Source organism: Cibotium barometz, chromosome 17 (genome assembly GCF_041138505.1).
Source record: "Cibotium barometz isolate CiBa-2024 chromosome 17, ASM4113850v1, whole genome shotgun sequence".
Lineage (NCBI taxonomy): Eukaryota > Viridiplantae > Streptophyta > Polypodiopsida > Cyatheales > Cibotiaceae > Cibotium > Cibotium barometz.
In genome coordinates, this window is record NC_141062.1 from 48,598,427 (window position 1) to 48,670,515 (window position 72,089).

At 42.8% G+C, this 72,089-nt stretch overlaps 2 protein-coding genes across 2 annotated transcripts in view; both read left to right on the forward strand.

The window, feature by feature from the left end:
* The first annotated feature begins 661 nt into the window (after positions 1-661).
* LOC147630116 (uncharacterized) lies at positions 662-59,158 on the forward strand. The gene is made up of 18 exons (XM_086811738.1): positions 662-888; positions 14,577-14,618; positions 14,736-14,806; positions 14,993-15,058; positions 15,163-15,234; positions 15,335-15,407; positions 15,502-15,539; positions 15,624-15,740; positions 16,265-16,384; positions 16,498-16,578; positions 16,937-17,005; positions 17,090-17,167; positions 17,277-17,420; positions 56,473-56,571; positions 56,666-56,734; positions 58,050-58,115; positions 58,247-58,428; positions 58,510-59,158. The coding sequence occupies exons 2-18, from the start codon at positions 14,594-14,596 to the stop codon at positions 58,871-58,873; spliced, it is 1,734 nt and encodes a 577-aa protein (XP_086667864.1). The 5' UTR covers positions 662-888; positions 14,577-14,593; the 3' UTR covers positions 58,874-59,158.
* Positions 59,159-71,074: 11,916 nt separating this feature from the next.
* Positions 71,075-72,089, forward strand: part of NIR1 (nitrite reductase 1) — a 2,713-nt gene continuing 1,698 nt past the window's right edge. Inside the window, exons 1-3 of the mRNA XM_086811739.1 lie at positions 71,075-71,563; positions 71,654-71,813; positions 71,886-72,089. The exon at positions 71,886-72,089 is cut by the window's right edge and continues 151 nt beyond it. Coding sequence (XP_086667865.1) covers positions 71,168-71,563; positions 71,654-71,813; positions 71,886-72,089 — 760 coding nt within the window. The 5' untranslated portion in view covers positions 71,075-71,167. The remainder of the gene's footprint in view (positions 71,564-71,653; positions 71,814-71,885) is intronic.

Here is a 72,089-nt window from a genome sequence, read left to right on the forward strand (position 1 = left end):
ATCATCAACCCATTGAGTAGATCTTCAAAAGGACCTAACAAAGATCATATTGTAATACACGAGCCAAAGCCACCCAATTTAACCAAACGCAATGTAAGAAAGATAGATGAACTTTATCATTTACACGATCATTTGATTGCCCTTCCACTCTTTACACATGAGTACAATAGAGTAACTCTTAGTAAAACTGTATTATGGAAGGAGACAACATTTGTTGGTGAAGAGGATTGTCAATAGCATCGTGCCTGTCACGTGTGTGTGCACATGCATACACATCATGCCTTTCCCCTGTGTGTGTGCATGCATACACATGGGTGTGTGTGTGAATACGCATGTGACTTGTTTTGTGGGATGGTTCGGATGTTAGAGTAGGAGGGCAAGAAATAGACCAAAAAGGCCATAAGCAGACCATACAACAATGGTGGTGACATGCTCCTACCCTCAGTCATAATGCAGAAATTAAGCAACGTACTCTTTTATTGATGGTCGTAAAAGTTATTTCCAAGAAATGTATGAACTCCAACCATGGTTATTTTTCTCTAGCCAGCTATAATATTGTTCTTGCAGATAGTGAATATCCAAGGAATTGTCAAAATGATAGTGAATATCCAAGGAATTGTCAAAATGATGTGTAAAGACTCAAAACAAAGGACACAAACACACATGGGCGTCACATAACATGGAAACTTATAAAACTCTATGTCACAATCTTGGTTTGCGAAAAAATCAAAAGGAAACCCTAAGCTGGGTGGGGTATTCTTGTTCTGCTTCTGCTGCACAGTAAGGTGGCATTCGAATTCTCTGTTGGTTGGCTCGCTCAGGCAAGGAAGGAGGGGAACAATTTCTTGCGCACTTTCGACGGTTGAGGGCATAGTCTCTGTGTGAGAGGTAATCCTCGCATGTCTCTTTGCATCTTTTTCATGCTCCTCCAACTGTGAGTATAGAAGCTTATTTAGGGTTTCGGTACTCGCCTTTTCTGGCTTCCAGCTCAATTTCTAGGCTTCCTGAACGTCCGTTGGTCTGTAACTTTCATGCTTTCATTTCCCCTTGCAGTAGTATCCTATACATGCTCATTGTTTTTTGTTTTGTTTTGTTTTTTTTTTTGGGGTTTACTCTGTCAAAGCACACTTAGATAATTAGTGGATACTCGTAACTTTTCAGTGCCTTTCACCCCGCCCAGCCTTGAGCAGCTTTCTGTCATGGGGGCCGACCTACAGCTAAATTGTTGTGTGTTGTTCAACGATTGCTGGTGTGTTGAGAAGAGGACAGTAGGGCTTGTTTCAGCATTGGTGCCGTGGTTGTTTCTGAGTGCTTGATGACGGATTGGAGAATGGATGCTGGTATGGACACATAGCAGAGAGAAAATTGAGACATTGGTATCTATACAGGTTTAATCAGGCCAACGTCCATGTAGGCCTGGAATGGGTTGTCAGCCTTCCTATTTCGCCTCAACCTCCCAGCTATGGCAATTTCCTTGACTTGGGAGGATGGATGCTGTCCTGCTCAGCACCTATTCCTTACTCCATCTCCATCACCTGAGTGCGCAAAGAGCGCACTTTGCATGAGTAGGTGTCAACTGAATTGGGCTAGAATTGTAAAGTAAACGAGACAAGTGAGATGGCAAAAAGAAGCCCGAGACACATTCCAACTAGAAAGCAGAGCTATCACTACACAATTGGTAGGTACTCATAAGCATAGCTATCTCCGTATGATGTACGACGGCATATCGTACGCTACGATACTGTATGGACTCGCACGGACTTTTTCAAGATTTTTTTTTCTCGAATTTTTTGTCCCAAAAAATATTTTTTAAAAAAAATATATTTTTTGGGAGTAACAGTCTTGTTTTTGTTTGTCTATGGCTGTTTGAGCTTCCTCTGTACTATGATGCTTCCCTCCTTTTTAAAATACCCCATATCTCGAAATTGGAAATACCTAAGTTTAAAAGTAAATTTTTAAAACATCGTATTTTATCGTACGATAAGAAAAAAAATTATATCAGACCTTGTTTTGCCGTATGGTATCGTATCGTATGGTATTGTACTTGACAACTATGCTCATAAGATTTGTGTAAAAAGAATACAACCTCATGAAGATAGATACGAGAGTGCATTTTGCTAAGGAGATGAGAGGTATTGACAAAGAACGAAAGATACAAGAGTGAATTTACTAAATTTATGAGAGAGATCAACAAAGAAGGAACACTTCACTAGCGGTCACTCTCTTTTGAAGGAGGTTTTATACATAGGGGTATATAATTGGTCCAAGAAGCATTCCCTTGGATTGGGTAAGATCGTAGTCACAAGAAATGTTTCGAGGGTTTTTTCGTTTCGTTTTGAAGGGTTTCATCCCTCAGCTAAGAAACCGCAAGGTTTCAAAAAATAAAAAATTTCATAAAGTATAAATACTTAAAGAAGTTATAGTAGCCATCTAAAAACATAGTGTAATGATGAAAAAATGGTGTCTTCTTATAAATCTTGGGGAACCATTCTTATTTAGGTAGAAATTTGGAAAGATTTAAGACATTGAAGGATGGTGTATGAAGAAAAAGGGGAAAGAAGAGAAAAGGAGAAGAAGAGCAAGGGAGAAGAAAAGAAAGAAGAAGAGAATGAAGGAAGGAGGAGTAGAGGTGAAAGAAGTAGCAGAAGATGGAAAAGGGAAGGAGGGAGGCAGGAGAAGAAGAGAGATGGAAGGTGATGAGGAGGATATGGAAGAAAAACAAAAATAAAAAAATCCCAAAAAAATTAGGGGAGGGAATGAAACCTGAAATTTGGGTGAAATTGCCATACTGGAGAGGTCTTGAGGTTTTTAAAAACCGTTTCGAAGTTACGAGGTTTTGAAAGCTAGAAACAGGTTTTTTTGTTCCTAAGAGTCAATGGTTGATTCCCAAGGATGTGAGGGAGCTGAGACAATTTATCGGGCTTGCTCAAGCATATGTTGGGAAAAGCATAATGAGTGATAATGCAAGCTTAATGTCAAAGTGTACATGGTTGAATGACAAAGTGGTTTTTGCCAAAGTGTACATGGTTGAAGGACATCATTGCTTACATCTCATCAAGACTTAATTCAAAGAGGAAAAACTGCTCCCAAAAATAGAGTGAGCTTTGAGCAATTGAATGAAGCTCTTCCCAAATGAGAAACATAAAATGCTTTAAACCAAGTGAAAACCAAGGTGTTGGCTTCACAGTGTCCAGTGAATTCCAAGCAATTTGTGAAGATGTTCCATTACCAATGTAATGTATATAACTATCTTCAACTCCAAGGGCAATGAGAGCTAATGCTTTCTCATCCTTGGTTTGCCAAGAGACTTCTCCTTCTCGTGTGGCAGGTTTAGGTATAGTACCATTGACTATGCCCCAAACTCCTTCTTTCATTAGTAAAAACCTCATTTTGACTTGCCAAGTGTGGAAGTCATGACCGTTGAATTTCTTGATGAAAGAGGATGATATGTAAGTTGACTCCATGATTGGAACTGAACAATGCAATAGATTAAAAGCTAGAATCCCCCTTCACCATATAGATGCATGAAATTACTCAAGAATTCCCCAAACCCATAAGCCTTTGCATAGTGATAATAACTGGGCCTAGACTTGATTTTCATCCTAGGTTTTCTAGTTTTGCTTTTGGGTTTCAATGATTTCTTGATATAATCTTCATTAGATGATTCAGCATCCGAATACATGACTACAAAGAGATATTCAACTCAATATGCATATTAGAATGTCATCTCAATAGATAATTACTATTAATTATATGATGATTAGTGGAGATGATTAATTCAAAGAGGAAAAACTGCCCCCAAAAATAGAGTGAGCTTTGAGCAATTGAATGAAGCTCTTCCCAAATGAGAAACATAAAATGCTTTAAACCAAGTGAAAACCAAGGTGTTGGCTTTAAACTCAGCACTCAAACATGTCAAGATGCTGCTTCAATCTCTGGAAATCTTCTCTGCAACACAGCATGTACTGTCACCGATAAATTAGTTCAAACAGCAGCTACAGTGGACCATTGCTCATGAAAATCAACACGTGGGAGCTTCATAGCATCAATGTTATGCTCACAAGAGGAATTAGCAAACCATTCATCGTACGGCGCCAATTTGAGGAATTTCGCTGCGCAGAAGCGTGCTGTTGCAGAGCTGAATTCGCCGGGTGTAGTTCGTGGGAGCTCAAATGGAGCTAGGCGTAGATTGAGCCGGCTGTTAGCTTTCTTTTGAATCAAAAAGCTTGTGATTTGATGGACTATAGAGCTCATATGAAGCAAAAGACCAGCAGGGGGTGCTTTGAAGCTTTAATGGAAAGCTTGAAAAAATGAAAAACTAATCAATGTGGTTAATTACTATGCCTAGGGATAATCATGGCTCTGATACCATGTTGGGAAAAGCATAATGAGTGATAATGCAAGCTTAATGTGAGCATGGAGTGATGAAAGAGCTATGGTGGTTCAAGATAAGCCATGGTGGTCACATGAGCAAAAGTGTAATTAACTAGTACTTAATCAAAGATTAAGAGAACATAATGACAGCACAATAAGGAGCATCACATAGCATATAAATTCGTGTTTTTCTCATTAGGAGGGCCACCATTTTATAGCCAAAGTGTACATGGTTGAATGACATCATTGCTTACATCTCATCAAGAGCATCCAAGGCCATCTCCCCTCACATGGCTCCCTAGAATATAGCCTCCAGAGAATCTTCAGAAACTCGCCTACTTCAAGTGGGGTTTGACCCTTTCATTCACCTGGATTCTCTTCATATTACATGGTCCTTTTACATTTTATTGTGTGCCTTAACCTTAGACTATGACATTGATCATATATTCCAACAGCATATACAAGAGCTGTAGCTTTGTTAGTAGACATCCTCAAGCAAGAGAGAAAAGTCGTATCCGTATTGTTGTAATAGGTTGGCAAAGTTGCTCTTTTGAGCTTCGCAACCGAATGAATTGGAGATAGTGAAATTCATGCAAGTAGTAGAAGAGTGTCATTTCTCTTTATGGTGAGAAGACTATGTTTCATTGTGTTTATATTAATTTGATCAATCAGTATTAATCCAAATAAATATCAAATTTTAAAATACAATAGAAAACAAAAAATCCATCCGATTTCTCTAAAGGGGAACATAAATATTGATCATAAGATTTGTGTACACAAATGCGTTCAAAAAAGTTGTACCTAGAAGGGGAGCGTGTATCTCGAGAAGATTTAATTAGAACATTAATTAAACACACTTAACATGAGGATTAAATAACACAATGATAAGAACATTGAAGTAGGAGTCATAAAGGTTGGTCCCCCCCCCCCCACCTTATGGTATTTTGTTTCCAAAAGAGTCTCTTGTATAGGCGTGGAACATGCAAGAGGTAGAATCCGTATGAGCTGAAAATTGCATATGTAGGAGAGAGAATGTAGAACACTTGTGTCTGTGCTAGGGTTTGAGAGTAAAGTGCAGGGGAATCAACACACAAGGCACACACAGGAGTCCTAAAACTACTATTTAGGTTACAATTGAATTTTTGCAAATACAAGAGATATGGCTGAGTGAAAACGTCAATTGCAGCCCTGTGACCTACGGAATACTTGTGGCTAGCACTTCTCCTGCAGAGAAACACTATGTAAAGTCCAGCTATGAGAAATGCAATTGATTATGTATATATATGCATTGTTATTGCTAGTTTGCCTGTTGATGTGCTGTTGGCTAGGTTAGAGGAGTGCCCATGATGTGGCCCATTGGTCGATTGTCACGTGGCACATGTGGCTATCCAAGACCTGTCCGCTTGCTTGTTTGAGAAATGCAATTGATTATGTATATATATGCATTGTTATTGCTAGTTTGCCTGTTGATGTGCTGTTGGCTAGGTTAGAGGAGTGCCCATGATGTGGCCCATTGGTCGATTGTCACGTGGCACATGTGGCTATCCAAGACCTGTCCGCTTGCTTGTTTGTGCATTGCCCAATGTTGCCCCCGTGTACCATAGAGGAAGTGTGTCACCATCTCCCCCACTTGCAATGCAGATGTTCTCAGCTTCACAGTGTCCACGTAAAATGCCATTAAAGATCCAAGCAAAGCTCATCCATGGCACCCAAGATCCCGGACACCATTAGGCCTCACTTGCAAATGTGAAAACCTATCAGCCAACATCTTCTAAATCTGTCCATGCAATTTGGAACCTAGAAATCAATAGAACAATCACTTTCGAGAGCAAAAAGTGCTCGAAAATCTTTGAACAAGCCGATTTCAATTCTAGCGACTTTCTCGCCTGATTGTACTTTTGTTTTGCTCCTGTCCGGACAATTGTTCCTATGGTTGTGTGGATCTCTATGGCGATGTTGTATGCCCGTATAGCCTCATAGAAGGTAGAGGTGGTGGGGGGGTATGAAAAACGAATGGTTACTAGGCTATTGATTATAAGCTTTTAGTTAATGTAGATCTCTTTTTGCTAGCGCTCTTAGTCCACGTGTAAACCCTTCATCTCCATGCTTCCGCTAATTAACCCTAACCCTAATCTTGGGTTAGCACACGTTCCTAGCCCTAATGCTAGGTTTGTTGGGACGTAACACCGACGCCCGGCTATGCCCCTTGTTGAAAAATTACGATGGATCAAATGCTAAATATTTCATGGTGGTAATGTAAGCATGATTAGGGATACAAGATCAACAAATTAAACAATGAGACAGAATGACAGTAAATAAAACACGTTGTATTAAGCTTTGTATTAGATGCGCCATTATATAGGCAAGAGGTTTAAGCTATTTACATCATCGATTAGATCTGCAAGTTCCCTAAGCTAGATGCCCATGTAAAAGATGATACATCAGATAAAAACTCTTGGTTTACAATGCTATGAAAAAGAGTATCTGAGCTTAAACAAATAATAAGATGTGAGAGTAAAATGGGCCAAGTCCATGGCCATCAAAAAGCATAATCATAGTCTTCAAAGCAAAGGTTTTCCTCATTGGTGGCCTTCGATTGAGAGTCTTCTTCTTTCTTCTCTTCAGCAAGGTAGGCTCTTTGGGCTTTTTTCTTTGCAAAACAAACTCCTCAAGATGTCCTTGTTTGCCACAAAATGTGCACTTGAGGGTCTTCTTGGTTAGAGGAGTGGCTTTCGAGGATGAGGCTTGTTTTTTGACAAAATAAGCACCATCAACATGGTACTCATTTTTCTTTAGAATCCTCTTCTCTTCTTTCAAGAGAGAAGCTTCATTGTTGATGAGGTATGGAGTAGGAAGATTTAAAAGAGTTGTGTGACAAGGGTTGGATATTCATCGAGATGTGACACACTCGTAATCAACACAACAATTCATCATCTTCTATTTCCTTCTTGATTCGTGTGAGTTGTGTTAGAAGGCTTTTAAAATCATTAATGTGGGTAGGCATAGAAGTTGTGGAGTCCTTTTGAAGCCCAAAGAGCTTCACTAGGAGACTAATCTTGGAGTGTTTACATGTAGCACGAAATAATTTGTCTAGGATTTCATATGCATTTTGAGTTGTATCATAAGTATAAATGTGATGTACAAAAGTATCATCCAAGTGTTTCCCTATAATGCCTAGTGCCTTATCATTCTTTAAATCCTATTGTGCACTACTCTCTCTAGTAGTAAGTCTCTCCTCTTTCCCTTGAATAATGTTTCACAAGCCCCTTTTCATGAGATTAAACTTCACCTTGGTTTGCCAGGTGTGAAAGTTCTCCCCTCTAAACTTTTCTCTCACCTCACTAGGAGCCATAGCAAGGTCTTACCTCTTGCAAGAGCAAGGACAGTGTCTAATGCTTCACAAGTTTGTCTTGTCAGTGAAGAATAAAACACAAGTGTTAAACTAAATAATTATGACCACTTAAAGTAATCCCCACAAGAAAGTTAATAACCCATACCTTCTTTCATATACCTTGTCCAAGGTCGCCACGAAACACATTTCGCTTCTCCCGAAACGCGAAATGGGAAATTCGAAACGTCGGTGAAACGTTTCATGCATGGAGTGAAACGTAGAACGTTTCAAGGCAGGCCGTTTAAAAAAAAAAAACATAAAGAAAGAGACTTCTATGAAGTATGAGAAAAACATACAAAAATCACAGCTATAAGCCCATCTTCTCAACATTCAGAAATGGGCATTCAATTCGATGCCCAAATTTGGGGGTTTTGTCCATTTTGGGACAAAATCCCCTAATTGGTTGCCCAATTCGAGCAAATCTCAATTTGGATCCCAAAATTGGTTGCCCAATTCTTCCACTAATTCGAGGGTTTGAGCAAAACCCCTAAATTCAGGTTTGATTTCGGTTTGGGCAAAAACCCCAAATTGGTTGCCCAATTCTTCCACCAATTTGAGGGTTATGATTGATTGATTATTGAACTGTTGGTGTGCACTGTGTATACTTTCAGCTCTTTTGGCACCATGTCCAACCTTCAGATTTTGTGTGTATATAACCGTTTTGATCCATCGTTTCACTGGCCACCTTCTGGTGGTGAAATGTTTCATTCCAAAATGAATCGTTTCAGCAACGTTTGTTTCAGCAGTGAAACGTTTCGCGATGACCTTTACCCTGTCCCATACAAATGAAGGTTGATGCAAGATAAAGATTGAAACCCATTTTAATGACTTCTTTATAATACCAGGGTTTCTTTGGATTCCACAGTTTTCTAGAAGCTCTATTAGTTCTTCTTCTAATGGGCAACTTCTCTCTCCTAGAGGTGCTTGGTGGAGTAGACGTAGAGGTTACTTCTTGTGAAGATTTGGAGGGTTGGTTTATTGAAGATAATGATGAGTTTTCACTCTCAGAAGATGGAATATTAATGATTTCAACCCCACTCTTGCTAGTAGTGGACAAAGCTATAAGGCATGAAGTAAGAAAGAATTATATGCTGTATGGAGAAGATTTTACGCATTGAACTGGATGCTGGAGCTGGCGTCACAAATGGTGAGCCGTGGAGTCGACGACGCATTTGATATAGCAAAACATAGATGAGTGAAGTCCAAAACTGCCTTCACTTTGCCTTCCATGTGAATAGATGTTTATGTTTGGTGTGAATAAAACCTTATAAATTACCTTGCCCAAATTTTGGTTGCTTGAGCACACTACTGTGCGGAGAGATAACAGTGATGATGTCGGCTACAACGATGCAAAGGTGGCAAGCCGACGTCAGATGCTGGCTGTGACGATGAACTTCTACGTGTGTTGGCCACTAGGAACTGCCATTTGCTGCAAAGCGGCACTAGACTACGACCAAAATTGCTGCCGCTCACAATAGTGAGAGAATTGCCATTTGGTGTGTGCGGAGAACGAGGGAGCTTGAAATTGTTGCACTTAGCATTTGTTGACTGGACAAAACTGAGGCGAGGCAACTATAGTTGTCGTGAAGATGCTTGAGTTCAGCAGGCGCTATAGAATTCAAGAAGAAGCTCTGTTACCACTCGTTGCAAAACTACAATGGATCAAATGCTAAATATTTCATGGTGATAATGTAAGCATGATTAGGGATACAAGATCAACAAATTAAACAATGAGACAACATAGGCTGGAAAAACTCTCAAAGAGAGAAATTGGCTAGCTAATCACCACCCAAACTTAGCTCCCCTCTAGGACCACCCCCTAGCTAAGGGTTAGTCACTAAGAGCACCTCATCTTTGAGGTAAGAGCTACTTGTCCTATACGAGGCAGCCCCTATGCAGTACAGGGTGTGGTTTAGGGAGACCTTGCTAGAGGGCATAACCAAGTTTGGAGCTCTGGATAACTCCCACTCCTCATCAATGATGAATGAACCTGTAACTCGTGGCGGGTGCCCGGGAGACTAGGGCCTTTGACACACTTGTTGATACCATCAATGCATATTAAAACATTTAAACATGGCCACAGCCTTAACACATATCCATCATCACTTTGCATAAAACATAAAGCTGGACAAAACATCCACAAATGCTGAAAATGGAGCTTGCACGTGTGACACCGCATAGAGGCCGGAATGGGCCGACCCCCCCCTTGGAGTATTTTATTACCCAAGGAGAATAATATCATGTACAAGCTTTGAGGGCCTTACTCTCCCCACGGGAGATGCCGGATTATCCATATACAAATGCCATAACACAGCCCAACACAAGGCAACTGAGCCGGAACATAGGCTGTAGAAATGCCGAGCCAACAATATGATCCATATACCTCCGTGTGGGTACTGATTCTTCCCCAAAAACCACGGGTCTTCATGCAATAGAAAGGGTACAGCAAGTACAACTCTCCATTCAGCCGGTACAGCAGGTACAATGGCTGGTACAGCTGGTACAATGGCTGGTACAGCAGGTACAGTGGCTGGTACAGCCGGTATGATGGCTGGTACAGCAGGTACAGCAAGTACAGAAGCTGGTACAGCAAGTACAGTGGTTGGTACAGCCGGTATGGTGGCTGGTACAGCAGGTACAGCAAGTACAAATGCTGGTACAGCACATACAATGGCTAGAAATCATAATAAATGATTGAATACCCTTGCCTTCAGTATTTCTTCGCGATGGAGGCCTCCAAAACAGTCCCCAACAGCCGGTATTCTTCATGGGCAGCCTTCAAGAGAGAGAGAAAGAGAGTAGCCATCATTAGAGAAACCTTCAACGGTGGTAGAGGCTAGTGTGCAGCAAGAGAGCCTCCATTAATGAAGAGAGAGGGCTCCAATTTATAGATTTGGGCCTCCCATGAGCTAAAATGGCAAGAGAAGGCTACAATGACAAGTGGAGAGCCACACAATAGCTGAAGTGACAAGTGTGAGGCCACTTGTCTCACTTTGATCCATTTTCTAACAAGTGTCAGGCCACTTGTCTTACTTTGATCCACCTCCTTGCCACATGTCCCAATCTAAGAGATGGGTCCTTCCATAAACTTTATCTCTAAAAATATCCCAACTGGTAGACATTCTGTCATAGGCACTTTGCCAACTCTTGGTATCTGCTCAATTCCAGATGTAATGACGCGAACAGAATTTCCATCGGAGTCGGGCCAAAAATAGCAACTCTCCTAAATTTTAGGAGTGTGGTCCTTTGTATTCTAGGATAATCCCCCATTCCCAAAGCTTGTACTTTCCAAATATTTAAACATCCTGGAGTCCACCAGACCCCTTTCAGACTGGGAAATGTCCAGGCTGGTGACATCCTCCCCAACTTCTTAAAAGTTGTCCGCAACTTTAAGCTTTAAGCCATATATTCAAGATATAATGATGTCCCATCGATTGGGCGAGACGAGACAGTCTCAAAAAATCCAATATAACTGAAGAATCCATGTCCCAAAGAAATGGGCGAGACTAAATAAGTCTCCATAATACCAATATCAAAATCATGTCCCAAGATAAATGGGTGAGACAAAACAGTCCCATAAGTCCAGATATCATAATCATGTCCCAAGATAAATGGGCGAGACAAATCAGTTCCATAAGTCCAGATATCATAATCCATGTCCCAAGTAAATGGGCGAGACAAAACAGTCCCATAAGTCCAGATATCATAATCCATGTCCCAAGTAAATGGGCGAGACAAAATAAGTCCCCTGCCAACGAGACATCGGTCCACATGACCCTTGGCATAGACATAAGTCCCGTCATGTTCACTTTACCACTTGCACTCCGTGTTGGTACTCTGACCACACACCTTGGATGAGAGGTGGGCTTACAAGAGACACACAATGAGCCGGAACGGCCGACCCCTCCCTTGAGTAAATTGTATTACTATTGGAGAAATTCAATACATAGCTTCACGGGCATCCATTGCCAAATCCTCCATGCCAATGCATATGAAATTCAGCATTTAGAAAACAATGGTATGTCGATGTAGATCACCAAGGAGCTGCCTTGACGCCCGGCCCGACTTCAGTGCCCATATTCTCTACCATTGGCTCTATGTTCTACCAAGCAAGGTAGGACAAGAGAAATACTACACAGGGTGGCTAAACAAGGAGTCCTGAAAACAATCACTCGCAGGCATAGATAACCTGGTGTTCCATACGCATTTCTGCTACACATAGTTTATAGGCATTTCGGCCACCAACTCACACTACCCTCTCAAGTGCCCATGTTCCCTTCCATCTGCTCTCTATTGTTCCACCCACACATGGTAGAAACAATCTTCAAGAGAGCACGTAGGACAAGAGAACACTACACAGGGTATGTTGTGCTTGTCACTACCCTTTGAAGTGCCCATGCTCCCTTCCATCTGCTCTCTATTGTTCCACCCTCCCATGGTAGAAACAATCTTCAAGAGAGCACGTAGGACAAGAGAACACTACACACGGTATGTGAATCATGAGTTCCATAAGTCCAATGCATCCCAAATAAAGGGAGCCAAAAAGAATAATCCATCCCAGTAAAAGGGAGCCATAAACATAATCCATAAACCTGAGGATGGATCCAAATTCCTAGAAAAGAAGTCCAGGAATCCATACACCTGTACACCATAATCCTTGTATACCATAACTCTTACCACATACTCCGTGCTAACCACACACCTTGGAGTAGAGGTGGACTTTATCCATAAAAGCATCATATCCATGAGATATCCAAAGATTTCTTCTCTATAAACTCGGACAGATTCGTCCATAGAAATTGCTTGTGAAGCCCAATATCTATATAAATCTCGTCCAAGAAAGAAATCTCCATAGATATAATTCATCCCAATAAAAGGAGCCATGAAAAGAATTCATCCCATTAAAGGGAGCCATAAACAGTGTTTCCCTGAAACCATCTCAAGGCAAACAACAACACCTTTCTCCTTGCATAGCTATACAAGGGTTAGTGAACATCAAAAACACTTCATAGTAAATAGCCAAAGCACCAACTTTGCAAACTCAAAGTATACTTAGCTGTTCTTTGCCAGGTTGGTCATGAAGCCAAAAGAAATATCTCCTCACCATATCCTTAAGATATCCCGAGGGCCGAGATATTTCTCCATATAGCTTGCCTGGAAGCTTGATAATATAATCCACAATATCCATATGGAAAGAGTGCTAAACGTGTGCACATAAAGTCAACTCCATACTTCCAAGATAAATTTTGTGAATTCATAAATCCTTAGACCAAGCTGTCACCGCATAGAGGCCGGAATGGGCCGACCCCCCCCTTGGAGTATTTTATTACCCAAGGAGAATAATATCATGTACAAGCTTTGAGGGCCTTACTCTCCCCACGGGAGATGCCGGATTATCCATATACAAATGCCATAACACAGCCCAACACAAGGCAACTGAGTCGGAACATAGGCTGTAGAAATGCCGAGCCAACAATATGATCCATATACCTCCGTGTGGGTACTGATTCTTCCCCAAAAACCACGGGTCTTCATGCAATAGAAAGGGTACAGCAAGTACAACTCTCCATTCAGCCGGTACAGCAGGTACAATGGTTGGTACAACCGGTGCAATGGCTGGTACAGCAGGTACAGTGGCTGGTACAGCCGGTATAGTGGCTGGTACAGCAGGTACAGCAAGTACAGAAGCTGGTACAGCAAGTACATTGGTTGGTACAGCCGGTATGGTGGCTGGTACAGCAGGTACAGCAAGTACAAATGCTTGTACAACACATACAATGGCTAGAAATCATAATAAATGATTGAATACCCTTGCCTTCAGTATTTCTTCGCGATGGAAGCCTCCAAAACAGTCCCCAACAGCCGGTATTCTTCATGGGCAGCCTTCAAGAGAGAGAGAAAGAGAGTAGCCATCATTAGAGAAACCTTCAATGGTGGTAGAGGCTAGTGTGCAGCAAGAGAGCCTCCATTAATGAAGAGAGAGGGCTCCAATTTATAGATTTGGGCCTCCCATGAGCTAAAATGGCAAGAGAAGGCTACAATGACAAGTGGAGAGCCACACAATAGCTGAAGTGACAAGTGTGAGGCCACTTGTCTCACTTTGATCCATTTTCTAACAAGTGTCAGGCCACTTGTCTTACCTCCTTGCCACATGTCCCAATCTAAGAGATGGGTCCTTCCATAAACTTTATCTCTAAAAATATCCCAACTGGTAGACATTCTGTCATAGGCACTTTGCCAACTCTTGGTATCTGCTCAATTCCAGATGTAATGACGCGAACAGAATTTCCATCGGAGTCGGGCCAAAAATAGCAACTCTCCTAAATTTTAGGAGTGTGGTCATTTGTATTCTAGGATAATCCCCCATTCCCAAAGCTTGTACTTTCCAAATATTTAAACATCCTGGAGTCCACCAGACCCCTTTCAGACTGGGAAATGTCCAGGCTGGTGACAGAACCATAGATCCATATTTATAGTCTAGGGTCTCAAGTGGGTTAATTCTTAATTAACGTAATCTTAGTTATTAAGCTGGCCCAAATTATGTCTTTAGGGGACGTAACACACTTAAACAACTTCTTTCCCCCTCATGTTGAAGCTCACATCTTGTGTTGTATGATCACACTTATGTAGCCCGTAGCCCAAAGTCAAATTCTATTACACTTGTGGAGAAGTAATGCATGTTACAGTTCCATTTATTGTCTTGTGAAATAACTTGGGTCCACACCTGTTTGGCTAGATGATAATTTTCATATTTTGGTTTTTTTAGTAACTTTGTTCTATGTGATTGTGTGTTTTGTGGTTATTTATTTAGGCTCATAGCTTGCATCAATGGAGAATGGAGCCAATACACCAGGTATGAGTTGTTTTATACCTGGATTTTGTTTGATTCTGAGGCCATCATCAAGAAACTGTAGTTATTTCTTCCACAATATACTCGAATATCAATTAGACAGATGCATTGTCTTTGCAGGTAAAGTAAAAGGGTCAGAAGTTTTTGTTGGCGGGCTTCAGCAGTCTGTAAAGGAGGAAATGATACGTGAGGTAGGCCCACATGTACTTTTGATGCATGGCCCATATGATGTAGGTGTTTTAGGTATGCACTGCACGGCACTCCATGGCTGCAGCATCAAATCTGGTGGTTCAAATCTGTTCGTGAGTTGGAGTTGTCGAGAGTATATAATGTTTGAATAATTCTTTCCTGGCAATTTCTTATGGGCTGGTCTGCAGGTCTTTCGGGAATTTGGGGAGATCGTTGAGATTCGCCTGATGAAAGATCAAAATGGGAACCTTAAGGTGTGCTCTGTATATGCTCCCTTTTCTGCACGATGCCTTGTATAACAAGACTAGTTTTGTGGGATGTCATTTTTATGCTGATATCATTGGGTGAGTGTGACTAGGGTTATGGCTTTGTACGCTTTACAACAAAGGAAGCTGCATTGAAGGCTCAGAAGGAAAAACATGGCACAATTGTATGCTCTGCTCTCAGATCTTATTGTCATGTCCTTTTCTCTCAAGATGGCTATGCTTTCTCATTGTTTCCTGTATTGATGACCCTTTTTTTTCGTAAAGCTGCAAGGCAAGAAGATTCGTGTTTCTCCTTCTACTGATCAAGACAGGATCTTTATTGGAAGCTTAAAGAGAGGTGCTGTTCTTTCTGTTCCTTTGAAGGGGGTGCAGTGTGTGTTGTTGAGGCCTTTCTGTTATTTAAGATACTCATTGTCTATTTACTCATTCAGAGTGGGCACAGGAGGACCTAGAGCGCATGATCCGGCAGGTAATCAGATTAGTTTATGCAATGCTTTGCTTCCAATGCTTGGAAGTATCCTACTGCTCTGAGATGTCACACTCTTCTCTACAGGCTTTTCAGGATGTTGTATCTGTGGAACTTGCAGTTGTTCCAGCCCCGGAAGGAACTCCTGCTGACAAGAAAAGGCAGAATAGAGGGTTTGGTTTCATCACCTTCAAGGACCACTCAGTATGTGTTTTAAATCCCAAATTCTGCTTTGTACACCGGTTGAAGTGAGAAAGTCTGTTTGACTTTCTTGACGATTTTCAGAGTGTCCAGGCTATTAGTGTCTCAGTTACTGTTTACACAGTCCATCTGAAACATAGTCCTGTGCTATTGGGCAAGAGTGGGCAAGAATTTTGTTTAATTTAAAAGTTTGACTTGTCACCCCCTTCCCCACCCCCTTCCCCTCGGGAGGGGCATCACTCCCGGAGTCCCTTTATGGAGAGAGGGGCATGTGAGTGAGGTTTCTGTAAAGCTCAAGGTGTGCAAGGTTGAGGTGTTATAATGCTATAGCCCTTATCTAGAAAAGGGACCGATGCCTTGCCCAGATACTGGGCCCCCACAATAATCATGCTGGCCTTTTTCTAGCAGCTTTACTATGTTGCTATGATACCTCTGTTCAAGATGTTAGGTTCCTTTTTCATGCCTGCATGCCTTTTTTTGTAAACTCTAAATTCTTTCTGAATTTCCCTTAAATGACTACATTCCAGGCTGCAGCCCGTGCTTATCGGGTTGGGAACAAGCCAGATTTCACTTTGGAAGGTAAATGGCACCCCATCATCGACTGGGCTCAAAGTGAGGCTGAGTTTGATCCAGATGAAATGGCTAAGGTATTTGGCAAGTGACTCTAGTTTTGTTGGAGGGAAAGCACAATACCTGCTTCATTGACCATCTGCTTATTTCAAACCTAGCAAGCTACCAATGGTCTGGCATCTGGTTTCAGGTCAAAGTAGCGTTTGTTACCAACCTTCCAAGCAGTGTGAAGGAGGATTTTCTGAGAAAACTTTTTGAGCCATATGGAAAGGTATGAAACTCTAAATGAGGGGGTTATCCCTTTGTTTCTATATCACCAATTTTTTTTTTCCCGACTAGCCTTAGGCCCAAGATCCTCCCATAGTTACTGAATTTTCACTGCCCGTACGTGCTTAATTATCGGCCCGTAGGCGATGCCGCTGAGGAAGCACCAAGGGGGGTTTTGAACCCAGGACCTCTTGGTCCTAGGCAAACACCTTCACTGCTTGAGCTATCACCTTTTTGGCTTCTATATCACCATTTAGTGCAGTCACATAAAGTTTTCGTTGCTAACAAGTGCTCCTCGTTTCAGCTCAGTTTCTGATCTTCAATAAGTGTTTTTAGTGTATTTTGTATCCCTTCTTTTGCAGCTTGAAAGGGTAGCAATATCCAGAAAGGGGAATATTCCTGTTGGATTTGTACATTTCATAAACCGTTCTGTAAGTAGAAAATCCACTTATTCATGAGTGTGCATGCAAATTCTTTTAAGTACCTTGGTTTAGTGTACATGCATCAACTTTCAGGACCTTGAGTCAGCAATCAAAGAGCTAGATGGCAAGACAGTGGATGGGCCTGAGAAAGGCCATAATTTCAAGCTACAGGTTTGACTCCTAGTGTTTAGACATTCAGTTTTCATTAAAAATCCTGGCAATTGCGCGATATCTAGTTCTGCTTGCTGATTCTGTATTTGTTTGGATTCATTAAGTGCAGGTTGCAGTTTCCAAACCAGTAGATAAATCTAAGAAGAGAAGTAGAGAAGAATTGGAGAGCACAGGAGCTAAGAAGGGTGGAGTGCAGAAAGTGGATTCTGGTGGAGCATATCCAGTTACTAGTGCAGTTGGTCCCCCCCGGCTTGTAAGAAAAAATCAACTCCCAGCAATGTGTGTTTTTGAATAAGCATTCATCATGGCACATTTTGGTCTGTATAGAGAGAGAGAGAGAGAGAGAGAGAGAGAGGGAATATATATTAACATCTACAAAAGACCAAAGGATCCATGGAGATCGAAAGCATCACAATGAGTCCATGAAGTAACTTTATCATCGTAAAAAGGACAAACTACGGCTCCAATTAAACAACCATCTAGATAAACAACCATATGAACGAATAAAAAAGAAGCCCTGTGATGGCTGAAGCATGTGAAGTAATCACACTACATATCTCAAGTACATGCTCCCCTCTGGAAGAGGGGAGTCACTGTGTAGGCGCTGCACAGGATCTGTAACCTCATACCTGCCCTTGACCGTGGAGGAGCATCTCCATGTCCCTGGAGGATCTCTTGAATGTGGAACTGCTGTGTGGAAGGTTGCCTCGGCCTGGTGGGTCCCCGATGTCTCGCTGGCTGTAACTGGACTCCTCTCTGATGTGACATTGTGGTGGCTCTGGTGCAGTCAGTGTATGCTGCCTGGTCTGTCTGGTAATATCATCCAAGTCTGTGGGCCTTCGTGGTTGCTTGGTGCCTCCATAGAATAAACTGGTTGGGAGGGGTCTGAAGTATCTGGAACCTGTGTCCAGGGGTGTCTGTTGGCGTAACTCCATCAGGTAGAGTACTAATAAGCAGTGCTCGTCTGGAAGTTCAATGGCCCTGGAAAATGGGCAGTGGAATCTTTTTAAGCCACTGAGAATTTGGAGAGATAGTGCTCCTCCATTTCAACCTCTAGAGAGCAGTGTAAAGATCCTGTCCTCCCTTGCAATGCTCTGTACTCTCTCTGTCTCCACCCTCGGGCACTGTGATAAGACATATCTGTCTGATTGCAATCCCTTGGCATGAGAGAGAGATAGAAAGAAAGATCATATTATGTGTACTGAGGCGGGTATGGGCCTATGAGCCCTGGAGAAAGGCATGTTGCGCACGTACAAAGACTGGAGCATTTGGTTTATGAGAGAGAAATGAAATGAAATGAAATGTTATATTAACGTCTTCAAAAGGCCATAATGACCTATGAGACCAAAAGTTACATCATGGTGGATCTGATACAATGTCTGGATAAAAAAAACCCAACAAATGAAAACCCAGAGAGAGAGAGAGAGAGAGAGAGATGAAATGAAATGATATATTAATGTTTTCAAAAGGCCAAAATGACCTATGAGACCAAAAAGGTTACAACAATTGGTGGATCTGATACAATGTTTGAGTAAGAAAAGCTAAAACAACTAAACAACTAACTGAAACTAAAACAACAACTATGGGGAAAAGTAAGGTACTAGGAGCTCCTAATGGATAACATCTGCGAAGGAAAACTCGAGCAACAAAGGTAAGCATCATATACATCACTATCCAAAGATGTCTCTCATCGGTCGATGGCGTATATCCTCAATGTCCTCCATGGTGAGTACTCTGATTGGACGTCTCCCATGCCGTGCTAGTATGGTCCTGATCCTCTGTTGTACTAAAGACCCTGTAACTATTTGGCCCTCCTAGCTCTATTTCACATAATGAAATCCATGCCCGGACACCAGACGGGTGGAAGAAGACATGGGAACAGGGTCCACAAGGATTGATTAAGAAAAAGCACCATTCTTGGTCAAAAAGCAAGAAAAAAAGCAAAAAGTCAAACAGGGTTGACCGCGAGCCATTAGAAAGAGGAGACAAAGCCGAACCGAAAAGCTAAAAGGCGCTTTCTCAAAAAGTAGCTGGCCAAAAAGCAAGGCCTTAAAGCTAGAAAAGCCAAGCACCAAAAGTTGAGTAATATTTTATTAATAAAAGTAAAAAGAGCAAAAGTAAGGCTAATCATGGAGTTTTTCATCGCTACCCGTTGATTTCGGAGGGCCTCCAGCAATTGCAGTGCCATGTCACCATCTTTTTGTGCGACTGTACGGATATAAAATTTTAGAAACCCTAAAATTGCTCAAAAAACCCTAAAAATTGCTTTTTGGATGTTTTATCGCCCAAAAACCATTAAAATAAGTTTTATATTAGTTTTCTTGCGAGAAAGAGCTTTTCCATGGTTTTCTTCATGGACAGGGCTATAGGAGTTGTGGAGATTACTCATGGGATGAGTGAGCATTTCTTGGACTTGGACATATAGCTTGGACATGGAACATGAAGCTCGGACATGGAAGCTTGAACTTGAGCATAGACATGAAGATAGCTTGGGCATGAAGCTTGGACATGAACATGGAACACAATGCTTAGACATGGAGCTTGGATTTTGGAGTGGGATTTGGACTTGGACTTGGACTTGGATTTGGATTTATTGGACTTGGGATCCATCGGATTTGGATATTGGATCTGATACTAGCTCGGTGAGAGATACTTGTGGGTCATCCCCGTGGTGTGCTTGACATCAGAGATCTTGTGCGTTGACATCGACATCGACTTGGATATCCTACATTGGCATATTTGTTTGTTTTGTATTCATTGATTGTATTGATCCTAGCCAGCGTGCCCATGGATTGTTCTTGAATAAATTCCGAAAAGGGAGCGGGTTCTGTTCCCTGCTCAATGTGGTGTACTGTGCAAGATCTCCATTCCCTTTTCTCTCTCCCCTCTCTCTCTTTATATTTTTCTCTCTTGGACACGTGGTTGAGTCTGTCACTGCATGCCCCGCTCGGCGTACAGACCCAATGGGCCTATGAGACCAAAGTGATACAGTAATCTTCATGGCATATCTTATCATGGAACGAAAAATGAAAGAGAACAAATTAAAACTATCTCATTGGAGTGATACAAAACTGTCCATGGAAATCTCATCATGAAATACAAGGAACATGAAACATGAGAGGAGCATCTGTCACCAATTGGCCGACCATTTGGTCCATCTCCAGTTTTTGCGTCTCGTTCACTTGAGGCCAGGCCAGTGTCTCGTGTGAAGAGGCCAGTATTTTGCTGACATGGACGGGAGCCAGACTGGTGCCACCTGTGTGTTAGCAGGATAGTGTCGTATGGACGGGAGCCAGACTGGTGCCACCCGTGTATGACCTGGACTGTGTTCGACCCATGGGACTGTCACGCCATGGAAGAGCCAGTATTCGTGCCGTGTTTTGCCTATGGGACTGTCACACCATAGGGAGACTCGTGCCTGGAACTGTGTCTTACCTATGGGACTGTCACTCCATAGGAAGACCAGGTTTTTATGTTTTTATTTCGTGCCAGTTTTGTGCCGACAGATATTTTGTACTTGTTCCATGAATGGGAGATATGTCCATGTTACTATTTGCACATGCACACATATTTTGCATGTTTGAAACTGTTTTCGCATGACATGTATTTGTGTGTTTGCCTCCTTGACGTATTACTTACTGAGCGGGGACGCCTGCCAGTGAGTCGTGAAGTCTGCTCTGTATTCTGACGAGTTTTGGTGCATGTGAACAAGTGGTAAGTATGTTGCACATGTAGTTTTTAATATTTTATTCTAACCTTTTAATTTATAAGGTTAGGCGTTCACATTCACTTAAATGTGGGCACCCCCTTTGGGCACCCACTTAGGGGCCAAGGTGGGGAGCCCCACTTAAGTGAGTGTGGGGGTGGGCATGGTCACCTACCCAAACTCCAACACCCACATGCAAGCGTGGAGTAAAACTTCACTTTAATTTTATTAAACTCCCTCCTTCAAGCGTGAAAAAAACCATCGCTTCTATCTGGCGTTGAATTCACCAACCGGCGACCATCTCTACGCATGTTTTCTGAGGCGGCTATTGAACTGCTGCGTATAATTCATCCAGGCGACTTCTGAATTGCTGCACATACTCTCTCAGTCGGCTGCATACTCCACGCCATCTTTTCCTCATGTTGAAGCCAGGCGGCTGTTTGCAGCAACCAGACGGCTGCCTGAACTGAAGCTGGCAGCTGCGTTGATTCCTCAGCAGGCTGCCCTCTTCACCAGGCGACTTTACCAGCCAACTGTGCTCTGCACACAGGTGGCTCCACCTTCAGCGGGCTGCCCTCTCCAGCAGTTTGTGCATGTTTTACCCGACCAGCAGATTCCGCCTGTTTCCTGCAGGCATCTACACCACCTCCCCTTTGAAGCCAGGTGGCTGTGTGCTCCATCTACAGCAAACAGCTGCGCATACTCCACCTCCTCTCCTGCAGGCAGCTGTGCCATCTCAACAAGGTGGTTGCTCCTTCTGTCCAGCAGGCTGCGAGTGACTGTGCACTCCATCTCCAAAAAGACAAGAGGCTGTGCACTCCATCTCCAATAAGGCAAGAGGCTGTGTACTCTAACTCCAGCAAGCTGCTCTTTCTCCCCACACAGCAGCCAGGTCTCTCTCCTCCCTTGCAAGTGGATGCTTCTTCTCTCACAGCAGGCGGCTGTACCCTTTGTGGTGGTGCTTGTCTTGATGGTTCTACACGAGGCAACTATTTCTTCAACAAGGGTGGCTTCATATTCTACACAAACACCACAAGTATTGGTTTTCTATCAACCATCTACAAGTAAGTGATTTTCAGATTTGAGTAAAGTATTTTATGTTTAAATCTGATAAAGGATTCATCCCGCTCGCCCAACACCCGTTCGGTGCCGGGTTGTTCAAGCTCTATTGGAGAACCTCGGTCCAAAGGTGCTGAGATCGGGAGAGCCAGGCGTTAGTACGAGAGCGCCTGTTTGTGCATGGTCTCGGAACACCAGTGAGGCGCTCTCCGCGGAGTCCAGTGAAAGCACAGGACCGTAGAGATTGGACCACACTAGTGGTCGTTCTGCTTCGAGCTTCTACACCAAGTTTCGACTTCGAGCCTGTTTGTTTGGTATTGTTTTCATATGTACATGGACATTATCTGGTTCTTGGAACCCATGGAGCATTGTATTTATTAAATACTCCCAATAAATATATCATATATTGAGGGGGGGGTCGGCCCGTTCCGGCGCCAGTGCTGGTGTCCATCTTTCCATTTCATTTCTTTTAAAGTTCAAGTTGTATTAAGTTGTCCATTTCAAATTTGTGGTTTTAAAGTTGTGCTATTAAGCGTGTGGGTGTCCAACGGAGTCTTTCCCACCTGACGGGATCGGTTTCATTGGTATCAGAGCACGGTTGTTTCCCTCTTCCTAGTGGGGAAACGAACCTGTGTACTGGACATCCCGCTTTTAGCAAACTTAAAACACAATGGACAGCCAAGGTAACCCTTTGGAAGTGCCAAATTCGAGGGGTCCATCTAGTGCCTCTCGTGGGTTTGATGCCCTGCGAGGTAGACACAAGCCCCTTGAAAGGGTTATGGATAGTGAATCCAAGGGTCAACTGTCTCCAGGGAAGACAGTTATGCTTGAACAAGAGCCTGATGCTATGAGGGCTGAAATGGAACATATGAGAAAACTTTTGCAGGCTCAAGAGCAAGAGTTAAAGTTTTTGCATGAAGATCCCCATCTGCAAAGTGTTATTGAAGCCAGGAAGGCTGATGCTATGGTTGATGTAACTTTTAAATCAATGGCTCGTGAAGTGGGCAAGAAACCAAGGGAGTTGGCACTTGCCTATCTCCTTCGCAAAGGTGATATCAAAGAGGGGGATGACGGAGAGCTGAAATTCAGAAATCCACCTCGTTTGAAGCATGGAGATCCCGCATCCCAAAGGCTGAAATCTTTTATGCAAAAGGAAGAGGTGACTGTCACCTCTCGACATGCATCTTCTCCCCAAGGCACTAAGCCTGACAGATATATGTATGCTAGTGCTCATGGAGGGCATGAAAGTCACATGCATGCAAGATATGTATCTCATGGTGACAGGTTTGCTTCCAGAAAAATTTTGCCTTCTGAGTTGTCTCATGGAGAGACCATGCCATATGCAGGTAAGTCACATGCATCTGAGTTTCGAGTTCGTGGAGCACATGCCACCGTGTCCCATGAAGCTTCTATGACGGCCCATGGAGCCCATGCAGATAGGGCTACCCCGTTGGATAAGGGGAAAAGAAAAAGAGAAGACCATGAGCCTCATGCCAGGAAGCTCAAGGAATTCAAAGCAGGTGATAAATCTGTCAAATTTGATGTCTTTCATGGTGAACATGATGCTTCTAAGGTGTTAGCATTTGTGGCACAGTTCGACATTGCTTTTAGCGATGAGGATTTCACAGAAAAGTCAAAGGTGCGCCATGCTAGCATGTTTTTGAAAGGGACTGCTGCCCATTGGTGGATCACTGAAAAGATCACCAAGGATCCCATCTCCACTTGGAAGGAATTCAAAGACAGATTTTATGCTCAGTTCTTGCCACCCAATGCAGAGCAAACTCTCACTCAAAAGTGGGATAGGTTGGAGCAAAAAGATAATGAGAGTGTGCAACAGTATGTTAACAAATTCTGGAAAGTGTTGCTGGAAGTGACTCCCTTCATGCTAATCACTGAGGATGAAAGAAAGAGGAAGTTTCGTTCTGGACTGCAACCAGCATACCGTTCGGGCATTGAATTGCACCCGAAACATACGTTGCAACGACTCACAGCTTCTGCTCTTGCCTACGGAGCAATTGGTACTCAAGATCAAGCAGGATCAAGGAGGTTCCAAGGGAAAGGACAAGGCTGTCCCAAATCAGCAAAAGGGTGGACAGCCACCTAAAAAGAACTTCCGGGAGCCCTACAAGGGTGGTAAAGCTGAAAATAACACATCTAAAGAACAGGGCCCAAGGAAGAACAAATTTGGATTAACCCCGGAGCAAAGAGAGCAATATGCCAAGGATGGAAAATGCTTTTCTTGTGGTAGCAAAGACCACATGTTTCGGCAATGCCCAGATCGCAAATCAAAGCACGAGGACAAGCACACCAAAGCTAATGTACATGCAGTTCCTGATGTGCAAGGAAATACAGGTCATGATGCAAAAGAGCGAATGGTTTGCAAGGCTTGGGGGCAAATCAAGGATCAGCCCGCACTCTTCATGTTTGATGACTGTGCAACTGACAATTTCATCTCTATGCAAATGACAGTTGCATTGGGTATTGAGGTTGAAAACATGGGACCTCAGATTGAAGCCGAAGCTGCATTTATTGGTAAAGAGGTGCAGGTTACCTCTTTGATAGGGAAGTTGCGTATCCATATCCAGGGCTACCTTGACAATGAGCATTTCTTAGTTGCTCCACTGAATGGATGTGATGTATTGTTGGGCAAGCCGTGGCACCATAGGCTTGAGCCCCGCAAAGACTACAAGTCTAATATGATTTCTTTTATGCATAAAGGTCGCATGCATTTTATTGATGCTGGCAAAGAAGGGGATTCCATCCCAGTTGTATCACACATCCAAATTAATAAAGCAATGAAAAAGAGTCTTACAACGTACTTGGTTTTTGTGCGTGATAGTCTTGTGCCAAATCATCAAAATGTAGATGCTATGTCTAATGATAGGCTGAATTTTCTTAATGCATTCAAAGACTGTTTTGCTGACTCGTTGCCAGGTGAATTACCTCCCCGAAGGCCCGAAGATCACCGTATAGATCTTGTGCCAGGTAGTTCTCCTCCTAACAAACCCGCATACCGAGTGAGTGCTGCACAACAAGAAGAAATTATGAAGCAGGTAAACGAGCTTTTAGAGAAAGGTTTGGTTCAGCCCAGTTCCTCACCTTACTGCTCTCCTGTGCTTCTTGTTCAAAAGAAGGACGGATCATTCCGTATGTGTGTAGACTATCGAGCTTTGAACAAGCTTACCATCAAGAACAGATTTCCTATTCCACGTATTGATGATATCTTGGATAAGCTTGATGGTTCGGCTTGCTTTAGCAGACTTGACTTGAAGAGTGGTTATCACCAGATACGCGTGGTGCCACAAGATGTCCATAAGACTGCATTCAGGACAGCCTTCGGATTATATGAATTCTTGGTAATGCCTTTTGGTCTAACCAATGCTCCTGCTACTTTTAATCGTATGATGGATAGGATATTCCGACCCCATCGCAAGTTTACAGGAGTCTTCTTTGATGATATCTTGGTTTTCTCCAAGAATGAACAGGAACACAGAACTCATTTGGTTACAGTGTTCGAAGAGTTGCGGAAGCATAAACTTTTCGTCAATGCCAAGAAAAGTGAGTTTTTCCTTTCAGAGATTCATTATCTGGGACATATTGTATCCAAAGATGGAGTTACAATGGATCCTGCAAAGATAGAGACTATTCGGAATTGGCCCGAATTGCAAAACGTACATCAAGTATGTAGTTTTCTGGGATTATGTTTGTACTACAGGTGTTTCATAAGGCATTTTGCTATGATTGCCACTCCTCTACATGATCTCACGAAGAAGAAAACTGCTTTCAAATGGACTTCAAAGGAACAGGATGCCTTCTTGCAGCTCAAGCATGCTATCATATGTGGTCCAGTATTGATTGTTCCTGACTTGCACAAGTCATTCGTGGTTGAATGTGATGCTTGTGGTGATTGCATAGGAGCTGTCCTAAATCAAGAAGGGCATGCAGTTGCATACGAGAGCCGTCGTTTGCATGATGCTGAGCTTCATATGGATATCTATGAGAAAGAGCTCTTGGCTGTAATTCACGCCTTAAAGATTTGGAAACATTACCTTCTTGGGGCTGAATTTGTAGTCAAGACAGATCATCAAAGCTTGAGATACTTTCTATCTCAAACCAAGCTTTCAGAGAAGCAAATGAGAATGGCAAATTTTCTTTCCATGTTTCATTTTCAGATTGTGCATACTCCAGGAAAGAAAAGTGTAGTGGCCGATGCACTATCTAGGAGGCCTTATGTTGCTGCAGTCTCAGTGGCCTCTCATGGAGATCTATTTGCTATGAGAGATTTGTATCATTTGGATGCTGATTTTTGCCATATATGGACTGATTTGATGGCTGGTCATTCTCATGCCTCTTATGTTATCAACGAGGGTTATCTAATGAAGGATAATTGCCTATGTGTGGTGAAGGATTTGCGTCCAAAGGTTATGGACGAATGTCACGCTCCACCATATGCTGGTCATCGAGGTATTATGCCTACTACTCGCATGATTCAGAGGTATTTCTTTTGGCCAAGCATGCGTAAAGACATTGAGGCTTATGTGCGTGCATGTATCACTTGCCAAAAGGTGAAATTTGATAGGCAAAAGCCTCCAGGTTTGCTTCAGCCATTGCCTATTCCCTCGCAACCTTGGGAAAGTATCACGATGGATTTTATTATGGATTTGCCTCGATCCCAGCATGGGAATGATGCTATTTGGACTATTGTGGACAGGTTTAGCAAGCAAGCTCATTTCTTGCCTGTCAAGAAAACCATTAAAGCTGATCATATGGTAAAGCTTTTTCTTGCTAATATTTTCAAGCATCATGGTATGCCTAAATCCATTGTTGGGGATAGAGATCCTAGGACTACAAGCCTATTTTGGAGGGCTTTGTTTGATAATATGGGTACTAAGCTTGAGTTTTCATCAGCTTATCATCCCCAAACGGATGGCCAAAGTGAAGCTGCAAATTCAGCCGTGTTGGATTTGTTGAAGTGTTATGTGGCAGATCAAAAGAGTGCATGGGAGAAGTATCTTCCACTTGTTGAGTTTGCCTACAACAATACAATCCATGCTTCCACAGGAAAGGCTCCGTTTGAGATTATTTATGGCAGAGTGGTCTTGCCACCTATCCTTCGTACTAAGGATGAGATTTTTGCAGCTGATGAATATGTTCGTGACTTGGATGTTGCCTTTGGTCAGGTACGGACAGCCATTGCAAGATCTCAGGATAAGCATAAAATGGCTGCTGACAAGCATAGAAGGGACATGGAAGTCAAAGAAGGTGATTGGGTATTGCTGAAATTTGAGAAGGCTAGGCTTCGGAAGAGGCCAGGACGAGAAGGATCATATCCTAAGATTTCTCCTCGCTATTATGGACCCTTCAAGGTGATTCACAAGATCAATGAAGTGTCCTACCGGCTTGCTTTACCTAGTCATTGGAAGATTCACAATGCTTTTCATGTGAGTCTATTTCGGAAATATGTGGGGCCAGATCCTGATGAGCCTGTCACAGAAGATCCGCCAGAGATTGAAGAGCTTGAGGAGATCCTCCAGCCAGAACAGATTGTTTTTCACAAGGAGAGAAAGCTACCTGCAGGAAAGCTTTCCAGGAGATACCTTGTGAAGTTTAAAAATTATTTGCCTATTGATGCCAAATGGGTAAATGAGGATTATTTTGCAGATTATCCGTAATTGTTGCAGACATATCTTGAGGCTTTTCAGTTGAGGTCAACTCTTTAGAAGCCCGGGGGGATGTCACCAATTGGCCGACCATTTGGTCCATCTCCAGTTTTTGCGTCTCGTTCACTTGAGGCCAGGCCAGTGTCTCGTGTGAAGAGGCCAATATTTTGCTGACATGGGACGGGAGCCAGACTGGTGCCACCCGTGTGTTAGCAGGATAGTGTCGTATGGACGGGAGCCAGACTGGTGCCACCCGTGTATGACCTGGACTGTGTTCGACCCATGGGACTGTCACGCCATGGAAGAGCCAGTATTCGTGCCGTGTTTTGCCTATGGGACTGTCACACCATAGGGAGACTCGTGCCTGGAACTGTGTCTTACCTATGGGACTGTCACTCCATAGGAAGACCAGGTTTTTATGTTTTTATGTCGTGCCAGTTTTGTGCCGACAGATATTTTGTACTTGTTCCATGAACGGGAGATATGTCCATGTTACTATTTGCACATGCACACATATTTTGCATGTTTGAAACTGTTTTCGCATGACATGTATTTGTGTGTTTGCCTGCTTGACGTGTTACTGAGCGGGGACGCCTGCCAGTGAGTCGTGAAGTCTGCTCTGTATTCTAACGAGTTTTGGTGCATGTGAACAGGTGGTAAGTATGTTGCACATGTAGTTTTTAATATTTTATTCTAACCTTTTAATTTATAAGGTTAGGCGTTCACATTCACTTAAATGTGGGCACCCCCTTTGGGCACCCACTTAGGGGCCAAGGTGGGGAGCCCCACTTAAGTGAGTGTGGGGGTGGGCATGGTCACCTACCCAAACTCCAACACCCACATGCAAGCGTGGAGTAAAACTTCACTTTAATTTTATTAAACTCCCTCCTTCAAGCGTGAAAAAAACCATCGCTTCTATCTGGCGTTGAATTCACCAACCGGCGACCATCTCTACGCATGTTTTCTGAGGCGGCTATTGAACTGCTGCGTATAATTCATCCAGGCGACTTCTGAATTGCTGCACATACTCTCTCAGTCGGCTGCATACTCCACGCCATCTTTTCCTCATGTTGAAGCCAGGCGGCTGTTTGCAGCAACCAGACGGCTGCCTGAACTGAAGCTAGCAGCTGCGTTGATTCCTCAGCAGGCTGCCCTCTTCACCAGGCGACTTTACCAGCCAACTGTGCTCTGCACACAGGTGGCTCCACCTTCAGCGGGCTGCCCTCTCCAGCAGTTTGTGCATGTTTTACCCGACCAGCAGATTCCGCCTGTTTCCTGCAGGCATCTACACCACCTCCCCTTTGAAGCCAGGTGGCTGTGTGCTCCATCTACAGCAAACAGCTGCGCATACTCCACCTCCTCTCCTGCAGGCAGCTGTGCCATCTCAACAAGGTGGTTGCTCCTTCTGTCCAGCAGGCTGCGAGTGACTGTGCACTCCATCTCCAAAAAGGCAAGAGGCTGTGCACTCCATCTCCAATAAGGCAAGAGGCTGTGTACTCTATGTTGGGGTAAAGGCGTTATGCCCACCCTTATAGTGTGTACAAGCCCATAAGTTATAGTACATAGTACACTTAGTACTTTTAATGTACTAAGTGCACTATGTGTACTAGTGCAATATACATGTGTGATAGGGGAGTCACACACTCACACTTGGTGAGTTGACTTATCCCCACAACTCTCTCTCTCTCTCCCTTGCTTCTCTGTGTATGTCTCCCATGAATGAACCTAACCCTAATTGCTGATTCTCCCCATCAACTGGTATCAGAGCTAGAGGGAGGTTTGCCTGGTTCATTCGGAGCCTGTAGGTGTTGAGAAGAGCACCTTCCACATTGGGAAACACACGGTAAAAGAAGGCGAATGCAGGACAGTCAGCGCAGCAGCAGCCAGCGCACCAACATGAGCGTGGAAGAGCCTTGACCTCCTTGCGTAGCAGCTTAGCCCCCAAGCTATCGCCTACAGCAGACGGGAGCTCTTTTAGGGTTTTGATTATGCGAAGGATACAGTAACTGGCTGAGGACCAGAACCATAGCCACGCGTCATCGCTTGCAGCAAACGAGTCGTTGGTCCAAAAAAAAAAGTTTAGCGCTACTAGGTAGCGGCTAGGCGAAGGCAAGGCGTGTAGCGCTGGGCGTAGAAGGCGCTAGGCGAAGGCAGGCTTTGGCGCTCAACAGCGAGTAACCAGGCGTCTCCCATTCACGTTCAGTTGTGGTCGCTAAGCGTTCAAGCGCTAACAGTAGGCGGGTGCCAATCGAGCGAAGAAGTTGCTAGCTACGTGTAGCCAGGCGTAGCCAGGCGTCTATACTCAGGCGTAGCCAAGCTTTGTCCATACCTAGCTTGATTGGAGCAGCCATCAAAGCTCTCCAAGGATCACCTCCAAGAATCACAGCTGCAGGAGCATGAGCAGCAGCATCAACAGCAAAATCGACGCCCTCCTTTCCTGCAAATCTGAGTAAATCAGAAAATTTCAAGGTATTCTGCTTCAATTTTTTTTTTTGGGATTTGCAATTGAGCAAGTACAGTAATCAATTGAGCAGGTACAGGTGCCCAATTGCTCAATTTTTGAGCAAAATTGGCAAAATTGGGTGACATTGGTCACAATCAGGTTCAATTTGCAGGAAATTGGATGTCGAAATTTGGGGCTTTTGATGTAATTGTGCAATTAAGCACTCATACATGCTGTATGATGTGAAAAAATCGCACATTTGGGCAAAATTGCAGCAAATTGCAGCAAATTGCAGTGCAAATCAAGGGGCTTTTGTGCCGATTTGGTTGATTTGCATGCAGGCAATCGCATTTGATGCTGTGGATAATGTGTTGATGCCTTACAAGCACTCAATGTGCCTGTAAATCAAGGGGCTTTCATGTATTTGATGTATATGTGGCCAAGGGGAAGCATCGTGAACACTCTGGATGCCTTCATGTGCATCAATGTACCATGTATGATCAGAAATTGATCTCAAATCAAGGGGCTTTTCAAGTTTGTATGCTTGTTGAGCTTGGCAAAGCAGCAGGCAAGACATTTATGCCTTGAATCCTCAAAAATCAGCTTGCAGTCAAGGGGCTTTTGCCCAATTTCTGTTCGGGACTGTTTTATGCAGTGTTCGGGACTGTAAAAGTCTGATTTTCACTCATTTGGACAGCCAGGAGAGCATTTATTGCTATTGTACCTGCTGGTACAGTTTTGGTACAGATTTGTACATGTTTTGGCATGGCTGTACACTGTTTTTAGTGACCAAAAGGTTCAATTTCAGCTGCTGAAATTGCCGGTACAGGTTTGGTACATCATTGGTGAGCACTTGGTACTGCTGTACAGTACTTTGGAAGGGCAAAAGAGCACATTTAAGGTGCTGTCCAAAATCTGCAGCAACCAGATTTTGGTGTTTTCATCACATAAAGTGGGAGAAAAGTTGCATTCTTGCTTCCGCAGTGGGAGATAAAGCTTGGGAGAACATTTGTGAGCACTCTGTGTGCTTTTGGTGCAGTGTTTGCACATTTGCAGGGAGTCAGGCATTGACAGGTTGCATTTTGTTATGGCAACCACAGGTGAGAGCTCTTCATTGCTTCACATCAAGAAGCTTGAAGGCTCGCATAATTATGATATTTGGCAAACCCAGTGCTACAATGTGTTGCTCCAGAAAAAGCAGCACAAGCCTATCAAAGAAAGGGGTGTAATGCCCGCTTCTCTTACTGCTGAAGAGTGGGAAGATATGGATGAGCTGGCAAGATCTACTATCATGTTGTCTGTGTCAGACTCATTACTTTTCAGCATTCGTGAAGAGAAGACAGCTTGGGGAATGTGGCAGAGATTGCAGGACTTGTATGCCCAACAAAGTGCCTCAAGCAAAGTATATTGGTTGAAGAAACTCATAGGTCTTCAGATGAAGGAAGGGGCATCTATGACAGCCCATCTAAATGAGTTTAATGGTATTGTCAGCCAGGTCATTAATCAAAAGTTGGCAATGGACGATGAGTTCAAAGCCACTTTTCTGTTATGCACTTTGCCAGAGAGTTGGGACACATTCAGGACAGCCACTAGCAATTCGCATGCTATGCTGTCATATGCAGATGTTGAGGGTGCTCTTCTTCAAGAAGAGATGAACAGGAAAAACAACTCTGTTGGAAAGTCCAATGCAATGAATGCACGTGGGAGATCCCAGCAAAGGGGAAAAAGCCAAGAAAGGGGAAGGAGCAAGTCTCGCTCCAAAAAGGATTTGGAATGCCATTATTGTGGCAAGAAGGGACACATTAAAAAGCAATGCTACAAATGGAAAAATGATCAAAAAGAAAAGGGAAAAGGCAAAGACAAAGAGAAAGATGAAGCCAAAGATGTAAAGCCAAAGGGCAAAAGTGGAGTCAAGATTGAAGAAATCAATGTGTCACATGCAGGTGGCAGTGAGGATGAGGTCCTATTTACGTCTTCACTTGATGCCCATTCACTTCTTACAGGTGGTCATGGTATGCACTCATGGATCATTGATTCAGGTGCCTCCTTTCATGTCACAGGTTGCAGAGACTTGTTTGTCAGGTACACTGCTGGCAATGAAGGAGTGGTTTATTTGGGTGATAACCATGCATGCAAAATTCTTGGCAGAGGTGATGTGAGGCTTGTATTTTCAGATGGCTCACAGCTTATGCTCCATGATGTCAGGCATGTGCCTGAGATCAAGAAAAATCTGCTTTCTACTGGACAGCTTGATGATGCTGATTATGTTACCACATTTGGTAGTGGAAAGTGGAAGATTAGTAAGGGCTCACTGGTTGTTGCCAGAGGCTCTAAGGTGGACACTCTTTATTTCATGCATGCAGGTGTTTGTCACCATGCTAATGTAAATGCAACCGAGCTGCCGGAAATTTCTATGTGGCATAGCCGGTTGGGACACATGAGTGTCAAGGGAATGGAGCAATTGTCTCGTTTGGGTTACTTGCCTTCTCTAAAGTTTTCAAGTTTTCAGTTTTGTGAGCATTGTATATATGGTAGGCAACTACAGTGCCCCCACAAGAAAGCTCTTGGACAGAAAGATGCTCAGTTAGAGCTTGTGCATACAGATGTATGTGAGATGCCTCAGCTTTCTTTGGGAGGGGCAAAATACTTTGTGTCTTTTATAGATGATGCCACACGCAAGGTGTGGGTTTATCCTCTTCGTTTGAAGAGTGATACATTCTCAGTGTTTCAGAAGTTTGTTGCTCTTGTTGAGAATCAAACTGGCAAAACACTGAAGGCTTTGCGTTCCGACAATGGTGGAGAGTATATGTCCAAACAGTTTCAGGACTTTTGTGATGCTAAAGGCATCAAGAGGGAGCTCTCTACTCCTTATGATCCTCCACAAAACGGGACAGCAGAGAGGATGAACAGGACCATTCAGGAGAAGGTCCGTTCTATGTTGTCACATGCTGCATTACCTCATGGTTTTTGGGCTGAAGCTGTTATGACAGCCGTTCACCTTATAAACAGGTCACCTAACACGAGGCTTGGTGGGAAAGTGCCAGAAGAAGTATGGACAGGGAAGCCTCCGTCATACAAGCACTTGAGAGTGTTTGGTTGCGTTGCGTACGTGCACATACGCAGGGAAATGCGCACCAAACTTGATCCTAAGTCTCACAAATGCATATTCCTAGGATATAGTGACAGAGGTGAAATGGGGTATAGACTTTGGGATCCCATGAATAGAAAGATTATACCTAGCAATGATGTCATTTTTGATGAAACATGCATGTATAAGGAGCCTGCAAGGCAACAGGAGCCTGGCAGAGTCATCTTTGATGATGATGGACATCATGGACAACAACAAAGGGCTGTAAATCAGCCATTACAGCAGGAAAACCAGCCCTTAAATGGTGCTGAAAATGGTCCAAATGGACAGCCAGAGATGGCAGAAGATATCCCTATGGATATACCACAGTTAGAGGATATACCGGGCATGATTTTTCAGCCTTATGGCATGGAACAGGAGCCACCAATGGGTGATATGCAGGCTGGACAGCAACCTGCAAATGATGGTCATTGGGTACGGAGGTCCACAAAACCCTCCAGAGCCCCTGACAGGTTTGTTCCAGGGGTTGACTACTTGATGCTTACTGACTGTGGGGAACCCTCATGTTATAAAGAGGCTTTACAGAGGGCAGACAAGGCTCTATGGGAGCGTGCCATGAAGTCAGAGATGGATTCTCTGCATAAAAATGGAACTTGGAAGTTGGTGCATTTGCCTGCAGGCAAGAAGGTTTTGCCATGCAAGTGGGTATACAGGCTCAAAGTTGCACCTGATGCAAAGCCAAGATACAAAGCCAGGTTAGTGGCTAAGGGCTTCAAGCAGGAATATGGTGTGGACTTTGAGGAGATCTTCTCTCCAGTGGTCAAAATGACCACACTTAGAGCTGTGTTGGCTTTGGTTGCGCATGATGATCTGGACTTGATTCAGATGGATGTGAAGACTGCTTTTCTTCACGGTGATCTCCATGAGGAGATATATATGCAGCAGCCAGAGGGTTATGCAGTAAGTGGAAAGGAGAAGCTTGTATGCAAGCTGAAAAAGAGTCTTTATGGGCTCAAACAGGCACCAAGAGAATGGTATCATAAATTTGATACATTCATGAAATCTCAGAAATTCAGGAGAAGTGACATAGATCACTGCTTGTACACCAAGAAAGCTTTGGATGGCAGTCTATTGATTCTCATTTTGTATGTTGATGATATGTTGATTGCCGGAAAATCTCGTAAAGAGATGGATGCTTTGAAGAAGAGGTTGCATGAAACCTTTGATATGAAGGATTTGGGTGATGCAAATCACATCTTGGGTATGCGGATACTTCGGGACAGAAATCAGCATGTGTTGTATTTGTCTCAGAAGGAATACATTGGCAAAGTCTTGCAGAGGTTCAATATGGACGGGGGGAAGACAGCTAGTACTCCTTTGCCTCCATATGTGAAACTCAGTGCTATGGACAGCCCACAGTCAGATAGAGACAGGGCTGATATGGCCAAGATTCCGTATGCTTCAGCTTGTGGCAGTCTCATGTATGCCATGGTTGCTACTAGGCCGGACATTGCATTTGCAGTGGGAGTGGTTTCTAGATACATGGCCAACCCTGGCAAGAAGCATTGGGAAGCAGTGAAAGGTGTCATGAGATACCTGAAGGGCACACAGGATATGTGCATTTGCTTTGGCAAACAAGATGCATTAGTGCATGGTTACACGGATTCGGATTATGCCGGTCATCCAGATAACCGGAAGTCTACTACCGGTTATGTATTTACATTCACAGGAGGTGCTGTGTCATGGATATCCAGGATGTAGAAGTGCACTGCCTTATCTACTACAGAGGCCGAGTATATTGCAGCCACAGAGGCTTGCAAGGAGGCATTATGGCTATCTCGGTTAGTGGTTGATTTGGGCTATACAGGGGATATTCCATTGTTGCATTGTGACAGTCAGAGTGCCATCCAGTTGGCAAAGAACCCTGTCTTTCATGCAAAGACGAAGCATGTGGATGTGAAGTATCACTTCATCAGAGAGGTGATAGAGAACAAGCAAATTCAGCTTGTTAAGATTCACACGGATGACAACCCGGCTGATCTGTTGACGAAGAGTTTGCCTCCGGAGCGGTTTGCTCATTGCAGACACTTGATGGGCATTGGATGAGGCCATTTTCAGCCTTGATATGGCCTTGTATATTATCATGTACATGCTGATTTTTCTTTTCCTTTACTTAAGGGCACTTTGCCTTTAAGTGGGAGGTTGTTGGGGTAAAGGCGTTATGCCCACCCTTATAGTGTGTACAAGCCCATAAGTTATAGTACATAGTACACTTAGTACTTTTAATGTACTAAGTGCACTATGTGTACTAGTGCAATATACATGTGTGATAGGGGAGTCACACACTCACACTTGGTGAGTTGACTTATCCCCACAACTCTCTCTCTCTCTCCCTTGCTTCTCTGTGTATGTCTCCCATGAATGAACCTAACCCTAATTGCTGATTCTCCCCATCACTCTAACTCCAGCAAGCTGCTCTTTCTCCCCACACAGCAGCCAGGTCTCTCTCCTCCCTTGCAAGTGGATGCTTCTTCTCTCACAGCAGGCGGCTGTACCCTTTGTGGTGGTGCTTGTCTTGATGGTTCTACACGAGGCAACTATTTCTTCAACAAGGGTGGCTTCATATTCTACACAAACACCACAAGTATTGGTTTTCTATCAACCATCTACAAGTAAGTGATTTTCAGATTTGAGTAAAGTATTTTATGTTTAAATCTGATAAAGGATTCATCCCGCTCGCCCAACACCCGTTCGGTGCCAGGTTGTCCAAGCTCTATTGGAGAACCTCGGTCCAAAGGTGCTGAGATCGGGAGAGCCAAGCGTTAGTACGAGAGCGCCTGTTTGTGCGTGGTCTCGGAACACCAGTGAGGCGCTCTCCGCGGAGTCCAGTGAAAGCACAAGACCGTAGAGATTGGACCACACTAGTGGTCGTTCTGCTTCGAGCTTCTACACCAAGTTTCGACTTCGAGCCTGTTTGTTTGGTACTGTTTTCATATGTACATGGACATTATCTGGTTCTTGGAACCCATGGAGCATTGTATTTATTAAATACTCCCAATAAATATATCATATATTGAGGGGGGGGTCGGCCGGTTCCGGCCCCAGTGCTGGTGTCCATCTTTCCATTTCATTTCTTTTAAAGTTCAAGTTGTATTAAGTTGTCCATTTCAAATTTGTGGTTTTAAAGTTGTGCTATTAAGCGTGTGGGTGTCCAACGGAGTCTTTCCCACTTGACGGGATCGGTTTCAGCATCAGACCCCAATAGATGGTATACCACTCTCCAAAATATCAAGGGGCTAATGAGTATGCCGAGAACTACGTCATGTGGAAAGGTAGCTCGATGACGATGGAGCATGTCCTGGATCTAGAGTTGATGAGGGGATCGTGGCTGATGCCGGGGGCGTTGGGCACGCTGGAATGTGGATCCCTGGTCCGAGGTAACTCCTTTCGGGTGAGGTGGGTCCTCAGTAGCCCGAGGTGGGTCCATGAGATCCACTGTATGGGTGTCCTCCTCCTCCTCTTGGGTCTGGAGAAGAAGTTGGTGGCCGGCGAGCGAGGGGTTGGGGCAGTTGGGGCCGAAGGTTTATTAGAGCTCGAGCAACAAGAGCCCTAGGCAGCGCTGGTCTAGGAATTCAGTGATCCTAGAAAGTGGGCCAAATTTCTCATGGAACAGGCGGTGAAACCTAAAACATGCCTTCATAAGGATTGTGGCACGGGTACTTAGCTTATCTGAAAGAAAACAACAATTTCACGGGTAAAACCTTGAGAAAATCTAAAAATAAACAAAAGAGAGAGAGTAGCAAGAGAAGACACCACACTAGGGGTCGAAATAACCTTGGGCCGACCCCCTCCTCCTCCTCCTCCCCCTCGCCCTCCCCCTCCGAGCTATATTAGATAAAACTACTTGGAGGAGTCTTTAGTACAAGTTCTTAAAGCTAGAGTCTTTTTACATGTCTCAACAATGAGAGAGTAGCTGAATTTATAGTTCTTGCCCAAAAGAGAAAAGCGCTTTAAAACTCACTTATAGTCCAAAAAGCATCTTTTAAAAGCTCTTCTCTTTTTAGTTTTTAAAAAAGCTTTTAATCTTTTGCTTTCCAAAAGCTTGTCACATCATTCCAAGCTTGTAAGGTGACCTTGCATTCCTTTCTTGCCATGTGTGAGAGCCACGTCCCCTTTGCCATGTCATCAACGCCCCGTTACTTTTTTTTTCAAACCTTTTTTTTTTGGGTGCATGCATTGCATTTTTGCATATTAGCAACTTGTATTTTGATGCTTCCGTGACACACCTACCGCTCATAGTATACTGGGCATTGACGTTTGTAATGCTCCTCTGTCTCAACGTCTGTGTGACATAATCGGCGGATCCTCTCCTCCGTGGGTCTCCGTACAAGCTTCCTGGCTCTGAAGACGCGCTTAGTTTTCCCTATCTCCACTCTCAAGAGGTGGGATGAAACCCGTTTTTGGCCAATCACAATCCGCATAGCATGGGACATGTGAACACTTAGGTAGCTCGGTTGTTGGATGAATCAAGCTTGAGGGAGTGATCTCTGGAGAAGTGCATCTTCGGTGGGAGCTTGAAGGTGTGATCCATGTAGTGGGTATAGAGACTGAGAAGATCTAACTGGATAACCTGGTTGGTGTCCTCACGAGAGAGTTGGAAAAAAGGGGAGTCCAAACTGTGCTAAAAGGGTGGAAGGCAGTCCATGCGGAGCCCATATCATGAGAACCAAGTGGAAACTCGGGCATTCCATATTCAAGGACGCTCTTGAGTGCTAGCTGTCTCGAGGATTCCAGGGCAAGCCTTGGGTACGTGTGGGGATCCATGTGACTGATGCGATGGAGGTATGTGAGTGTTTGAAGAGTGTATCCACTACCATTGGGGCTGCAACAAACTCTGCGTGGATAATTTGGTGTGGGATGAATGGTTTGTTGTGGATCATACAGGAGAACATCATGACCTGGGGCCTCTCAACTCGCTACCAATCCTCATTGGATAAATCTAGTCCCCAGAAGGTTGTGCTCCATACATCAAGGCTGGTGTGACAAGGGTGTCAAAAAGCCAACCCCTTGTCGTGGGCTCTTGGAAATGTATTTGGAAGCATTGCCGCTCAAGTAAGCCCAAGGCTGCATATTCTCGTGTCACTCTTGCATGTGCTGCAGGAACCATGGTGAAGAGTGGGCCACTGAAAGTGACATCAAGGTAGACATAGGATGAGACAATCTCCGTAGGATCCCCTTTGTATGTGAAGCTCAATCTGGTTGTGAAGGAGGGGGGGGGGAAGTATTGAAGACCATTACCTTGGTTTTACGAGGGTTAATGGTGAAGCCCCATTGAGTGCAAAAATCCTATAAGGCATTCAAATGTTGTTTAAGTACCTTGGTTGAATATGAAAGGAGGATGATGTCATGTGCATAAAGTATTAGGGGGATCAACATGCATGCCAATGTGGAACCAGCCTCGCCTCATGTGTTAATGAAGCTTGAGATCTCATCAATGTAGAGGCCAAAGAGAGAGAGAGAGAGAGAGAGAGAGAGAGAGAGAGAGAGAGAGATTTAACATCTACGGAAGACCCCAAGGGTCTATGAGAACAAAAGTGATACAATGATACCATGGATATACTCAGCCATGAAAAAAGTAAATGGGGAAAGGAAAAACGACTCTATACAGATGTGATAATAGCATGTGACCTTGTACGGGAGAACTAGTCATGATCAACTAATAATGATGTCCTCCTCAACCAATATGGATCTGATGGACGAGAGAATATCTAGCTTGAGAGAGAGAAAGAAAAAAAGAAAAGAAAGTTTTATTAACGTCTTCAAAAGGCCAAAATGACCTATGAGACCAAAATGTTACATCATGTCCATGGAATACATCATCATGGTACTGAAAGTAAAACTAAAAGAAAATATTTGTAAAAAACAAAGAGCCACAAGCTCTTGCATCAGCCAAGAATATCACACATAGGGTGTTGCAACATGGTACCCAATGTAGTAAGGCTGAGCCGCCAAGAGAAAGTCGTGTGGTGGTGGGAAATGATGGCTCTAATCCTCTTGAGGTGACGTGAGCGTGTGGGCGGTGGTCACTATGTCGGGGGCGTCGGGCTCTACATAGCTCGGTGGCTCTATCTAATGTCACTCCTCTCGACCGGGCTCTTGCATCAGCCTGGAGGTCGGGAGGAGTGGGTGGATCTGCTCTCGGGTCTCTAGTCTGGAAGAAGTTAGTGAGAGTTCTTTGTGCTGGTCTTCGGGGAGGTGCACCTAATCCCGATTGCAGTGTCTGTGGAGCTCCAGAAGAAAGAGCCCAAGCATCTCTGGTCTGGAAATTCCATGATCCTAGAGAGTCGTCCAAATCCCTCTCGAAAGAGGTGGTGGAACCTCTTCCTGATCTCATAGTATACTGGGCATTTGTATATATAATGAGCCTCTGTCTCAACCTTTGTATGGCAAAAGAGCTCACTAAAAAGCTAGGGTACGAAGAGTAGTCAATGTCTCCCATGTAGCGTCCTCCTCAACACGATCCTTCCACTTGATCTTGTATTCCGTGATAAGCGTATTACGCACTCTTCTTTCACGAAATCCAAGAATCTTTTCAGGTTCGTGTGGAACAAATGTCATGTCTTCGACATCTATGATTTCTTGAGGAGTAACTAACTGGTCTGTTCCACCCAGTACTTCCTTAAGTCTACTGACATGAAATACAGGATGAACTTTCACATGAGAAGGCAAATCCAATTCATATGCAACTGAACCAATTCGTCGTGTAATACGAAATGGTCCACAATATCTAGGGGATAATTTCGGAGATCGACCACCATCGTTCCTTCAGATAACTCTTTGGGTGAACGATGTCTATTAGAATAAAATCTGTCTCGATCTTGAGCCCTTTTAATAGATTCCTTTGCAACTTGTAACATTTCTTGTATATCTTGCAAAAAATTACGTGCTGCATCATGCTGAAGTCTTGAGAATCCTATTGTAACAGGTGATCTAGGTTGAAAACCATACATAAGCATGAAAGGACTAAAACTTGTACTCGTATGCTTAGTACTGTTATATGCAAATTCTAACATAGGAAGATAATCCTCCCATGAATTCTGTCTTTTGGATACATATGCTCGAAGTATATCCTCCAAAATCTGATTCACTCTTTCAGTCTGGCCCATCAGATTGAGGATGATATGATGAACTCAAATTTAAAGTTGTTTCCAACTTCTCAAAAACAAGTTTCCAAAAATCACTCGTAAACTTAGTTCCATATCACTGACCATGTCCTGCTGTAACCCGTACAGTCTAAACAATTGCTCGATAAACTGTCGTGCTAATTGTGTAGCTGTAATAGTCTTCCGGGTCGGTAAAAATCTAGCCATTTTTGTCAAGCGATCTACCACAACCCAAATAGAATCGTGGCCTTGATGTGTTCTTGGCAATCTGGTAATAATATCCATGGAAATACTTTCTCATTTATTACCTGGGGTTTGCAAAGGATGCAACAATCCAGCTTGTCTAAAGCGTTCAGCTTTATTTGCTTGACAAATTTGACACTTGAGAACATAATCTTCTACATACCCTTTCATCTTTGGCCGATAAAAAGTGTGTTTCACTAACGATAGTGTCCTGTGTACCCCAGGGTGTCTAGCAAAAGGGGCGTCGTGACACTCCTTATGAATCTTGGACCTAATGTCCGGGATCTGTGGTACACAAATTGTCTTTACGAAATAGTAAACCATTCCGAATCATCCACTAGCCTTCTGCAGTCTGAATGGTAGGCTGTTCAGTCATCGAGTCTTGGTCAATCAACGAGCTCCCGTCCTGGATCTTCTACAAAAATGGACCAAAATAACTATCAGTCCTGCAAAGCCCTCTTTCAATGACTGAAATAAGTTGGTAGAAATCTCTGTGAATGACAAAGTAAATCTCTGTGAACGACAAAGTATTCATCTCTCTAATTCGACTAAGCGCATCTGCAACACTATTCATGGACCCTTTTCGATAACGAATCTCAAAATCAAAATCTTGCATTAACTCAGTCCAACGAGCTTTCCTTCCTCTCAAATCATCCGCATCACACACATACTTGATTGACTGATGATCAGTCAATACCACAAACTTGGAGCCATATAAATAATGACTCCAAATCTTGAGAGCGTGAATCACAACATAAAGCTCCTTCTCAAGGGTTGGCCAATGAGATTGAGTGTCGTCTAGCTTTTTACTTTCAAAAGCAACAGGTCTACCGTCTTGAAATAAAGGAGTCCCAATGGCATAGTCACTGGCATCAGTTTCAAGAACATAAGGCTGACTAGGATTGGGTAATGCTAAGATAGGTGCTTCCTTGAATTTATCTTTTAAAAGTCGGAAGGCCATATATAAATCGTTATTCCAAGTGATAGGCTGATTTGACTTACGTCCACGACCTTTCAACAAGTCGGTCATCGGTAGTGTGAGCGGAGAGTACTCCCGCACAGATTTCCGAAGAAAAACAACAAAACCGAGAAAAGAACGAAGTTGTTTCACTATTCGCGGTATAGGTCAGTCGAGAACCTTCTGAACTCGGTCATAGTCAATGCTTAATCCATCTCTAGTGATCTTGTATCCTAAGTAAATGATGTCTGTCATGAAAAACTCACATTTACTTAATTTAGCATATAGTCGATTTTGTCTTAAAATAGATAAGACAATCGTGAGGTGTCTAACATGATCCTCAAGAGTACAACTATATATCAAAATATCATCCAGGAACACAACCACAAATTTTCCCAAATGTTCATGAAAAAGATCGTTCATCATTTGCTGGAAAGTGGCTAGAGCATTGGTTAACCCAAAAGGTAATACGAGAAACTCGTAATGGCCATACCTAGTCCGAAAGGCTGTTCTTTCGACATGCCTCTCATGAATACGTATCTGGTGATAGCCAGTACGTAAATCTATCTTCGTGAAATATTTCGCTCCTGCTAACTGAGATTCCCCCGGTCGGGGTTGAGCACAATCTTGGCAAACACTTAAGCTATTAACATAATTAAACAATTTTAAATGGCGCAACACAATAGAGTAAGAAGCTGAATTTTATTTTGCACACTGCACTAGGGCCGGAAAGGGCCGACCCCCCTTGTAATAGGTTTTATTATCAAGGAAAACTGTTACAAGCCTCACGGGCATTCACATGCCAAACTGTTCAAGTGCATCCATGATCATGAAAACAGCATTGCAAACAAATTTGTCGTAGACGATGGAATCCATAGCTTCACTTGAGAGTAGCTTCGTTCCTTGATTCCTTGAAGCTTGTCAAACGCAGCTATGCTCCACTGGCATCCATACACATACACATGTGTGTGCCAGGACCGAGACATAGGAGACCATATTGACAAAGCATTCGAATCTCAAATTGAAAATTGCTTGCAAAATGCTCTTACCAAGTATTGGACGATCAATGTCGAGCTCCACCTCCGTGCGGACGAACTACAGCTTGAATGTGACCGTTTTCCACTTCCGGCTGAAATTAGGGTTTCTGATTTTTAGGGTTTTAAGCAGGTTATATGAGTCCAAAATTGGGCATTTTGGGCTCTTTAGATGCCTATGAGTAAGGGGCACAGCTTGGTATGGTTCCCTCCAAAATTAGGGTTTCTGAAATTAGGGTTTCTGCAGAATTAGGGTTTCTGAAAATTAGGGTTTCAGCAGAATTTGGGGGCGGTAGAATGGTTAGGAGACTCCATATTCATTTAGAAGAGAGAGATAGAGTGAAAAGGTGAGCAACTGGAGGCTTAACTGTGAAAGGAAGAATCTTCAAGCTTTCCATTGGAGCTGGGAGCAAGAGGGAATGAAAATCAGCACTCTCACCAAGCAAAAAGTTAGAGAGAGTAACAAAAATAGGCTCTCTTGAAGGGGGGCGCCTATTTCTAGAGAGAGAGTGTAGAGAGAGGTAATTTTCAAAATGAGTAATAGCATGGTGGCAGGTCCTCATACTGCCACCCAGTCCATAACCATCCCTTTTCCACACAAATTTAGTGGGAAGGGTGCCTGGACACTCGCCTAGCCGACCGGAAGGGAATTCTAGTCTATTCTTACTTATAGTTTGTCCGCCCGAGCTTTAATGAAGTGTGGACGCCCAATCTCACTTTAACTTGGGCGGACACACTTATTAAAGTGTGGACCTGCAAAACAAAGAATACATTGCTTTAACTCATAAAAAAAGTAAAGTGGTGTACTTACCACCTGTCTACAGCCCACAAACGAGGTCAGAATACAGTTTCACTCGCACGGTTCACAAGAGGGCGTCCCCTACATGTGAACTACACAAACAAATCTTGCATGCAATCAAATAGTTCATGCAAAGACAGGATTTTTAACTTGCAAACATGTTATGCAAGGATGCATTGAACAGTCTCCCTATTCATTTAGCTTGTAGTCCGTGGTACCACGCTCTGGATTTGGGCGCAGATACACAATCCCAACCCATATATCCAGCCTACTGGCTCTCGGTGTAGACATAAGTCCCCAACCATAAGATGCCAGTCCATCCTACAGAACTCGTCCATAGGCCTGAAGCGCAGAGAATGCCCAAATAGTGACATCCTCCCCTGCTTCTAAACAGTTGACCGCAACTGAAATGCTTCCAAATATGCTTGGAGGAGCTGCGGATACTCCTGGAAGTATGTTTCATCCATCCATTTTGCATCCATAGGAGAATAGTTCTTGAATTTCACAAGGTAGCGCCTCTGGAGTTTGCCACCTGCAAACTTTCGCTCCTTATGAAACACAATTTGCTCTGGCTGCAATACCTCTTCCAGCTCTTCCACCTCTGGTGGATCTTCGATAACCGGTTCTAAAGGTTCCGGTCCCACATATTTGCGCAAGAGGCTCACATGGAATGCATTATGAATCTTCCAATGATCCGGTAAAGCAAGTCGAAAAGCCACATCATTGATCTTCTTGATCACCTTGAAGGGTCCATAATACCTGGTAGAGAGTTTTGGGCATGCTCTCTCCTTGCCAGACCTCTTCCTGAGTCTAGCTTTCTCAAATTTTAGCAATACCAAGTCATTCTCTTTAATGTCCAATTGCCTTCTATGCTTGTCGGCAGCTTTCTTATGCTTTGCTTGAGAGCGTGCAATGGCTGTCCGAACTTGTGAAAAGGCAATATCAAGGTCCCTGACAAAGTCATCAGCAGCAAATATCTCATCTTTTGTGCGTAAGATAGGTGGCAATACCACTTTGCCATAAATGATCTCAAATGGGGCCTTGCCTGTAGAAGCATGTACCGTATTATTGTATGCAAATTCTACAAGCGGTAGATACTTTTCCCAAGAAGATTTCTGATTTGTCACATAGCATTTAAGCAAATCCAACACAGCTGAATTTGCAGCTTCACTTTGTCCATCCGTTTGAGGATGATAAGCTGAAGAAAAATTCAGCTTTGTGCCCATGTTATCAAAAAGAGCTCTCCAAAAGAGGCTTGTTGTTCGGGGATCCCTGTCTCCCACAATTGATTTGGGCATACCATGGTGTTTAAATACCTGTGACACAAAAATTTTGACCATATGTTCTGGTTTTATGGTCTTTTTGACAGGTAGAAAATGTGCTTGTTTACTAAACCTGTCCACAATTGTCCATATTGCATCATTGCCATTTGGGGTGCGGGGCAAATCCATAATAAAATCCATTGCAATGCTTTCCCATGGCTGGTCCGGAATAGGCAAAGGCTGAAGCAAACCAGGAGTCTTTTGCCTATCAAATTTTACCTTTTGGCAGGTGACACATGCACGTACATAGGCTTCTATATCTTTCCTCATACCTGGCCAAAAGAAGTATCTCTCAATCATTTGAGTAGTAGGGAGTATCCCTCTATGCCCTGCATAAGGTGGTGCATGACATTCATCCAAAACTTTTTGTCTCATGTTTGAAACCACACATAAGCAGTTATCCTTCATGATATAACCATCTTTGACCACATAAGAAGCATGTGTATGACCAGTCATTAAATCAGCCCATAAATCTGAAAAATCAGCATCCAAATGGTACATTTCTCGCATAGTAGACAAGTCTTGATGAGAAGCAACCGAAATTGCAGCCACATATGGTTTTCTGGACAATGCATCTGCTACCACATTTTTCTTGCCAGGAGTATGCAAAATCTGAAAATGAAACATTGAGAGAAAATTGGCCATTCTCATTTGTTTCTCAGAGAGTTTAGTTTGCGTAAGAAAGTACCGCAAACTTTGGTGATCAGTTTTGACAACAAATTCAGCTCCCAATAAGTAATGTTTCCATACTGTGAGAGCATGAATGACGGCCAATAATTCCTTCTGATAAACATCAAGAGTAAGTTCAGCATTTTGCAATCTCCTGCTTTCAAATGCAATGGCATGTCCTTCTTGATTTAAGACGGCTCCAATGCAATTGCCACAAGCATCACATTCTACCACAAATGGCTTTTGCAAGTCTGGAATGATTAAGACTGGCCCTGTGATAATGGCATTTTTGAGCTTATTGAAAGCATTAATCTCAACCTCTGTCCATTTAAACATAGAACGTTTCTTGGTGAGTTCATGCAATGGCGAAGCAATCATTGCAAAGTGAAAGATAAATCTCCTGTAATATGAACATAGACCAAGAAAGCTTCGGACTTCATGAATAGATTTAAGTTCTGGCCAATCTTTGATGGTTTGGATCTTTGCAGGATCCATTCGTACACCATCCTTTGATACTATGTGTCCCAAGTAGTGAATCTCTGAAAGGAAAAATTCACTCTTTTTGGCGTTGATCATAAGCTTATGCTGCCTTAGTTCTTCAAAGACCACTCTTAAGTGCTTTTTGTGATCCTCCTCATTCTTGGAGAATACAAGAATGTCATCAAAGAACACACCTGTAAAAGTTCTATGATTTCTGAAAATTCGGTCCATCATGCGATTGAAAGTAGCCGGGGCATTTGTAAGACCGAATGGCATAACCAAATACTCATAGAGACCAAAAGAAGTGCGAAATGCTGTCTTATGTACATCCTGTGGCATCACTCGCACTTGATGATAGCCGCTTTTAAGATCAATGCGACTAAAACAAGATGATCCATCCAGCTTGTCCAAGATATCATCAATCCTCGGTATGGGAAACCGATTCTTGATGGTAATCTTATTTAATGCCCTGTAATCCACACACATACGGAATGAACCGTCTTTCTTTTGTACAAGAAGAACGGGTGAACAAAATGGCGAAGAACTAGGCCGCACCAAGCCTTTCTCAAGTAGTTCACCCACTTGTTTCATAATCTCTTCTTGTTGGCAAGCACTAACACGATATGCTGGCCTATTTGGAGGTGAATTCCCTGGAACTAATTCAATGCGGTGATCTTCTGGCCGTGAAGGAGGCATTACATTAGGTAAAGAGTCAGCAAAACAATCCCCGAATTCGCTTAAAAATTTCAGCCTCTCTTTAGTAAGAGTGTCCACATGTACATTACTGTGTTCCACATTATCACGTACAAAAACCAAGTACGAAGAAACACTCTTTTTCATTGCTTTATTGATTTGTATATGAGATACAACGGGGATAGTATCACCCGACACACCTGCATCTAAATGATGCTCTCTACCTTTATACATAAAAGTGATTTTGTTGGTCTTGTAATTCTTGGTAGGCTCAAGGCGTGCATGCCAAGGTTTTCCCAGTAATACATCACATCCACTAAGAGGGGCAACGAGAAAGTTCTCGTGGTCGAGGTATCCTTGGATATGCATTCGCAGCTTTCCAATAAGGGGTGTAACCTTCACATCTTTTTCCAGAAAAGCTGAACATGCATGAATTTCGGGTCCCATGTCACCTACTTCAATCCCCAAGGCAGCAGCCATATCAGTGGAGATGAAGTTGTCAGTGGAGCAGTCATCAAACATGAATAAAGCTGGCTGGTCTTTTAGTTGTCCCCATGCTTTGCATACCATTCTATGCATGTTTGCATGTCCCGTGTTGCCTTGTACATCATATACCATGTTGACATGCACTTTAGGCTCTTCTGGCTTCTTATTCTTGTTAGGGCATTGTGGAGAGATGTGATCTTTACTACCGCATTTAAAGCATTTGCCTTCACGAATGTATTGTACCCTTTGTTGAGGAGTCAAGCCATAAACACCCTTTTTCTGCCACGGTTTCTTTTCTTTTGCATTTTCAGCTCTTTGAGGGGGCTTTACATCCTTCAAATCTGAATTTTCAGCTTTGTGCATGGCTTTGAAATCTCTTCTAAAGGGCTGTCCACCCTTTTGCACATTAAAACCAGCTTTCTCCTTACCCTTGCCCAAGCTTTGGTCAATTCTAGATTGCACCCATTTGACATTAAGCTCTTCGGAAGCCAAGACCGAGTTTATGAGTTGACGAAGAGTTTGGTTTGGATAGATTTGTAGTCCTCTTTGGAAGATGGGTTGCAATCCTGACTCAAATTTCCTCTTCTTTTCTTCTTCAGTAACGGTCATGAAGGGTAACACTTCCATTAATACCTCCCAAAATTTGGAGACGTAAGAGGTAATGGATTGCCCTTCTTTTTGCTCCAACCTGTCCCACTTCCTGCATATATCCTGAGTAAAATTTGGAGGCAAAAATTGATCATAAAACTTTTGTTTGAATTCAGCCCATGTAGAAATGGTGTTGCCGGAAAGCTTCTCGGCCAACCACCAATGAGCAGCAGTGCCTTTCATGTACATGCCCACATGTCTGAGTTTTGATGATTCTGAAAATTCTCCCTCATGAAAAGCAATTTCAAATTGGGAGATAAAAGATAGAGCTTTGGTAGAATCATATTCTCCATGAAAATACTCAAACTTAACTGTTTTGTCACCTGCAGTAAATTCTTTAGTCTTCTTCTTCTTATGTTGATGCGTTTCCTCTTCATCTCTCTCGATTGGTTGCTTATTTGCTTCATTAGTAGGAACATATCGCTCAATTCCATCATGAGGAGGGGCTGATTTATGAGTCGGTTCCTTGAGAAGACTTTCATGAGCTTTAATAGATGACCTGTGGAGAGGAGAAACATGTGCGGTAGAGGCGTGATGAGAGGTAGCAGACGCCTCTTCTCTTTCCTGTCGCACAATAGATTTAAGCTTTGATGTTTCAGCTGCATGTTGATTCATAAGAGGAGGCTTTTTAAACCTAAGCCCTCCTTCCTTTCGAGTAACTACATCACCTTGTCCCATGAGGTAAGAGACAGCCATATCTCTTGGTTGAACCCCCAATTCCATGGCAACATTTTCCAATGCATCATTCACAAAAGGAGAATGCTTTGACACACGAGATACATGCCTTGACTGTGAGTCTTCATGCATATCCTTGAGTTGTTTTTGCATCATACATAATTGCCTTTTGAGGTCTGCAATTTCAGCCTGCATAGCATCATGTGCATCACTCTGTATAGCCTTCTCCTTACCTCGGGATGGCTGTCCCATATATACATGAGTTGCATTTCCTTCCCTTCTAACATAAGATGGCTGTCCGGCATGTGCAATACCATCATGTGACCCAAGAAAAACATTTTCAGCAGTGTATTGTTCATGCATTTGAGTATCATCATGCACATTGTCTCCTCTTGGCTTCACATATGTACTCTTCCTTGGATTTACATCCCGTGAAGTACCTGTTTGGCTCGCCATAATGCTTAAGAATGCTAACAGCTAGTGTAAGCTAGATTAGGACCGTCTTCCACACAGAAAGGAGGAAGATCCTAGGCTCTGATACCAATGAGATTCCCCCGGTCGGGGTTGAGCACAATCTTGGCAAACACTTAAGCTATTAACATAATTAAACAATTTTAAATGGCGCAACACAATAGAGTAAGAAGCTGAATTTTATTTTGCACACTGCACTAGGGCCGGAAAGGGCCGACCCCCCTTGTAATAGGTTTTATTATCAAGGAAAACTGTTACAAGCCTCACGGGCATTCACATGCCAAACTGTTCAAGTGCATCCATGATCATGAAAACAGCATTGCAAACAAATTTGTCGTAGACGATGGAATCCATAGCTTCACTTGAGAGTAGCTTCGTTCCTTGATTCCTTGAAGCTTGTCAAACGCAGCTATGCTCCACTGGCATCCATACACATACACATGTGTGTGCCAGGACCGAGACATAGGAGACCATATTGACAAAGCATTCGAATCTCAAATTGAAAATTGCTTGCAAAATGCTCTTACCAAGTATTGGACGATCAATGTCGAGCTCCACCTCCGTGCGGACGAACTACAGCTTGAATGTGACCGTTTTCCACTTCCGGCTGAAATTAGGGTTTCTGATTTTTAGGGTTTTAAGCAGGTTATATGAGTCCAAAATTGGGCATTTTGGGCTCTTTAGATGCCTATGAGTAAGGGGCACAGCTTGGTATGGTTCCCTCCAAAATTAGGGTTTTTGAAATTAGGGTTTCTGCAGAATTAGGGTTTCTGAAAATTAGGGTTTCAGCAGAATTTGGGGGCGGCAGAATGGTTAGGAGACTCCATATTCATTTAGAAGAGAGAGATAGAGTGAAAAGGTGAGCAACTGGAGGCTTAACTGTGAAAGGAAGAATCTTCAAGCTTTCCATTGGAGCTGGGAGCAAGAGGGAATGAAAATCAGCACTCTCACCAAGCAAAAAGTTAGAGAGAATAACAAAAATAGGCTCTCTTGAAGGGGGGCGCCTATTTCTAGAGAGAGAGTGTAGAGAGAGGCAATTTTCAAAATGAGTAATAGCATGGTGGCAGGTCCTCATACTGCCACCCAGTCCATAACCATCCCTTTTCCACACAAATTTAGTGGGAAGGGTGCCTGGACACTCGCCTAGCCGACCGGAAGGGAATTCTAGTCTATTCTTACTTATAGTTTGTCCGCCCGAGCTTTAATGAAGTGTGGACGCCCAATCTCACTTATAACTTGGGCGGACACACTTATTAAAGTGTGGACCTGCAAAACAAAGAATACATTGCTTTAACTCATAAAAAAAGTAAAGTGGTGTACTTACCACCTGTCTACAGCCCACAAACGAGGTCAGAATACAGTTTCACTCGCACGGTTCACAAGAGGGCGTCCCCTACATGTGAACTACACAAACAAATCTTGCATGCAATCAAATAGTTCATGCAAAGACAGGATTTTTAACTTGCAAACATGTTATGCAAGGATGCATTGAACAGTCTCCCTATTCATTTAGCTTGTAGTCCGTGGTACCACGCTCTGGATTTGGGCGCAGATACACAATCCCAACCCATATATCCAGCCTACTGGCTCTCGGTGTAGACATAAGTCCCCAACCATAAGATGCCAGTCCATCCTACAGAACTCGTCCATAGGCCTGAAGCGCAGAGAATGCCCAAATAGTGACACTAACCGGTCATTCAGGTCATCTGATCCAGGGAGAGGATAACGGTTCTTAATTGTCAGCTTGTTCAATCTCTTGTAATCTATACACATTCTCTAGGTGTTGTCCTTCTTTCTCCTAAGCAACACAGGTGCGCCCAAGGTGATTTACTTGGACAGATCTGGCCCATCCTCAAATAATCTTCGAGTTGTTTAGCCAACTCATCTTTCTCAGCTTGGCTCATCGTGTAAGGTGGAATACTAACAGGATGAGCACCAAGGATTAGGTCAATACGATGATCTACTTGTAGAATATGCAGCGGAGATGATGACTAGATCTGGGAACACGAGCAAAAAAGAACGCAGGCAGAAAACAGCACGAGAGATAGATGTAGGCGTGTAACTTTGCTCTGATATACACAAGAAGATCTCAAGTATGATACAATGAGGGGTATGGGGGTGGGGGCCTATTTATATGCCCCCACATGTGCAGTCAGCCTGCTGTAGGCAGCCGACTGTTTGCTGAATCTCCACGACCAACTAAAAAACAGCCAGTCGGCCAATGTATCAGCAGTCGGCCAACTCAGTAAGGGAGTCGTGGACCAGTGCCTTCAGTCGGCCAGCAACTGGGCCCTCCCGCCACCTCAGGGCTGTCTCCCAAGCCACAGAAAAATGGAAAAAAATAGGGAAAAAATACGGAGAGTCGGGAAAAATGATAAAACACCTCATAAGGGCGGGCACACCCACAACAAAGGCCCTTGTGTATAAAACTAGACAGGAGATGACTTCTAACACTCCCTCTCAGCTCCTGGCTGTGTAACCAACCACAGGGAGCTGGGGTGCCGCCTGAGCAAATCCTGAGAGAGCGACTTCGTGAAGAGGTCCACCGTACTGTCCTCCGTCGAACAGAACTCTAGCAAGATGTCATCAGCAACGATTTGTTCACGAACAAAGTGCCTCTGGATGACCATGGGTTCCTCCAGTGGAAGCCCAAACCTGCAATGCAACCTCTGCATCCTCACCACCTCACAAGCAGCATCACAAACAGCCCGGTACTCTGCCTCTGTTCTCGACAAGGCAAAAGATGACTGCTTTTTACTGCTCCATAAAAGTGCTCCTGGGCTTGAAGTAGATCTCCTCGTGTCCGGATCTCCTCCCCAAACCGAAAAAACGCAGGTAGAAAATAGCACAAGAGAGATAGATGTAGGCGTGTAACTCTGCTTTGATATACACAAGAAGATCCCGAGTATGATACAATGAGTGGTATGGGGGTGGGGGCCTATTTATATGCCCCCACATGTGCAGTCGGCCTGCTGTAGGCAGCCGACTGTTGCTGAATCTCCACGACCAGCTAAAAAACAGCCAGTCGGCCAATGTATCAGTAGTCGGCCAACTCAGTAAGGGAGTCGTGGACCAGTGTCTTCAGTCGGCTAACAACTGGGCCCTCCCGCCACCTCAAGGCTGCCTCCCAAGCCACAGAAAAATGGAAAAAAATAGGAAAAAAATACGGAGAGCGGGGAAAAATGTTAAAACACCTCATAAGGGCGGGCACACCCACAACAAAGGCTTTGGTGTATAAAACTAGACAGGAGATGACTTCTAACACTATTGTCCTTTCAGGTGGTAGTCCCGATGGCAGCTCCTTAGGATTCAGGAAATACATCTTGAAACGAATCAAGTATCTTCTGTAATTCTTTGCTTTCAAATACACTTAATTCATTGACATCCATAGAAGGTATGAGAAATGAAGAAAGTGGGATCAATACACAATGGAAAGCGGTATACAAAGAAGAATCCATTATATTTCTAAAATTAACTGTATTTACAAGAGGTCCCTGAGAGGGATGTATACAATCACCTAAAATACTATATTGGGTGTTCCTATGTTGAAAAGAAAAAATATGACTAGACCAATCTATCTGGACTTGAAGAGTCTTAAACCACTCAATCCCTGATAACAAGTCTACATGTTCTAGGTGCATAATATAGCATTCCAGAGTATCTTTGTAGTCATGAATCCGAATTGGTAGCATCTCCACCTTTCGATCCCATACTTGCCGACTCGCAGGTAGGCATACCTCATAGGTATGATCGCTGGGTGTTGTATCAAGACCCAATTTCTGCATAAGTTTGTAGTTAACAAAGTTGTGTGAGCTGCCAGGGTCTAGAAGAATGTGGATTCTATGGCCATTCACTTCTCCATAAACTCGGAGAAGATCATGCAAGCCAAAAACTTTAGAGTTGAACAAACAATCAGAACATGTACTAGGGCGAGAAAGTACAGTAACTGACGTACCTGTCAAAGACAACTGGTTAGCTGCCTTTGGCTCGGAACCTGCGTTGGTCTTTGCACTCTTTTGCTTCGGACACTCGTTACGCATGTGCCCTTTTTCTTCGCAGATGAAGCAACGTCCCTCCATCTTTAGCTTGAAAGCTTTAAGGAGACGTTTCTTCTTCGCTGGTGTCGAACTTGAATTCTTCGAAGGTTGGTCCGAAGACTTTCCTTCAGTCGTGTTAGCCATTGGTGCAGAGAACTTTCTTTTGTTCTTGTTCCCCTGCTCGATAACGGGTTTAGACTTGGAAGAGACCGTTGTATCATCATAGATACGAGCTGAATGAATGGCCTCGTCCAAAGTTCTGCATTTGTTATTTTTAACGTGTAAACGGTATGAGTCGGGTAAACCGGCTACAAAGAATCCCAAAAGAGTTGTGGGATCCATCTTCGTAGCTTTCATCTCCAAGTCCCTAAATTTCTGGAGGTAGACCTCATAAGTGAGGTGCTACGAGGTCATGGTCAAAGCTGTAAACCGGGCAACAACATCATAATCATCCTCTTTCTTGAGGAATTCTTTCTTGAAGTCATCTTTGAATTGTGCCGAAGTCGTTGGCTTAGGATTGAGTTTCTTCCACCAAAGCAAAGCTTTGCCTGAGAGGAAACCTCCTGCTAACTGGATCTTTTTTCCATCGTCATATGGATGGAACTGAAAATGGACTTGCCACTTAGGTAGCCAAGTGTCCACTATCTCCTTGGTACGTTGCTTTTGCTCGCCCCTGAACTGTACCGGAGTAATGTTGGGGCCTAAAGCAAAGGCCAAGGTATCCATACCTGAAAGAGTAGATAGGTAGTGGTCAACAGAGAGATGGAGTTCTGCAAAGCCTGCATCTGCGCGGCGATTTGTGCTTGACGTTCCGTAGAAGAAGCTTCGAGAGCCACTTTAAACTCTTGGAAATCTGATTTTGACACATAATCGTCGAAAAGATCGGCATCAATGTCGTCCGTAGCCGGCAAGCCTTCGCGTTCGATAAGGGGCTCCAACTCGGATTCTTGGGTCGACATCTTAAAGAGGGCTAGGGGAGAGAAAATTCGATCTTGCACAAGAAAAGTGCTAGAGAACTTGAGAGCTTGAGAGCTTGAGAGCTTGAGAACTTGAGAGATGTGTGTGTGTGTGTGTGTGTGTGTATATATATATATACATATTTTATTTTCTAAAAAAAAACACCTTTAAGCTTTAAATGGGTCTTTAAACCCTTTAATAAGGTTTAATTAAAAAAAAAACGAAAGCAAAGTGCATGTTTTGTTTTTTTTTCCAAAAAAAAAGAAAGCTAAAATCGACGTTGCAATGCTTCCGTGTTTTTCCTTCACCCACCTGGATTTAGTGCCGCCTAACGCATGCGTGGCTTGAAGTCTCTGCTGCCTGCGCACGTGTGCCTTCTGTCGACGCATAAGCGTGGCCGCCTGTACACGTGTGCCTTCGGCTGCTTGCGCGAGCCTGCGCCTAGGCTTGGCCGCGTACCTGTGCCTAGGCTTGGCCACTTGCCTTCCTAGGCTTAAGCGCCTGCCGGCCTATGTTGCCCACGTCGACAGTCCATGCGTGCTTGCGCGGCATGTACACCTGCACCCACAGCCCGTGCAAGACCCGGCCAACAGTACCCGACTGTGCATACAATCAGCCGGCGAACTCTCTCTCTCTCTCTCTCTCTCTCTCTCTCTCTCACACACACACACACACACACACACACACACACACACACAAAACAGCCGCCATGCTTTTTTGTTTTCTCTCTCTCTAAACTGTTCAAACAGTTGCATAACAACAGCCCTTCTTCTTGCTAAGCAAACAACCCTTTCTAGACCACCATCTCCATCATCACGGGTCTCTTCGATGAAAAAGCAACATACTAATTTGAAAAACAGAAGTATGCATAGACAAAGAACAGCAAGCTTCTTGAACTCATACCTTTTTTTCGACCTCATCTTCTCTATCTACCGACTTGCTCGTTCACGAGGCATGCTTTGATACCACTGTCAAAACCCCATAGGATCACCTCGTAGAACGCTCCTGATACGAGACTCGAAACTTGCAAACAAAATAAACAAACAAGAAGGGGGTGCAGGCCTGACTCACCTCCCAACCTTGATAGCCGTGGGCAAGCCCACAAGACTTGGCTGTCCCCACCGAGCCACGAGCTGAGCTAACTAGATGGACGTACCGACCAATCTCTACCTCGTGACGTCCCATACTGCCACGATGGATGATAGAGGAGAGTAGTCCACTGTGCTAGTCCCCCCTACATGTGGGAAGGACGTATGGCTATCTAATTGGCATTCTTGTCATCACGTCCTGGGCCCCATATCTCTAGGAAGTGCCCACCATAAGATGTGACATCCCCTTCATTTTTGTTGCTCCTCTCTAATCCCATTTGAGACAATTCAATCTATGACAATTTGATGGCATCATCATGGAAATCATGTGCAAAAGAGAGAGAGAGAGAGAGAGAGAGAGAGAAGAGGGGGGGGGGTGATTGAGTGAAGTGTGTGTGTTTTGAAATGCTACTTTGTGTCTTAGAGACATGTGTTTACTATGGGCAGCACTGTGTGTTACGTCCTGACATGCTTAGGGACGTGGATTAACCCAGGTTATGGTTAGGGCTTAGCTGGGGCGTAGGGACCTGGAGGGTTCACACGTGGGCTAAGGGCACTTGCAGGATGAGTTCTAGATTGGCCAAGAGCTTATAATTAATAGCCTAGGGCTAGTAATGGCTAAAAGCTTATAAATAAAGCAAGGGCCAATAATAGCCATGTTATTGCTATGTAAGTGACCTTGGGGGCACTTATGAGTTATTGAGGTATCCATGCGGTGCACAGGAGGGCTACGAGGGGCATGCAAGTCCTCATGGCCATGGAGCTGTAAGGTGGGTAGTTCGGCCTAGTCGTATGGTACGCCAGGTTGGGGCCATCGGTACCAAGCAGGTTTGCGGCAATCAGACCTCTGGCTTGGGGTGGAGTCCGGAGGAGCCAACATGAGGGTACTATCTTGTACATCCTCCATACCTCGGGTTCTAGCACTTGTCAAGTCTGTTTCGGCAAGAAAGCCATGGTTTCTCTGCATGGATGTGCGGGAAAGTAAGGAAGGGAGAAATCTCTCGCGCAGATGCGCAAGGATTTGCCCTCATGCAGGCTGGACAACAGCTTCAATAAGCACGTAAGGTCTTGATTCTTGCCCAAGGATTGTCCCCGCATGCCTGCAAGACAGTAGGCAGTGGCTAGCAGGCCTGATAAATCATCAGAAGCAAGTTTTTCATGGCTGGGACCTCTCAGCAAAGGTCGACCAGCAGAGAAAGTAGGCGGCCACAGAAGGGGGCAGCGAGGGGCAGACCTGAGGGGGCATGGATGACAGCTGGTAAGGAAGAGGAGCGCTCAGTTCAGGCCAACTCTGATTAAGCACCATGCCTAGGGCTGGCTAGCCAAGGGCTGTTAGATCAGGCCAGTCATGGGAGGTGTAGTGCGCAACCAAACCAGGAAGTACCGGCCTTGAAATATGGTCCATGCAGCTCATGGCAGGTGGCAGACGCCAGCAGGTGGTGAACCATGTAGATGCAAAGTGGCCAGAAGTGAGGGAGTAAACAATAAACATTTAAATCCCCCCTCACCTTTTCTTTAAGGGGCATGCATATCCATACAGTAATATATATGGGGTATGAATTGTTGTGTGTATAGATGTTAAGAGCATACTTTGGTCATGCTATCAATGTTTGTATCGTCATGCAGATTGTGGACCCCTATGAGCTAGCTGTTCTTGGTTTGCATCCGAATGTTACCGAGAAGTTACTGCAGATTTTTCAACGAGGGATAGTCGGTCAACATGAGGTAAAGGCTCATGCCTGTATTTTTCTGGATTCACTTTTTTTTTTTTCATTTCTACTTTTACATTTGCAATCTTAAGATTGTAAATCTGCTGTAGGTGGACATTCATGTTCTTGAAAAACTCAGGGAGCTGCCAGAGTCAGCTGCAGTAGCAGTGTTGGACAAGGTACTTCCATCCTGATACTGTTGTGAACATTCCATATTACTCCCTTGGTTGGTGGTAGGGTTTGATAATCAGGGGTGCTAGGATTATGTGGTGTAAGGGTATTAGTAGGGTGTGAGTCTTAACAGAGATGATTAATGCAATGAAAGACTTAATACAACACAAGCACACACTAATAACCTACAAGTAACCTATATTATGAATGAATGAAATCACAAGAGAAATGTCTGTATATCTGATGCAAAACTTTCCCCAAAATGTAACCTATCTTTGATGCAGCTTTCCCCCAAATGCTGGCTGCTCCTGGCTGTCTTCTACTTCCAATAGGGGCTTTCTGGTGGCTGAATTGCTGAAGATGAAGCCCAATTGATTGAATGATGATTTAAGTAGGAAGAGAAGATCCTTTTCTAGGCAATGGCCTACTATTTAGGTCGTGGTCTGGTTGGCATAACCTTATAATAAAGGTCCCAACTTCATTCATGTGGTTGCCCATGGCTGGCCGGCCCAAATTTGCGGTCTACCCATTGCTGCCTGACCTTCTGCTTTCTGCCCAACCAGTGCACACAGCCTGAAACGCCAGACTGGCCTGCACCCTCTAGCAGACCTGTTTGCCATTGCTGCCTGACCTTCTGCCTTCTGCCCAACCAGTGCACGTGGTGTTTGGAGCCTATGCGGGTGCCCACATGGCTGAACAATGCTGCTGTGATACCATGCTAGCATTCATGGTGCCAGGATGGGGCATGTGCAAAGAGAGATGGAGGTTCAACCCATGACTAGTCGATGCACAGAGAGAGAGAGAGAGAGAGAGAGAGAGAGAGAGAGAGGGAGGGAGGGTGGAAGGGAGATGTGACAAAGCTCAAGAGAGAAAGACTGCACAACTCAAATGATACTCCATGTTACCACCCAAGTACATGCTTTATAGGCATCAAGCCTTATCTTCTTACCAAATAAGGGTTGTTCACAGTGCTCGCACCAACTAACTCTAAACGACATTACATTTGTGACTATGCCACCATGTGGTGCAATGTGAGCGGTGGTGGGGCTCTCCTCTCTCTCTCTCTCTCTCTCTATTTGCTCTACTTGGTCCGTGAAAAAGTTGTTTATGTATTAGCGGAGTATTTGGCAAGGACCAAATGCACAAACAACCCTTGTATAAATAACAATTCCACCGCCCATCTTGTTCCACCCTAGTTATGGTGAAAACTTCCTCATGGAGCTCTTGAAAGGGAATATGAACTCGTGTGGGTGTGTCTTCATGTGAATCAGGGTGGAGGTGTTTGTTATTTATCTTGTTTGTTTGTTTTTTTTTTTGTTGCAGTTTGCATTGACAAACTTGACGGAGATCAGAAATAAGGGAGGATATTTGGCAAGCTTAATCAATAAGGTACCCACGACCTCAGTTTTGTTTTGTGGAATAACATTAAACCGCACATGAGATGTAATAAGTTAGGTCTTTTGTTTCTGAAGGTAACCTCTATATAGTATATAACCTGAAGAGAATCCCTATTTCTGCAGGGACGGAAAGAATCTCGTGATACAGGAAGCAATAAGGCACGTTCAAGGAAGGTCCCCTCAGGGCCAATTGGAAAGTCTTTGCAAGATGGGTCTCTTGGTAGTATTGGAGTCGCACCTTCTCAAATCTCAGCTTTGGATGGCTACAACCTGACACATGTTCCAACCGATTCTGACTTCTTTGGGTAAAAGCTTGGATGGCCTTGGTATTGTTTATACTTGGAAGTGTTCTCTCCTCATACCGCGTGTGTGTACTTGCCTCTCAGGTATGGTGGATCTTTGTCCTCATTGAGCATGGTTCCTACTCTGACTGGTGGGCTAACAGACACGCTTTTGTCAAGAGTGGGAGATGTCCAGCCTTTACCCTCTTACCGGGAAAGCTCGGCCGCTTTGAATCTTGGTGGCCTCGGTAGCCTGGGTGGCCTCAGTGGCTTGGGTAGCCTGGGTGGCTTTAGTAGTCTGGGTGGCCTTGGTACCCTTGGTGGTGGCCATGGAGTTGCGCCTCTTGAACACAGGCCCTTTAAGTTTGATCCTTTCACTGGAGAGGCTTTCAAGTTTGATCCATTCACAGGAGAGCCTTTACAACACACCAGCATTCCATCAACGCGGCTGGGCACTAAATTCTTTTAATTTGAATGTAGTTAACCTGCCCTGTATAACCCAAGTATCCATTGGTTTGGGCTGTTTTGTTTCAACGATCTTGCGGGATGCCAAATGTTAAATCTGCAGTTTGTTGGATTCAATGAGTAGTTTGTTTTGTACTGTGCAAGGTTAAACATCCATTGCTAGTTTGCTGGACGGTCTAACATGGTTTTACAGAGCTCTTTCTTGTTGGTTGTTCTACTGGCATCTTGTCACTCAAAATGTTGTTACAACTTGGCAAAGAATTTATGGGGAGAGTGGTCTTGGTGCTTCTTCACCTTGGAATTATTTTTCATGTTGTCTTTGTAAACCTCAACGGCTGAATTCTTCAATTAGTATGTCCGTGCGTGTTCAGATCTGGAGAACCATGACACATGGTGGAAGTGACAAGCAGGATTTTTGATTGATCTTTGAAGATATCATTTCATAAGTGACTTGGTTGTTGGAGGCCTCTTCAAAGCTCCATCCTCTTGGTTGTTTTGTTTCTCAAAAAGAAAAGTGGCACACCTGTGTGGATGTCAGGGTGACAAGGTTCTTCACAGTCACATATAAATGTTGTACTTTTGTGTTTGTAAATTAAGAGTAGTGGATTTTCATGGATTAACTTTACTCATTAAAAATAGAAGATCTATGAGTAATATATGAGCACACTCTTCAGATGTTTTACCCTTGATTTCATGGATTGCAATGAGGGAAGCCTTCTTATAGTTCATGGAGAAATCTGGATTCTATTGATCTCTATAATGTAGTGCACATGATTGTTTTGAGGATTGTGTGCTCCTTGTTTTAAGCAAAATACACCATTGAATGTGATGCATTTACAAAATAGTGTTCGTATATGTTACTATTTTCTTGACGGGATATATATACATTTACAAGTTTACCTGCAGACACATATATGGATCACATCGTACAGTTCATATGTGCCATCTTGGACATTATGAAGATGATCTACACTTACATGAGTATAGGTATAGCTTTTGTACACCTGATTTTTAAGCAGAACCAGGAAGTGTTGTGTAACATTATGTTAATGTTTTCTCAACACCTGACCAAATACTGATTCTTGGAAAGCATTGTTGTTTGTGTGCTCTTTTAACATCAGAGGTGGTAATTTTGTAATCTTATGTATGTTGAATGGACCCTTGCTCTTGGAAATTTGGTATTGCAATTCACCTCAAGGGTTATTCGGTCCTGGAGATGGAAACCATTATTATGTATTTAATACATGAAAGGGAGGAGGAGAGAACTAAATACAGTATATCATAATTAACTGGCTTGTAGTTATAACCAGATAGGAGGCATCCTAGTGGCTGGGGATCTTACAATGCTAACCTACACAAGTGACTCTACAATATAGTAAAAATTGTCATGGCAAGTGGGGTTTTCAACTGTTATTTGATGCCCCCTTAAAGCTCATCCCAATACCAAACTTCTAGCAAGTGGGAGTTAAACTACTGTACATATTGCCTAATCAAGGTCTTCACTTGATTATGCGGAACTTTGTATGAGTGCTAGTAGAAGCCATGCATTTTGTATACTACCTTAGAGTCCAACATTCAATTTTTAGATACTGTCTAGTAGGAGTGGCAGTAGAAGGCGTGCATTTGTAGATTCTGTGTAGGAGTGCCAGTAGAAAGCTTGTGTTTTGGTAAATTGACACTCGCATTCCCTTCCGGTTGGCACTCGTGTGAAGTTTAGCTGGTAGGGAGGGAGGGAGGGAGGGAGAGAGGGAGTGTGTGTGTGTGTGGGGTGTGGGGGGGGGGTGTGCAATGTGTATTTTGAGAGGTTCTGCAGCTTCTTTCATATAAAAAGGCTTTTTATTTGAATTAGGCTGGGGTTCTGCCTTTTCCCTCTTGATGCCCCTTCATTTCATACAAGCAGGGAATATGGAGACAAACTAAAGATAAAGCACTCTCTCTTGTCATTCAAATGTGAGGGTTCATTCATGCCCTAAACAGGGACATATAGCTATCTCGCTTTTCCTTCCCTCGTTCAGATGTGAGGGTGCATTTCACAGTTGAAAATTCTTGATTGGCCAGAGCTTTCCTTCGCTCTAATTCTTCCATCCATTTGGTGGTCTTTTCCTGAATACAATCACTATAGACCAACAAAAAATATCCTATTATTAGTTTTCCCACAATTTTTTACTAGATGAAGCTGCCTTTTCCTTCCTGCTGTTGGGCCAAGTCATGGTTTTTCTGCCTTGAGACCATAGCTTTCTGTTGCTAGCTTCTCATGCAAACAAAGGCACAAATCATGCCAGTTTTGCAGGCACGAAGCACATTTCAGCTCATCTCTCTAACAGTCAAGTAACATCTTGCCCCTTTCACCCATACTATGATTCTTCAAGCCACCATCTCCTTGAATCCTATTTGGTCTGCAAGATCCTTTTGATCTTTAGTGTAAGACGAACAAGGGCTATTTAGAGAAAAGTCAAAGGCTAGATCACTTGAGCTCTAGGTTGTGAGCATTTCCTTTTAGTGGTCTAAGACGATCAATCAAAATAGACTCGATTCTTCACCTTTTTAACCAAAATATAATTGTCCTAGGAGAGAACATGCACTAATAATAGTTTTGTTAGTTCTCCTTTGGCTCTCTTGCAACCTTTGAATTATAACTTTAGTTCCTTGGACAAGCTCCTTTGTGATTCTTCAAGCCACCATCTCCTTGAACTACTAGATCCTCTTGATCTTTAGTGTAAGGCATTAGGAAACTCTCGAACTTTTAAACACACGTTTAGAGTAAGAGATCTGGAAACTCTCCAACTTTTAAACACGTTTTTAATGAAAGATATTTGAAAACTCTCAAACTTTTGGCTCCTCGCCGAGGATCCAAATTGCGGAGCAGCATGATAGGAGCATTAATCTTTATAATCAAGCAATAAGGAGGGTAACCACCACCCAAGTTCAAATTGTTCAAGTACTCAATTGGATACAATATTGAGTCATTCTCGGAAGAAGTAATCGAATTAGCATTGAGGTATTCTCTTTCAAGGCCAGGCAATGCATTCAAGCCTAGTCCATTAACCTCATTAACCTCTAGATTTCGTGGTGCAAGTATAGCACGGTCTTTAAAGAAGCATCCATATTCCTCCACCCTCTGAAGATCTTTGTATACCCATTCTACCAAACTCAAAATGGAGTTCCCATGGATCAACATTCGTGGTGGTATTACCATTCTGCCTTCATTGTTTGGATGGCCTATAGAGCCATCTCCAATTTGTAATTCCATTTGACAAATTCTTGTTCTGTACAATCATAAGCACTCTGTCTAACCCGCATGTTTTGGGTGAGATTTAGAACATTCACATATCTCCAAATATGTGACCGGCATAACGTTACATCAACAATGTCCTCACATGATCCCTTTGGCACAACCGATAAGATTTGCCTGAAGTCACCACCAAAGAGCATAACTTTCCCACTAAACACTGTATTACTCTACATAATGTCTTTCAATGTCCTTTCCAGTGCTTCATATGCGTGCCGATGCATCATTGGAGCCTCATCCCAAATAATTAACCTTGCAAACTTCAACACCTTCGCTAATGGGCTATTAGCTTTAATTCCACATGTGCTAGAAGCATTGAGTACCAATGGAATTTTAAAACGTGAGTGCGTTGTACGACCATTTGAAAGTAACAATGCAGCTATTCTAGATGATGCACATGCCAATGCAACCTTATTCTCTCCACGTAATCGTGACAACAAGGCATTATAAAGATAGGTTTTGCCTGATCCACCTGGTCCATCAAGGAAAAAAACACCACCTTGACTCAAAGAAACAGCCTCAAGGATAGTGTCAAATGCTCTTGATTGACAACTATTTAGACCCCTTTCACTGGAAATGGACAAATCAGCCTGTTGAACATAATCAAACATCATCTCTTCCGTCTCCAGTAAACCATTTTGACACTGGCAACACTTGATCTATTGGGAACAGGCAACCCTTCAAAATCATGCAACCGCTTTTCATATTGTTGTAAGAGGTCTTGCATTTGCAACAAAGCTTGATTCTTTGCTATAGAATGACAAAGGGCCAACATCTGTACACCCTCTCTACTACAAGGAATGGAAAAAATCATCTGAAAGCTCGGTGGAGAATTTATTCCAAAGGTGTCCAGGGGATATAGGCTCACAAAAAACCATTATAATGACAAACAATTGACGTAGTTGGAATCCTATTTTTTGAAATGCAACTTCTTGGAGACACATATACCACTCCTCATCACTCTCTAGCATTCCTCTGGCTTCACATGCAGCCTTAAAATAGCGATACAAATGTCCATTCACCGTTCATAAAGCCTCAAAAGATTTACAACCTTTGCACACAGTAAGTAACATGCATAAGTAATATTGCTCACCTGCACTCGGAGTAACATTATACATACGTTCGATCACATTTTCCCTTTTCCTTTTAGTCCATGAGCGCAAAGCTGAATTCCACACCCACTTGCAAGGGAAATCAACATATAGCATGCTACTTGCATCCGCATACAATTGATTGTGAATCATTCAGTCAAAGATGTTCTTTGGTTTCTGTCACAACTAATCACATCACGCAAATCATCCTGATCATTGAATATCACATTGTTGTGCATTTGGAGATGGACATGAATCCTTTGTATATCAGGCTTTTCATCATGTAAATCATATTGGTATATGCGCCAGCATGCCTCTGACCGTAGACACGTACTGTGCATCTAAATATTGACTAACCTCATCAATAACCCAATGTGAGTCTTGCAACTCTATAGTAGCTCTATCATGTCCTTTGTATACATACTTATACAAATACTTTACGGCAGTAATAGTAGAGCATACTTCAATGTTAATATGGTCTTTGTACCTCATAGACAGAAAAGGGTTATACGGAACAACCCATCGACTATCCACCCTATGATCCTTTACGTATGAAACTACCATCGTCTCTCCGAATATGTAAGTTGGATCTCCATTGTCATCAATGCTAGTGGTCTCGGAAAAATTCCGAGGGTACAGATGTTTGCACCTTCCGTTAACCATGCAAGGAGAGTGCATATTTTGTTCCCCACATGGTTCATGAATATTACAATGACTAATTATGGTGTGCAACCCAGGAAACATCACCTTATCAGGAAGTTCAGCACATACCAACATATCATAGTGTGCAATGTCAACCGGAATACTTCCACTTTCTAATATCAATAATATATGTGCATGTGGCAAGCCTCTTTTTTGAAATTCAATAACAGAAACAAATTCCAACACCTCTCCAAATATTTCTTTTTTTACCAATAAGTGCATCATGTCCTTATGTTTCTCATAAAAGACCTGAGTGTCAAGTCAGGTTGATCTTGGGCAACCTGACTAGGCAGTAAGGCATTGGCTATTTCATCCCACTTAGGATTGCAAGTGAAGGTAATAAACAGGTCAGGTTTACCCATCTTCCTAACAATTGCCATTGAATCTTGGTACAATTGATGCATATATCCAGGCCCCCCAGTATATGAAGATGGTAGAACTACCCTGTGTCCAACAATGCCCCCAGAGACTATTGACCCCATCACTTGAATTAACCATATCTGCAAGACCTTTGTATACTTCAGCACGCAATGCTTCTGATTATTGCATATCCATACTAATCTAGATTCTTCCATGCTACTATATGCATCAACAATGTACTGTTATAATAGCCGACCACTGCGCAGAAGGCAGTCATTTGTATCTTCCCTTATTTGTAGTCTATATGCATAATATTGCCATTGAGTTACGGTCTTTGTCTCCTCATTTGAACCTTGTCTATTCCTATCATTGAGTGGAATTCCAACATGCCAAACATCCTCTCCTCGAGGAAATAGAAGAACATATAATAGAGGCATATACGAACGATGCAGGTTAGATATTTTTTATAGCACCTGTGCGCGACACTATTTGAATCTCTATGCCCCACATGTAAATCATCCCCTTGACCCGGCATGATAGCTACTACCTCATTTCCTATAGGAACCAAGTATTGCCTTCAAGTTGATCACGCTTCAATGTGATGACCATTCTCAAATCTTCATGTGGACTTGACTACAACATTTCTCTCATTGTACGAAGAGTACATGCATACGAATTATATCCATACATCATTGTTTGCAACCTCTCAAGTACATTATGATTTAAAGAAGGCATCCCATGAAGTCTATTCTCTAATTTATGCTCTATATCATATACATATAGTTGGGCAAATCGAGGAGCCGCATCTCGTGTTTCATCAGGTATTACAGAACCAACACGATGATAGGTAGTACCATGGATTCGAAAATTAAATACTCCTCCCCCCCTAGTGAACTGATTATCCAAGTGAGCACCAAGTGAAACAAATGCCAAGGCATTATTGTAAGAGCAGATATTCTTTCTGTATTTCTTACTTATATTATCATTACCAAGCAACAACTCAGCCAATGTAGGAGGTGGATTTTCCAAAGGTAGCAAAGAGACATTCCCACTTCCACAGCAGTGTTTGCCTACATATTGTCTTAGCTTTCTTGATGCCTCACATTTCCGAATTAGTGTATTACAAAAATGGCACTTATAAGTAAGGGCTCCTAAACGAGTGAAGAGTGCAATCTCCGGAATACACCACCATAGTTGCTGGGTGCTTAACATTCCGAGGAAATGAAAATGTATGCCTTATAGAGCGACATTCGGATTTAATATCTTTCACATCACCAACGACACAACAAATAGAATGGAAATTATCATCCACAGGCGGCTCATTTAAATCAAATGAAAAAGAGTCGTTCAATATCTCTCTGTGTGACTGTGCATTTTGACGATCATTGATAGGTTCTTGAAGTACCATAGCATTGACAATTGCTCTGTTTCTTGTGAGTAAGTGGATCCCACTATGGATTCCTCTATGTTCCTCTTCATTTTCATTAACGTAATCCATTAAATTAGCAACATTTTGTTTTCGAATGCAAGCCCTTGTCCTTGAACAGTTATGGGAAGACACCGTGTTGCATCCAAAACTCGAAGTCGACGAACTTGGTTTAAACTCAAGTATAAACAACTCCTAACCATCTTCAAATCTCCTTCAAGCACAAAATAGGGAATACTAACTTCCTTTTTCAACATTCTTAACTTCAAACACCAACATAATATTCTACTTCAATAGCCATTATCACACATGTGACCCTGCTAAAGTTTGTGAATTCTCTAAGACCCATTATACTCTCTCTACAATCTTCAAGGCTACTAAAGTTTGTGAATTCTCTAGGCTACTAAAGTTTGTGAATTCTCTAAGACCCATTATACTCTCTCTACAATCTTCAAGGCAATAGTCTAATAAATGGAATGTTTCTAGCTTATGTAGCCAAGCACACCAATATTGTAAACTATTTAAATGTGGTAACACACTCAATGAGATTGAAAGAGAAGTAGAGAATGTTTTAATGTGCTCTCTCTCTCTCTCTCTCTCTCTCTCTCTCTCTCTCTCTCTCTCTCTCTCTCTCTCTCTCTAGCCAACCATACAATAAACACACAAATAGATAAAGACAAAAAGGCCAACAAAGAAACCAAAATCATCCCACCCACCATCAAATCCAGGGACTTCCCATTTTGGGCTAGGCTGGTATCCAAAAAAGCCCAATTATGGCATCTCCTCAAAGAAGATAGTATATGACAATTTATTATTGTCATAAGTCAACTTTAAGATATTTAATGACATGTCCCTGCATAAAACGTAATCAAACTATACATTAATAACAATTATGATCTTTTTTATATTTAGCAAAGGAAGATTATAAGAAAAGAATGAAAAAATAAAATCCATTCAAATATAAAAAGCAATCTAGAACCGAATCCATTCAAGAAGAACATAACCAAATTTATTTTCGGAGGAGCTTATGCTTTGGGATACATTTAATAACTTAATCAAATACTTGTCGTTCTTGATCTCTTTCAACATTGACAATAGAGTCTATTTCATAACGATCAATTAGGCCTAGGCTTTCTTTAATAATCATAAGTGTAATATTTTCATCTAATTTATCTAAATCTGAACGTATTTTAATTTGATAAACATCATTCCATCCAACAGCTTCAACCGACCATGGTCCAGACCAAGTTGGATTATGGAAAAAACGACGCTCAAATTCAGCAGCCAAATTCACCCTCTCCTCAAAGGAAAGAGTGCTCCTCATGTTCTAAAAGAAAATGCAAGTAACCTCTTCCATCTTTGTCAATCATACATACATACATACATATAAGTAGATGCATGACTACTGTGTGTGTGTGTAAATTTTAATTGTAACTAATCTATGCATGTGCATCGGTGTAAATAAACAAATTGCAACTACTATGTGTGTGCACATGTGTGTTTGAATTAATACATGTAAGTCAAAGCCTTTCCTCCGTGAGTGTGTATAAGAAGTTAAACTACTACTACATATAAGAACGTAATTGGCACAATGTATGCTACAAAGTTAACGCACATACTAACTACATGCAATTCAAATCACAATCCCACACACACACTTCCACCCCCGCCCACACTTTTCCCATTTGGATGACTAAAATATTTTGAAACACTTCCACTCTATCTCTTTCTCTCTCTCACACACACACTCACACACCCACACACTTTTGCTATTCAAATAACAAAATTAATAATTAAAACACATACACACACACACACACACACACACACACACACACACACACACACACACACACACACTCTTCCTATTTGAATTACTAAAATATTAACGTCTTTCAAATATTTATTGCTATTCAAATTATTAAACATTCAAAACAGTTTCAACATTAATATAAGGACTCTCTCAAACACACGGCACACACACACACACACACATTCAATACACACACACATTGAACTCTCTCTCTCTCTCTCTCACACACACACACACCCTAAACACAATCACACACATGGCTTGAATAATGCAATAACTCTCTCTCTCTCTCAACACACACACACACTTGCTATTCAAATTTAAAAAAAAATTAAAACTTTCATATTTTGATAAGCTTTCATAATATGGAATTTTATTTAAAAAACATTTTAATATACTTCCATTTTATAATGTTTTTGTTTAGGGATTTGAGTATATATATATATATTTGTATACATACATACACATACATACACACAAATCATACACGGATAAAATCACACACACACACACACACACACACACACACACACACACACAATCACACCCCAAGCACAAACACACACACACAAAACTATTTCTCTCTCTCTCTCTCTCTCTCTCTCTCTCTCACACACACACACACACACACACACACACACACACACACACACACATTTGCTAATCAAATTAAAAACCATAAATTTTAAAAAGTTTTTAAATACTCTCTCTCACACACACTCACACCCCCACACACACTTTTCTTATTCAAACAACTATATTATTTATCTCTCTTACACAAACGCGTGCGCGCGCGCGCACACACACACACACACACACACACTTTGTTCAAATAACGAAAATATTTCAAATTTCTTTCACTCTAAACTCTCTCTCTCTCTCTCTCTCTCTCTCTCTCTCTCTCTCTCTACCTGATAAAAAAACTCAAAAACACACACACATGGCCTGAATAATGCAACAACTCTCTCTCTCTCTCTCTCTCTCACACACACACACACACACACACACACACACACACACACACAACCAATCACATAACAAGATAATGCAATAACTCTCTCTCTCTCTCTCTCTCTCTCTCTCTCTCTCACACACACACACACACACACACATAATACTTTCACTCTCTCTCTCTCTCTCTCTCTCTCTCACACACACACACACACACACACACACACACACACATGATACTTTCACTCTCTCTCTCTCTCTCTCTCTCTCTCACACACACACACACACACACACACACACACGATACTTTCACTCTCTCTCTCTCTCTCTCTCTCTCTCTCTCTCTCTCTCTCTCACACACACACACACACACACACACACACACACACACACACAATACTTTCACTCTCACTCACTCAGATAGCAATTGTCCTTAGTTGCATAATATCAATTGGCCCATGTTTGAAAGTAAGATTGGGTGAGGTTGGGATAGGTGGGACAAAACCGTTCAGATATTCATTTAAGAATTGACAAATAGAGTATAACTGTTCTCCATTGTTGTGGTGTGAATTCTTGAACATAATTCATGAGAAACTTAACATCATAACAATGAAAGATAAATTGATTATGGATACAAGGTAATAGATACTAACCTTGAGTGTTGAAAAGTTATCTGAGAGGATGTGAGATTATAGATAGAAATGACTTTTCAATACATTGAAAGTTTAAATACAAATATAAATATGAATGACTAGCAACAATTCTAACAATCTTGATTAATAAAATGAAAACTTGAATTTAACTATTTAATAACAACTAACTCTTATGAATGAAAAATAACAAAGTTCAAGACATAAAAGAAAGATATGTCAAATTAAGCCAAACAAAATAAACTTGTACAAAATGTAAGGCATAATTTCAATGAGGCTTGTATAAATACCTTTATAAGATATTTATATCAAGAATCTCTCAAATTGAGGAAAGCAATCCTTAGCTTTGAAATGGCTCAAATCAACAAGTCTAAATATATAAGCTTACCTTAATGTCAAAGGAGATAATGATGAAAAGATTAATTCCTATTTGAAGTTAAAATAAACTTGAATAATAAATATGAAACTTGGCAATCATAAGATTGAGTTAAGGGTAGAAAGGTGGCACCTTACATAGATTCGATTGCAATGATGTTCTGCAAAATAGCAAAAGTACTATAGTCTAATTATTAATAGGTTAGTCCATAACCCACATCTTTGATTTTCTTTCCCTAAGCATGTGAAAAGATCTTGTACTTGGCCTGTAGCTCTGATACCACTATACAGGGCCTTATCTCCAACTTATCTCCAAGTACAAGATTTCAACAAATTTTATAAATTACTTTAAATAAGTTAACTACAAGTTAATACATCAACCTTAGAAGAAGAATTAAACGAAAAACTTAAACGAAAAAATATTTATGAACACAAGACAAAAGCATTGGGTCCAATTTGCCCCCCCATATGTAAGACCCGCAATATCACATATGAGTATTTCTGATTTATTAAGGTATGAAGTAATTTGATACAATCATACATCTTCTCATGAGAGGAGAAAAGAGAACATAGAAAGAAAAGAGAGCTTCATCCAAGGAACCTGCAATTCTTACAAACCATGTTTAATCTCTCTCTCTCTCTCTCTCTCTCTCTCTCTCTCTCATGAAATAATTAAACCATATAAGGAAAACAATAAGAGAATTAATACTCCATGTAGACGTTTGCTTGTCTTAGCTTGTCTTGACTCCCTGTATACAAGTACATGCTTGCAACTTGCAGCCATTGTATCTCTCTAGTTTTTCGTCTCAGAATATAGTCGAGTTGGCACTTAAAATTACGAGAATAGGCACGGTCTACAACTTTATGGGTTGTTTCGCTAAATTCAATCGTATGCAAAAACCGACCTACTTTTTGGGATCTTTATCATAAATATGCTATTTTTATCATAAATTTATTTTCTTTATATTTCTCTAATTGTTTAGAGATATTCATGTACTCTCATCTCCAACTATAATTTTTATTGAATAAATATAATTAAATTCTCAAGAAAGTTCACTCACATAACAAAAAACTTGAGACAAGAGAGAGAGAGAGAGAGAGAGAACTCATGTACGATCAGTAGAGAGCTTTGCCTCTCATTCTTGCGATGGCCCTTGTTGCCTACACAGTAAAGGGAACAAGAAATAGTGCTTGCAAAGCCAGGGAGAGGATATCTGCATGGAAAGGTAACGTTTCAATACCTTCCATGTAAGGCAGATTTGCAAAATATTTTTCTCCAAAAAGAATTAAATTCGATTTCCCTATAGATTCCTTTGACTCTAGGTGAGGTTATTCAATTTTTGTGAGGTCCCCTTTTCTTGCTAATTGACCATGCAGAAACAAATATATCTATATAGATATATATAGATTATATAGATATAGATATAGATATTAACGTTAGGGTGTTTTATCCGAGTCGACTTTCGACCTACACCAAGGGTTCTTTTTGTGGAAAGGCTACTTTGACCCTTGGGATAGAGCGGTTATTAGTGGAAACGAAATCTATTCTTTTCTTTTTTTTGGACGCCGCAGCGCCATTCATGTGGCCCTTCGAGAACGGGAGGGCCGTTCTCTCTCGGCCAATTTAGCCAAACTCAATGAATGCTCCTCGCACTGCCCACCATTGTGCTGCTCAGCACAGCCAACGCAGCCATGGCTTCCCCCGTGCTCCCCCTCCCCAGCGCCTATCCTCACCACTCGCTTCACTCTGCAGCACTCCCCCATCAGCCTCCTTCAATCGCTCTTAAAAACAAGCAGATATGGTCCTCAGATGGCAACAAGAGCTTCGTTTGCTGCGCTTCTTCTTCTGCAGCAGCGACAGCAGGCGGCAGCGTTCCCACCCCCTCTCGTGGGCCTTCCCCTTTCCATGCCTTAGCAGACACCGTTGCCTCATCTTCGCAGCTCAGCAGTGAACGCCTCACCCCTCGCGTAGAAGAGAAAGGCGGTTACTGGGTCCTAAAATCGGATGCTCGGGATGGCATCAATCCTGCTGAGAAGGTAGTTTCTGCTTTCATTGATTGCAGATGATTGGTGTTTTTTTGCAGCGAGAAATGATTATGTTTTCTATCACTTTGATGTGTCCGGCAGATAAAGCTGGAGAAGGATCCTATGAAGTTGTACATGGAAGACGAAATCAAGAAGCTTGCAGAGAAATCAATGGAGGAGATAGACAGCGTGAAGGAGTCCAAGGAGGACATCGATGCGCGGCTCAAGTGGCTGGGGCTCTTCCACAGAAGGAAGCATCAATGTATGTAAACGAAGGTCTAATGAAGTGCTTGAGTACTGCCTCCTCCAAGTTCCTGACCAAATTTCTTTACAGACGGGACGTTCATGATGCGGTTGAAGCTGCCCAATGGCGTGACGACGAGTGAGCAGACACGCTACCTGGCGAGCGTGATAGAGCGCTACGGGGCGGCAGGGTGCGCCGACGTTACCACACGGCAGAACTGGCAGATCAGGGGCGTCGTGATCGGCGACGTGCCGGAGATTTTGGAGGGGCTGAAGGGCGTGGGGCTCTACAGCC

Excerpts from the sequence above, each read along its gene's own strand:
- LOC147630116 (XM_086811738.1), top strand. The coding sequence starts at position 14,594 with ATGGAGAATGGAGCCAATACACCAG. Across the intron at positions 15,059-15,162 it reads ATCAAAATGGGAACCTTAAG|GGTTATGGCTTTGTACGCTT; the intron begins GTGTGCTCTGTA and ends GAGTGTGACTAG. Across the intron at positions 15,741-16,264 it reads TCACCTTCAAGGACCACTCA|GCTGCAGCCCGTGCTTATCG; the intron begins GTATGTGTTTTA and ends ACTACATTCCAG.